Genomic DNA, 70933 nt, shown 5'->3' with positions numbered 1-70933 from the left:
CCAGGTTTTTTTCTTGAATGTGCGTGTGGAAATAATGATTGTAATGGTTTGCAGCTGAGTGGAGGGAGCTGTGAATGACATTATGATTGTGGTGCAATTACCGAGAGCATGAAAACAGCCCGTCAGTCTCAGTAATGAGGAATGACTCCAATAACACATTTAACACAACACGAAAAAAAAGAAAAACAACCGTAATAATAATACACAGAAATAATGGGGATAACAAGCGGAGGAAAATAATAATAAATGCATACCCGGTACGAGTCTGACACTACAAAGCATTCAGGCATCCCCGGACCTCTGGAGGGTTCTTCGTTCAACAGAAAGGTTTCGGTCGCCTGAAATGAAACAAAACAATTGTCACATTCAGTATTTAACCCTGTGTTTATGTTCAGGACATTTAGAAACGGCCTCTTTATCCTGCTTTTATTGACAATTCTCAAGTCCCACCTCAGGAAAACTGCTCACTAAACATCAGTCTGGGGCTCACATGATATTTTCATTGGAGCTAAATGAGGATTATTTTCTGGATTACTGCGAAACCTTTTTGCACTCCTCAAATGTTTTTATTTTCAGTGTACAGTCGAAAAAGATAACCAGAATAATGGACCTGTAAGAAGCCGGAATCAGAGAATTCAGACCTTTGTTTCTGCTTCGAAATGATTGAAACTGATTAAATATCAAAGCCCAAGATGATGTCCTCAGATGTCCTGATATTCAGTTAGCGGTCAGAAAGGAGTGAAGAAACCAGAGAAAACTAATCTGATTTAAGAAGTTGGAATAATGTTTTTGTGTTCTAGGGTGATTATTTTATGGATGATTATTCTGGTCTGTCAAATGTCAGAAGATTGGGATAAATGTCCCTCAGTGTCTCCCAACGCCCAAATGACACCCTGGATGTTTTTATTTCCCCAGAAAGACATTCAGCTCCCTCTCAGGGAACAGTAAAACAAATCAGATCTGAGAGTTTTCTCCTTCAAAACGACTCAAACCAATTAATTCACCTTCAAAATAATCCTTACATTCTACACACACACACACACACACACACACACACACACACACACACACACTTCTTGAATGGGGGAGTGTTTAGCTCCAACACAAAGGCATTTCCTGTCCCTGCTGTTTCACCTGCATGGTCACTTTTCTGTCAGCGCACACTGAATCAGCACCAATTATTCTCACACACACACACACACACACACACACACACACACACACACACACACACACACACACACACACACACACACACACACACACACACACACACACACACACACACACACACACACACACACACACACACACACACACACACACACACACACACACAAAGATGAAGATATGTGTGTATAAAAACTCAAGTCCTGCATTTGAAATATTACTCTAATTCCATGAGGGATTGTTATAGTTACTCGTGTATCATAAAAAAAGTGCCATTCTGAGGAACTTTTTTCCACTTTAAAGCACATATTTATGGTAACAGGTGCAAACGCGCTACAAACTCTTCCCTCAGGAGAATCGTGCTGCAGCTTCAGAGAGGATGCAGATACAGAAACACAAATCAGAACTCCTGCAGAAACATCTGCAGCAGCTCTTCAACACATGCAGCATCTAGAGGACATTCAGCAGAGGAAACATGAGCAGTTTACTAAAAGCTGCAGAAACCAAACACAACAGAGACCAGGGGACACTAAAGACAGACGCACACAGCTGGAGACCAGGGGACACTAAAGAGAGACGCACACAGCTGGAGACCAGGGGACACTAAAGAGAGACGCACACAGCTGGAGACCAGGGGACACTAAAGACAGACGCACACAGCTGGAGACCAGGGGACACTAAAGACAGACGCACACAGCTGGAGACCAGGGGACACTAAAGAGAGACGCACACAGCTGGAGACCAGGGGACACTAAAGAGAGACGCACACAGCTGGAGACCAGGGGACACTAAAGAGAGACGCACACAGCTGGAGACCAGGGGACACTAAAGAGAGACGCACACAGCTGGAGACCAGGGGACACTAAAGAGAGACGCACACAGCTGGAGACCAGGGGACACTAAAGACAGACGCACACAGCAGGAGACCAGGGGACACTAAAGAGAGACGCACACAGCTGGAGACCAGGGGACACTAAAGAGAGACGCACACAGCTGGAGACCAGGGGACAGTAAAGAGAGACGCACACAGCTGGAGACCAGGGGACACTAAAGAGAGACGCACACAGCTGGAGACCAGGGGACACTAAAGAGAGACGCACACAGCTGGAGACCAGGGGACACTAAAGAGAGACGCACACAGCTGGAGACCAGGGGACAGTAAAGAGAGACGCACACAGCTGGAGACCAGGGGACAGTAAAGACAGACGCACACAGCTGGAGACCAGGGGACACTAAAGAGAGACGCACACAGCCGGAGACCAGGGGACACTAAAGAGAGACGCACACAGCTGGAGACCAGGGGACACTAAAGACAGACGCACACAGCTGGAGACCAGGGGACAGTAAAGACAGACGCACACAGCTGGAGACCAGGGGACACTAAAGAGAGACCCACACAGCTGGAGACCAGGGGACAGTAAAAAGAGACGCACACAGCTGGAGACCAGGGGACACTAAAGAGAGACGCACACAGCTGCAGAGCAGGGGACACTAAACAGAGACGCACACAGCTGGAGATCAGGGGACACTAAATAGAGCATAGGCGCCGATACCGTGGGTGCTTCGGGGCCCGAGCACCCACGGAGATTGCCGAGCACCCACGGAGATTTAACCGCACACACGGAGATTGTCGAGGGTCGGGCTTTAGACTTTTTAGAGCACCCACCGGCAGAAACATAAATCGGCGCCTATGAAATAGAGACGCACACAGCTGGGACTGGAGCTGGGTGACGTTCAGGATCATAAAGCTGGACAACAAGTTCCAAGTGTCGCAGTAAATGGAGTAAGAAGTACAATATTGTGAAATGTAGTAAAGTACCTCAAATCTCTACTCTGGATTGGGTGGACGTCTTTTTTTTGTCCAAAATAGTACAGATTGGTTTTGTCTGTTCTGGATTTAAGCTAAACCTGTTAGACGAGGCGCTATAACTGGTGAGGTTATTAATAAATAGCTCTATTTCTGTGAGTTAAAGTTAAGGATTAGCAGCTTTAAATTGAGTTTCTGCTCAGAGAGGAAGAAATAATCCCATTTTCCAGACGTTTCCCGCCTCTCACCGTCCCTCAAAGCAAACACAGAGCAGGAACAAACAGCGCTCGCAGCCAGAAACAAAATGTAAAGTTACACTATTACAACTGGCATGTGAGGTAAACAGTCTTTCAGGGAATTCAAACAGACCTTTAAGCATTTACATATGCACAGAAACGGGTGACACAGGGGTGAAACACACACATGCATAAACACGCGGCGCTATAATAAGTCCCAGACCGCGGCTGCAGAGGAAAGCTATTCATATCCTGCAGAATGAGAGGTTAGTCCTCCCCTTCTTACTGTAACACAGGAAGTGTGTGTGTGTTCGGTCCATCGTTGATTAACGTCAAATTGACTTTGTCTCTCTGCAGCCATACGTTGAGCGAAGGAAACGTGACGCGGTTAAAAGCAGTACTTATACACTGCAGGGCTGTGTCTAAATCGGGTAAGTGCGATGATATTCCATAAATGTATGTCATCAAATCTCAGTCATAGTCAGAATAATTCATATTTTTGATTTAGGGGACAGGACGTCTTTAAAACAGACTCACTCTGTCAGTTGTCCAGCTTTATGATCGCCCCCCAAAATAACACAACCCCACTTTCTGGTTTCTCTTCTTGTCTCCAACATCAGATTTATTTTCTGTGATAACATTTTTTGAAGCAAACTGTTTTTTGGACAACTTTTTGAGCATAAAAGCCCAAAACATTCTTAAATTGTGGCAATGAGTTGAAATCATTTGGCTTCAAACTTGTTAGAATGATGTTTAGGCTTTATTTAAAACCTCAGACAAGTTGTAGAGTTGATGGAAATTGAGGAAGTGCTCTAAGGTTCAGGTGTACGTCAGTATGTAGAGTCTCTACTGGGACATGTCTCCGAGCTTGAATGTTCAGAAAGCTCTTTATTCATTATGGTTTCAGACTGAATCCCAGTTTTAAATCATTTTAGGTGACCTTCAGAGAGAGAGGCAAATTGCTCGTCCCTCTCTGTGCCGCTCTGTGATTATGAACAGAGGAAAACATATCGTGTAGTTTAACGGAGAACAGAGAGTCTGACAGGAGCAGCGTTTAGTGGGACAAATGGTTTTCCTCCCGCGTCCCAGCACAGATGAACAATGACAGGCCCAGGGGAGGACGTCATGACCAGGGTTATAAAGGTTTCTGTGCATGTTAACGGTCTGAAGAGGCTAAAACAGAGGACTCTTTAAAGTAGAGACACTACATACTGATATACACCTGAACATCAGCAGGAGAGGACTCTTTAAAGTAGAGACTCTACATACTGACATACACCTGAACATCAGCAGGAGAGGACTCTTTAAAGTAGAGACGCTACATACTGATATACACCTGAACATCAGCAGGAGAGGACTCTTTAAAGTAGAGACGCTACAAACTGATATACACCTGAACATCAGCAGGAGAGGACTCTTTAAAGTAGAGACGCTACATACTGATATACACCTGAACATCAGCAGGAGAGGACTCTTTAAAGTAGAGACCCTACATACTGATATACACCTGAACATCAGCAGGAGAGGACTCTTTAAAGTAGAGACACTACATACTGATATACACCTGAACATCAGCAGGAGAGGACTCTTTAAAGTAGAGACGCTACATACTGATATACACCTGAACATCAGCAGGAGAGGACTCTTTAAAGTAGAGACGCTACATACTGATATACACCTGAACATCAGCAGGAGAGGACTCTTTAAAGTAGAGACACTACATACTGATATACACCTGAACATCAGCAGGAGAGGACTCTTTAAAGTAGAGACACTACATACTGATATACACCTGAACATCAGCAGGAGAGGACTCTTTAAAGTAGAGACACTACATACTGATATACACCTGAACATCAGCAGGAGAGGACTCTTTAAAGTAGAGACACTACATACTGATATACACCTGAACATCAGCAGGAGAGGACTCTTTAAAGTAGAGACACTACATACTGATATACACCTGAACATCAGCAGGAGAGGACTCTTTAAAGCAGAGACTCTACATACTGATATACACCTGAACATCAGCAGGAGAGGACTCTTTAAAGTAGAGACACTACATACTGATATACACCTGAACATCAGCAGGAGAGGACTCTTTAAAGCAGAGACTCTACATACTGATATACACCTGAACATCAGCAGGAGAGGACTCTTTAAAGTAGAGACGCTACATACTGATATACACCTGAACATCAGCAGGAGAGGACTCTTTAAAGTAGAGACGCTACATACTGATATACACCTGAACATCAGCAGGAGAGGACTCTTTAAAGTAGAGACACTACATACTGATATACACCTGAACATCAGCAGGAGAGGACTCTTTAAAGTAGAGACACTACATACTGATATACACCTGAACGCCACACGAGGTTGAGGGATAACATCTTGGGCGTTTTTAAGAATAAATCCTGTATTTTTCTATCGCTGGTTGATGTAGCTCCCCGCAGCCCGGCCCCTTTCCCCCTCTCCATCAGTTTTTATGGAGCATGGTATCAATTATATATACGTGTTTTTCTATATATATATATATGCAGCATATGCCCAATCCATATGGCCGGCCTGCAGCTACAGTTCAGCCTCCAAAGTGTAATTAACACTTAAAAAGCTGCAGAAACCATTTGATGTCCAGGGGTGACCGAGGCGAGAGCGTAACACAAACCCAGATCAGATTTTATCAACGCGAGCGCGAACGTGCCTTTATAGCTGCAGACAAAGTGGAGAAGAGGATAAAATAATTCAGAGCCAAGGCCAAGAAACACATGATGTGTGTGATATGTTTCAGAGAGGTTGTTAAAAGATGTGGGGTGTTCGCCTTGGTGCGTTTTTCTCACTAATGTGCGGAGAAGATCTAAAATAGACCAATTCATTAGCTCAAAAATGTGTACGTTCCAAAAGTAAAGGGGTTAGATCAACATTTTTATTAGCCAAGCTAGGCTAAAGTCAATCTACCGTGGTGTCCCTGAGCAAGGCACCGTTCCCTACACTGCTCCCCAGGTGCCGTACATTTGGCAGCCCACTGCTCCAAACACTAGGATGGGTCACAAGCAGAAACGTTCCCCTCTGTGGGACCAGTCAGGGTTCCTTCTTCTTCCTCTGATCTATTAGCTAGTAAGCAACAGCCGCTTGTCCCCTGGTCTCCAGCTGTGTGCGTCTCTCTTTACTGTCCCCTGGTCTCCAGCTGTGTGCGTCTCTCTTCAGTGTCCCCTGGTCTCCAACTGTGTGCGTCTCTTTTCTCTTAAGTGTCCCCTGGTCTCCAGCTGTGTGCGTCTCTCTTTAGTGTCCCCTGGTCTCCAGCTGTGTGCGTCTCTCTTTAGTGTCCCCTGGTCTCCAGTTGTGTGCGTCGCTCTTAAGTGTCCCCTGGTCTCCAGCTGTGTGCGTCTCTCTTTAGTGTCCCCTGGTCTCCAGCTGTGTGCGTTTCTCTTTAGTGTCCCCTGGTCTCCAGCTGTGTGCATCTCTCTTTAGTGTCCCCTGGTCTCCAGCTGTGTGCGTCTCTCTTTGGTGTCCCCTGGTCTCCAGCTGTGTGCGTTTCTCTTTAGTGTCCCCTGGTCTCCAGCTGTGTGCGTCTGTCTTTAGTGTCCCCTGGTCTCCAGCTGTGTGCATCTCTCTTTAGTGTCCCCTGGTCTCCAGCTGTGTGCATCTCTCTTTAGTGTCCCCTGGTCTCCAGCTGTGTGCATCTCTCTTTAGTGTCCCCTGGTCTCCAGCTGTGTGCGTCTCTCTTTGGTGTCCCCTGGTCTCCAGCTGTGTGCGTTTCTCTTTAGTGTCCCCTGGTCTCCAGCTGTGTGCGTCTGTCTTTAGTGTCCCCTGGTCTCCAGCTGTGTGCATCTCTCTTTAGTGTCCCCTGGTCTCCAGCTGTGTGCGTCTCTCTTTAGTCTCCCCTGGTCTCCAGCTGTGTGCGTCTCTCTTTAGTGTCCCCTGGTCTCCACCTGTGTGCGTCTCTCTTTAGTGTCCCCTGGTCTCCACCTGTGTGCGTCTCTCTTTAGTGTCCCCTGGTCTCCAGCTGTTTGTGTCTCTCTTTATTGTCCCCTGGTCTCCAGCTGTGTGCGTCTCTCTTTACTGTCCCCTGGTCTCCAGCTGTGTGCGTCTCTCTTTAGTGTCCCCTGGTCTCCAGCTGTGGGCGTCTCTCTTTAGTGTCCCCTGGTCTCCAGCTGTGTGCGTCTCTCTTTACTGTCCCCTGGTCTCCAGCTGTGTGCGTCTCTCTTTAGTGTCCCCTGGTCTCCAGCTGTGTGCGTCTCTCTTTAGTGTCCCCTGGTCTCCAGCTGTGTGCGTTTCTCTTTAGTGTCCCCTGGTCTCCAGCTGTGTGCGTCTGTCTTTAGTGTCCCCTGGTCTCCAGCTGTGTGCATCTCTCTTTAGTGTCCCCTGGTCTCCAGCTGTGTGCGTCTCTCTTTATTGTCCCCTGGTCTCCAGCTGTGTGCGTCTCTCTTTACTGTCCCCTGGTCTCAGCTGTGTGCGTCTCTCTTTAGTGTCCCCTGGTCTCCAGCTGTGGGCGTCTCTCTTTAGTGTCCCCTGGTCTCCAGCTGTGTGCGTCTCTCTTTACTGTCCCCTGGTCTCCAGCTGTGTGCGTCTCTCTTTAGTGTCCCCTGGTCTCCAGCTGTGTGCGTCTCTCTTTAGTGTCCCCTGGTCTCCAGCTGTGTGCGTCTCTCTTTAGTGTCCCCTGGTCTCCAGCTGTGTGCGTCACTCTTTACTGTCCCTGGTCTCCAGCTGTGTGCATCTCTCTTTAGTGTCCGCTGGTCTCCAGCTGTGTGCGTCACTCTTTACTGTCCCCTGGTCTCCAGCTGTGTGCGTCTCTCTTTAGTGTTCCCCTGGTCTCAGCTGTGTGCGTCTCTCTTTAGTGTCCCTGGTCGTTTGGTTTCTGCAGCTTTCAGGAAACGCTGCTCATGTTGTGATTTTATATTTGCATCGTTTCTGAAGCTGCAGCGCTTTTCTCCTAATGGAAGTGTTTCGGGATGGAGTAACCACGGTGAAGGTAATGTGTGATCTGTGATATTGGGCCATATGAATAAGATTTGACAGTTGATTGACCCTGCGAGCTGAACTCTATCTACAGCATCACACTGTTTCTCTTCTTCTGCAGAAACACAACCGGCATCCTCCCCGGTCCCGCCTCACTCAGCCTTAATTGTATCCTCATTCTTCACCTGCTAACGAGCTAACAAACCTGTGCAGATGTGGCATTACATCAAAGCGCTGGAAAGGGATGGGAGGGGGAACTTGTTTGTAGAAAAAATGTGTGGGGGAATATGAAAGGGTGGGGGGGGGGGGGGGGGATTTACGTTGTGTGAGTCCAAGCCAGCGCCACCTCAGGGAGAAACGCTGGAAAAATGTGATATTTTACACCTGCATCTCAGGAGGTGAGGAACGAGACAGGGAGCAGGGGAGGCGGTAATTAGAGTGTGTGTGTGTGTGTGTGTGTGTGTGTGTGTGTGTGTGTGTGTGTGTGTGTGTGTGTGTGTGTGTGTGTGTGTGTTAAAGGATTTTTAGTATGTTTCTAGGGCTTGCCACTGGTTCCTTTTTCAGCTTTCGATTTGGCACGATGCATTCGATGCCAGATTATTAAAAATGTTGAACCTGGTTACAAACGCAGGGAGAAGAGAAAAAAAGTGTTGAAAATTTAAACAAATATGCTAATATTGTTACCGTGATAAATAGCTGGCACGCTCTGTTTAATGAATAATGCTATTGGCTCTAATTCCTCATTAAGGCCCTAAAGAGGAGGGGAAATACACGTATTGTTGTTGTGTGTTTTTCCGCTTTTTTTTTGCAAATTAAACTCGGAAGGCACAGATACCGACACCTTCCCAAATTAAGTAGATTCAAATTAGTCGGATACACAGCTGGGGTGCAGTCTGGGGTGTCTTGTGAAACCAATTAATGTGAGGGGTAAGTCCTGATAAAGTAATTGAGGCAGAAATAAGATAGAAGAGTGATCAGACTGCACAAAAAACAGAGCCATCTCAAAGTTTGATGGTTGCAGTAAAGAGTACTTTAAAGAGTCCCCTCCTGCTGATGTTCAGGTGTATATCAGTATGTAGAGTCTCTACTTTAAAGAGTCCCCTCCTGCTGATGTTCAGGTGTATATCAGTATGTAGAGTCTCTACTTTAAAGAGTCCTCTCCTGCTGATGTTCAGGTGTATATCAGGATGTAGTGTCTCTACTTTAAAGAGTCCTCTCCTGCTGATGTTCAGGTGTATATCAGTATGTAGTGTCTCTACTTTAAAGAGTCCTCTCCTGCTGATGTTCAGGTGTATATCAGTATGTAGCGTCTCTACTTTAAAGAGTCCTCTCCTGCTGATGTTCAGTTGTATATCAGTATGTAGTGTCTCTACTTTAAAGAGTCCTCTCCTGCTGATGTTCAGGTGTATATCAGTATGTAGAGTCTCTACTTCTACTTTAAAGAGTCCTCTCCTGCTGATGTTCAGGTGTATATCAGTATGTAGAGTCTCTACTTTAAAGAGTCCTCTCCTGCTGATGTTCAGGTGTATATCAGTATGTAGTGTCTCTGGGAAAGCCCTAACTCTGCAGGGCTCCTCATCAGCACAAAGCCTCTCCATTAACAGGTTCATCACAGTGCTCTGTTCAAAACTACCATTCATCTTTTCAAAAGCAAACCCTCCATTAGAAGAGGTTTCACTCAGAACAGCTGTGTTGCTGTGAGAGGCTTTTTAATCACTAAAATATGTTTCTACAAACAAGTCAAGGTGACCATGAGAGGGCTGTCGTAGAAAAGCAAACAAGGAGTCATATTAACAGCTAATACACTTGTATGTTTCTGTTGTTCTGTTCCTTGTAAAATGAAGATTTGTCCCACTATAGAGTGTTTTTGGGATGATATACTTTGACCAATATTTTTCCATACGGTTTTGGATTACTGCAGAAAATAATCTCAAAGTTTATGATAACTCATTTGAAGTGAAAAGCTAATGTTGGGCTATAAAGGAACTACAGCACGGTCACATGACTTCAAGTCTCCACCGCTAAGCTAAATGAGGCTAATGTTGGGCTATAAAGGAACTACAGCACGATCACATGACTTCACGTCTCCACCGCTAAGCTAAAGGAAGCTAATGTTGGGCTATAAAGGAACTACAGCACGGTCACATGACTTCACGTCACCACCGCTAAGCTAAAGGAGGCTAATGTTGGGCTATAAAGGAACTACAGCACGGTCACATGACTTCACGTCACCACCGCTAAGCTAAAGGCGGCTAATGTTGGGCTATAAAGGAACTACAGCACGGTCACATGACTTCACGTCACCACCGCTAAGCTAAAGGAGGCTAATGTTGGGCTGTAAAGGAACTACAGCACGGTCACATGACTTCACGTATCCACCGCTAAGCTAAAGGCGGCTAATGTTGGGCTATAAAGGAACTACAGCACGGTCACATGACTTCACGTCACCACCGCTAAGCTAAAGGAGGCTAATGTTGGGCTGTAAAGGAACTACAGCACGGTCACATGACTTCACGTCACCACCGCTAAGCTAAAGGAGGCTAATGTTGGGCTATAAAGGAACTACAGCACGGTCACATGACTTCACGTCTCCACCGCTAAGCTAAAGGTTGCTAATGTTGGGCTGTAAAGGAACTACAGCACGGTCACATGACTTCACGTCTCCACCGCTAAGCTAAAGGTGGCTAATGTTGGGCTATAAAGGAACTACAGCACGGTCACATGACTTCACGTCACCACCGCTAAGCTAAAGGAGGCTAATGTTGGGCTATAAAGGAACTACAGCACGGTCACATGACTTCATGTCACCACCGCTAAGCTAAAGGTGGCTAATGTTGGGAGTGATGACGTATAGTCGTCTCGTTTAGACCCTCAGCAGTCCGGTATTTACTGACGTATTTTATGTCGAAGAAGAAAATGTTAAAATCTCTTCCGCTTGTTAACCTCAGACCCTATTTAAGGATAACAACCAAAAACACATTCAGAAAAAGCATTCAGTAAATACGTCTGTTTTCAGTCTAAACGGACACGTTTCCTTGTGACTCCTTTAGCGCAACATGACCGTCACAGCAAAGAATGCATCACATATGTCCTGGACTGATTCTCCTCTAAACCTGACAGAGCCGTCTGAGCTCGGTAATATTTACGCTGCTCAAACGTACGGCAGAGTTTCCATCTTCAAACCGGGGCGCACACACCAAACCATCCCGGCCCGCTCCGAGCCTTATTTATTTTTCCAGAGGAACGGCAAGGCCAGGACAAACATCATGACTTAAAATTCTGTATACAGCGAGAGGGTGACATCACTGGCAGCAGCAGCCAAGACTGGAAAACCACACACACACACACACACACACACACACACACACACACACACAGTGCGGGATACAATTACCCAAACTATTTACACAGCATTGAATGATTATTTGTTTCTCCTGTTCTGTACATCACACATCTGCCGACCATGAGAGGCTTTTAATGTACGGTATTATATTTAAAACATGATGACTATTACTTATTAAAGAGGCCCTGCTCTGTTTGCCCTCCCCTGTGGTGTGTTGTGCATGTAAACGGTCTGCAAGGGCTTCAATCCCTGTGTTGAGGCGAAGTTGTTTAACCTCACCAATGTGGTAAAAAAAAAAGAGGAGGAGGACAGGACTCCCAAAATGCTTGGAAATTAGATTTTGATTGCTGTGTTTTTTGTCACATACAAAATAGCTAAAAGGTAATTGTGGTATAGGTCAGGATAAACCCAATTATGTTTGCGTTAAATACAAGATGAAATATATTTCAGGATGTATGATGTGACCTCAACCTGTGAATTTAAACAAAAACGGTCTTTATTTTTAGTTCAATTGGATTTGTAAGGACTTGAATTGCCTCGTTTGGGAAATGATAAAAGATTCAAAGGTGTTTTTTGTTATATGCACAATAACCACAGTGTAATATTGGCAATGCAAACCTGAAATCTCCTCCAAAAAAAAGCTAAATACAATAAGAATAATGCAAGAGAAAAAGCTGCAAGTGAGTAAATGTGCAAATAAGTGCACAAATAGGTCAGTTATATGCATGTAAAATAAAATGACATTAAATAGAAATAGAATATAGAGATTATTAACAATGGAAGCAAACATCCACAGATCAGTTCATTCTCATGGAGTTTTTTTACAGGTAATATTTCAGGATTGTGGAGAGAATAATATATGAAGTGAGCATAATGTTTAACCTTATTTTAGGGATTTATAGTCTCCACATTTACGCACAGCAACGTCTCCAAATGTCCGGCCTTATTGTTTAACACTTAAAGTGTCCTGAACGAGGCAGAGCAGGTGCAGAAACACAACAAGTATTCTCTATAAATATTAAAAGTATATCATATTGGAAACTGTTGCCTCATTCATTTTAAATTATAAAGTAAACATATTTGGAGTGCTCTCATATTATCATTGATCAAGTTTAATAAAAAAGTGACTTCTATTTAAGAAATCAATGAGTTGCTGTAGCTTACGGTGGCCGACAGGTGCAAAAACTAATCGCTTTATTTGCAGGGTTTGTTCATGCAGGGCTTTTAGTAAACACTCTGCATGTGTTGTCCGGTTGCTGAAGATGTTGTTTATTTATCTGCACGTGTTTTGGCACATTTGTGTTTTATATTTTGAAAGTGGAAAGGTTTTGGGGCCTTTTCAATGTGTTTGCACCCGTCGTCCACCGTAGGAAACCTATTTGCATGCACATAGAAAGATATAGTGACTTAGAAATATGCTTCTATACATGTATTTTTACGATGGTCTGCAGAGAGTTTATTTGTGTGTCATAGCTGGAGATGTATCCGCGTGGGAAGCTACTGGAAACACTGCCTGTGATTGACAGATGCCTCCAGTGCATTCTGACTAACATGCAACTGAGATATTTGGCACAATTTCCCAATATTAGCTTTCCTTTAAGAGATAAAAAAAAAGAGGTGAGTGTGAGCTATAAGTAGGAGAATAACAAGCTGATATAATCCCAGGCGAGTCCTGTCCTGAATTCTGTATCATTTTTACTGATGAGCTTCTTGGGCAGCTGCCATGTCAGTGAGGATGCTTGTAAACAAATAATTATTCATACTAATAAGCCTCCATATTCATGTGCAAATAAGATCCCTCTCCTGGTATCTGAGCAGCTTCAAGGTTGTATGTGGGAGGTTCCCCTAACTCCTGCCTGACTTGACTCATTTGGTGCCAGAAAAAGGATCCATGGAAGGGTCAAGGATGTGAGAGCTTCACATCATAACTCCGAATATAAAACACACTCCTTATTAGTCATATGGAGAAAGCTACAAGCACTGCATTCAAATGTTTTCACAAGCTCACAGGGAATACATTTGCCAATTTAAACAAATATGCTGTGAGGGGCAGATGAGGATAAAATGAAAAAGTGCTCGGCCAATTCAAATAATGAGGAAACCACAAATACAATATTATATGTTGAATAAAAGAAAGTTGAGCAGACTCCCAAATAAAAAGCCTCTTTTGCTTTGTAATGTCACACATAAATCACCTGCGTAATGAAGGAAGGCTCTGAACCGCTGTGCGTAATTACGCGTAAATCCAATAATTGAAAGTTGGCACCAAAATAAGTTCCATCCTCTCAAGGCCAAGTTTCCAGACTCTGTAAAACGTTATGCCTTTATAGTTGGGACTCTGGGTGCCATGTCACCTTCACAATAAAAGCCTCTGCTCGCACTAAATGATACTTGATAACGCGTATCTCTTTGATTACTATAAATAGTTCCCGGGCAGGCCCACAACAGAGACCAATAGAAAGAGGGGAGTGTGTGCTCCACGTGGATAAAGGGCAGCGAGGGCTGGATACTGATTTGGCCAGAAACACATTTTAGCAACACGTGTTGGAATAAAAATAAGGAGTATTATGTTCTCCTGCAGGCAGCAGCGTTTTAAAAATAGACCTGATTCAGCAACATGTCCTAATTTAAACATCTGACAGGAAACCGGAGGCAGGTGGGGGGACTTCAGGAGCAACAAATAAACTGTAATTCTGTGTGTCATTAAATCACAAAGCGAAGCTGCACCCAGAATAAAAGAGCGTGTTATTAGTTCACACAGCACGTACCATTGTGGTGAAGGGAAATGTGCCAAACTCTCTCAAAGACCCATTTTCCGCTCTCAAAAGTTCAGCTTCCAAAAAAAAAAAAAAGTGGGAGAGAGAAAGTTCTCTTGTCGTTTCTTCTTCTTCTTCTTCCTCTTCTTGTTCTCCTGCTGCTGCTTGGCCTTATTATACCGGAAGCAAAACAGCCCTAATGGAGCCCGGTGTGCATTTTATTTTCTGGTTTCTAACCGTCTCCTTTCAGCCACACCACGACAGCGCGGTTTAATCCAATGCAAGGTGCTTTAGAACTCGGGATATCTCCATGAAAAGCCTCCCTCTTCTCTCTCTTTCTCTCTCTCTCTCTCTCTCTCTGCAGTCTGTCCCGGTTCCGGTAATATCCCGCGCGCTCTGCACCACCGACACACTCACCGACTAAACCCGAGTGACAGATCCGGAGTTACGCGCTCTTCGGATCAGCTGTTGCTCCTGCGTGACGCTTCCTCTTTCCTTTCCGCTCCTGCTTCGGGTTTTCCTTCCTCCACCTGCTCCTTTACACGGGAAGTTACAGCGGAGAGATCCGGAGAAGAACCGCAGTGAGGGGGTCCGTCCCGCTGGTCCTCCAAGCCGGGCAGCAGCAGCGCAGGGCGGGCTGGTGAATTATTAAAACCCGGTGCAGGCTGCGGAGCTCCGTGAGTAAGCAGGGCGGCAGCTGGGGGTTTAGAGGAATTAAATCCGGGCTCAGAGTGAAGCAGGGACGCAGGGGATTAGCAGCTTCACCGGGGAAAGTGACGGGGCAGCGCGGGGCCGACGGAGGGGGGAGGGGGTGGGGGGGGAGAGGGGGAGGTATAGGGTAAACCCAAATATTTGTGCGTAAATAAAAGATGTCAAAGTTTATATTTCTGAAAGCACGCTGTATAATGTGACCTCCACCTAGGGAATTCACACAGAAAGTTTATTTATTCTTAATAAATTAGATGTTTAAGTTTGCCTTAATGGGGAAAGGGTTAAAGGTTTAGAGGTTCTGCAAAATAAAACCCCAATATTTCTGCGTTAAATACAAGATGTCAACGTTTATATTTCAGGATGTATAATGTGACCTCCACCAGAGAATTATTTTAAAATGGTCTTTATTTTTAGTTCAATTGGATTTTTAAGGACTTGAATTGCCTCGTTTGGGAAATGATAAAAGATTCAAAGGTGTTTTTTGTTATATGCACAATAACCACAGTGTAATATTGGCAATGCAAACCTGAAATCTCCTCCAAAAAAAAGCTAAATACAATAAGAATAATGCAAGAGAAAAAGCTGCAAGTGAGTAAATGTGCAAATAAGTGCACAAATAGGTCAGTTATATGCATGTAAAATAAAATGACATTAAATAGAAATAGAATATAGAGATTATTAACAATGGAAGCAAACATCCACAGATCAGTTCATTCTCATGGTGTTTTTTTACAGGTAATATTTCAGGATTATGGAGAGAATAATATATGAAGTTAGCATAATGTTTAACCTTATTTTAGGGATTTATAGTCTCCACATTTACGCACAGCAACGTCTCCAAATGTCCGGCCTTATTGTTTAACAACTTAAAGTGTCCTGAACGAGGCAGAGCAGGTGCAGAAACACAACAAGTATTCTCTATAAATATTAAATCTATCCCCGGATTTTTAAACGGATTAGATGTCCTGGTTTTTTGAATAAATTACCTCTCCCCCAAAAAAAGCGTGTTGACCTTTTATGGTAAACACAGCTTTGGACGGAAGTGCGCAGCTGCTGACGTCATGCAGTGAGACGTCAGAGTGGATTCAACCTGCTGCACATTTACACCTTTACTTATCCAAAAACAGGGGAGTAGAAAGCTGGTGGACCCACAGACACCTTCAGATAAATGCTGATGTAATGCTGAAGCACTTTTTCTCGGACAAAAATGTTAAAAAGCACCTTTGAGAAATAATTCGGAATAAAAACACATAGTAGTATTTTAAAATGTTGGATTAATTGAATGGAAACAGGGTCCAATTATATAACCTAATTTTTTTTTTTTTAATATAACCACACTTGCATTTATTGGTAAATTTGCATTTTTAGATTAAAATATTTGTCTAAAATGATCCTAAAGCAGGTATATTTGACCCTCATTTTGAGCAAAACCGTGTTTAAATAACGCCAGATTTAATGTAGTCTCCTAATTTAGCTCAATTTACATTTAATATTCGTCATTTTGTGTATGTAATTAAAAAGAAACACATACAATACGACTTTATAAGTTTTAACTCAATATCAAATCCACAAAATATAAATTATAGGGCAAAATATAATGAGTCCATGGCCTCAATTTGGTCAACATGGGTTAAAGGCTCTGTGAGAGTGGGGGATTCATGTATTCATATTATATTTACTGATATTTTTGAGTCTGAAAATAAATAATGAGACAAGAAAAAGGCCACAAAACATGAAGACTAATTTGTTCTAATTTGTGCAGCATGTTTGTGCAATTTTAAGGCCTGCATTCAGTCGTGAAACAGCAAATCAAGCCTTTTTAGATCTGTCCAATGAACTATTGAAGAGTGTGTGTGTGTGTGTGTGTGTGTGTGTGTGTGTGTGTGTGTGTGTGTGTGTGTGTGTGTGTGTGTGTGTGTGTGTGTGTGTGTGTGTGTGTGTGTGGCTTCCGCGGCCTACAGGAGAGGGAACGTCTCAAACTGTCTTTTTCTTTAACCATTGTTGGGGTTTGTATAGGATCATAAACTCGTGTTAAAATATGGCGAATTTAATTGACATTGAACTCATCAACAGCACGTCTTATTATTGTTGTTATTTATCTGAAGCAACCTGCGCACTCTAACTTCCGCTTTAATCACGAGGCCCGGTTCATTCTTAACATGATGCATAATTAATAAAAGCTGCATTAAAACATGTACACACACATGCATCTCATTTCTATGTTTGAAAAGTCCTGTCCAACATTTCGTTCGTTTGATTTCTGCCTTAATCTTTTATTTGACCTCCTTTCTCTTGGAAACGCGGCCTGTTTGGTCCCTGAACGCACCACCGCCTTGTTTAAAACGCTCGGAATTTTAATATCCGTTTATTTTAGAGGGGTAAAAATATTAAGCGTCTTATAGAACAACACATGTGTTCTTAACAGAGCAAACATCTTTGTTTTACGCACACCTCTGGGTCATTAATCCTTTAAATGATCCTACATTTGGAAATCCAAGCCTCTCCAAAACTTTATTACTCAGTTATTTTGCCTTTAAAAACACCGCGAAAACCTACATTTCTAAATATTCCAAAATAAAATTTCACATCGGGACTTTCTGTACCTTCATCATCGTGCATGCAAAACACACACACACAGACACACACACACACGTCCCTCCAACCTAGCAACACTCTGCCGGGGAATGCTGACCTTGGCACGGCCAGCGGACCCGGGCCGAGCCGCGCCTTTCTCCCGGTTCTCAGAGCATGTGACCTGCGCCAACTTCCACAAAAATGATATCTATATACACATCCATAAGAACAATATTAACATGAGACCTGTAGTTAAATTAAATGTTCATGATCATTTATTGGGGGATTTTCTATTACTAAAACAGTACTTCCCCCACTGGTGACACGCAGTTTTTAGGACAATGAAATAAAGAATATTATTTAAAATAACTATCCCTCCGTTATTAAGCACAATAAGAGAACTAAAGAGAGTTAAATAAAATAAAGAGAGCTGCAGAAAAGTGTTCTGCCACACAGAGGTGGAGAGTATTTTGATTTCAGACAAACATTGAGGTACTTAAACTCTTTCTCCACTACAATATAGGCACATGTACGGAAGAGGATAAGGGCCACATGTTATTATTATTACTGAGTTCTGAGAAAAAAAGTCAGAATTCTGTAATCTATATCATTTTCAGAAAGAAATATTATTTTCTGAAATTTCAAGAAAAGAAATTGAGATCCGACCAAAAGGTTTTTTTAAATGTAGTTCTGAGAAAAAAAAGTCCCCCCCCAAAAATAAATCCGAAACAACAATTCAGATTTCCTGAAATTAAAAAAATGACTTAAATCAGATTTTTTCCCCAGAATTCAGATTGTAATATCAAAACTAAAAAACAGAACTTCTTGAGTTCTGAATAAAAGCGAGTTTTAAAAATGTTTTGTTCTATGAAGAAAAGAAAATATTTTATCTTACAGAAAAAAAAATCCAAAAAATCGATTATTATTTTCTCAGGAATCAGACTTTAATATGGGACCAGTAAAAAAGTCCCTTTTTGAAATCTGACCAAAATAGATTTAATTTTTTGGTTCTCAGAAAAAAGTAAGAATTCGGTAATCTTCAACATTCTTTGCAAGAAATCAAAGAAAGAAATAATCAAACGTTTGCCCTGGGGTGTAAAATGTAGGACTATAGCCCTGTAGTTATAGTACTAGCATCTATAAGACACAACTTTTTAGGTGTTACTAAAAAGAACGTTCCAATGTGAAACAGAAGTGAGAACGTTTTTTATTTCCATGTTTTCTTTAGTCAAAACTACACGGAGCCACAGAGGGGCTGCAGAGGCAGTGCTTACCCCAGCACTAGACCTATATGTGCAAATAAAAACCTGATTGAAATCTTCTTTACAGCCACATTTTAACAGACAACCAAAAGGAAGAATAAGGAATGCCAATAGGAAAACAATGCGAGTCAATGGTTGATTCTTAAAGTCTGCGAAATCTGGACATCTACGGGTTTATTGTGTAAATTATACACCGAGTTAATTGCATATTTATCTCACTCTTGCTAAGTCTTTTTCACAAAGCTCTGGAGGTTGTGTCTTTGATATTAAAATGCATCGCTGCATAGATTCCTCCTCTGACTTTTCAAACACCTTCTGATGTTGAAACGCAGTATTTCCATATCTCCGCGTATATATATGTTCACCGGATCATTTGAACTGAATCCCAACGGGCCTTTGAAACACAGGTTGAAGCTTAATTAGCATCGGAGCTTAATTACCAAATAAAAACCCCTGAGAAAGTGAGTTAGCCCTTTGTACATCAAGGTAGGAACACTTCAAATACAGGAGAGTAAACTCAGTGGAGAAAGTTTTCTGATTGATTTGCTTTTGGATAAAAGAACTTAAGGGAAGAGAAGCAATCCCTTTCTGAGTTTCCCCCGAATAAATAAATACATGTTTAGCAATTATCTCACACGCTTCTATTAGCATAGATGCTAACACATCCACCTGCAGCCAGATTAGCAACACCTGATGGATGAGGATGATTGGTGGAGCCTCGGGCCCTCTAGCTTCTGAATGGCCCAGCAGAAGATCCTGGCTAACTGATGCGGAGTGTGTGAGTTTGTGTGTGTGTGTTGTGTGTCTCAGGGTATCCCACACTGTCCTTCCTTATCAGGCAGCTCCCCGGCAGTGCTAGAGGAGAGTCGCTCTCAGGAGGCTAACAGCACCGAGCTTATCTTCTACCGGCAAGCAGGGTTTTACAGGTCTGATTAACTCCCTGTGCGTGTGTGTGTGTGTGTGTGTGTGTGTGTGTGTGTGTGTGTGTGTGTGTGAGAGAGAGGGGAAAGAAGAGAGAGCCAGGATGTATTATTGAGTGTTTTAGATGCGAGTGTGAGAAAGAGGTTTGTGACAGCGCTTGGTGAAGGATCACACCCCTTAAACGATTCAGAGGTTCATAAACCTTTTTAAATTACGGGAAACAAACAATAAGACGAGGCGATAAACTCCTTTCTAATGGAGAGGTGCAGGAATGAGTCCTTAACCCGGAAATTAGCCCGCCTTTTACCACATCCGGGTTCCCTCGTCTGGAAGTCAATGGTTTTGTAAATGTGTCTTTGGTTGTCTAAACGAGACGACTAAACATCATCAGGCCCAACATTAGCCGCCTTTAGCTTAGCGGTGGTGACGTGAAGTCATGTGACCGTGCTGTAGTTCCTTTATAGCCCAACATTAGCCGCCTTTAGCTTAGCGGTGGTGACGTGAAGTCATGTGACCGTGCTGTAGTTCCTTTATAGCCCAACATTAGCCGCCTTTAGCTTAGCGGTGGTGACGTGAAGTCATGTGACCGTGCTGTAGTTCCTTTATAGCCCAACATTAGCCGCCTTTAGCTTAGCGGTGGTGACGTGAAGTCATGTGACCGTGCTGTAGTTCCTTTATAGCCCAACATTAGCCGCCTTTAGGTTAGCGGTGGTGATGTGAAGTCATGTGACCGTGCTGTAGTTCCTTTATAGCCCAACATTAGCCTCCTTTAGCTTAGCGGTGGAGACGTGAAGTCATGTGACCGTGCTGTAGTTCCTTTATAGGCCAACATTAGCCGCCTTTAGCTTAGCGGTGCAGCAAGTAAAAAAGAAAGGAAACAATGCCATAAGCGAAGGGTCAAGAGTTTGGCGTAAAATAAACAGCAGACCCTCTGTGAAGCTTTACTCAGCTTTAAACTTACGAAAATAAATCTGTGTTCTTTTCTAAATTGCAGGATTTGACATTGTGATAACTGGAGCTCAGATTCGTTCTGGTTTGGGTCCGGCCAGAGTGTCATCGTGCTGGGGGGGGGGTTGAGAAAACGAGTGGGAGGCGTAAAACAGAAGAGTATGGTCTCCCCCCCCACCATCACCACCTTCTCTCTCCCACCCTCAGAGGAGAAACAGGGCCGCTATAATCTCTTTTCCTGGCTCTCCATGAAAGAGCGAGGAAGAGCCGCTCAGATCTGCTGCCCCTCACCCTGCCGTCCATCTTCATTCCCCCTCGCCTTCCTCTCTTATTCCTGCTCTTCACTTCCCCGTCCAGGATCTCCCTCCAGTCACACCTCATCCTTCATGCACTCACTTTACTCAGTGTGTTCTCACACCTCCAGATATTGCTTTCAGATCTACAGTGCGTCTCTTTTTTGTTCCTGTCTATGATTTTTAGCACAGTGAGTGGTGTGGCTAAAGTGGATCATTGCTGATGTATTTTACTGGGCCGACCAGGGAGGTTAGCATCTCAAGGGGGTCCCTCTAACTACAGGACAAGTCACATGACTTCACGTTACCACAGCTAAGCTAAAGGCAGCTAATGTTGGGTGTGATGACGTTTAGTCGTCTCATTTAGACGACTAAAGTCCTAAAACCAGGAAAAAATGTTGCATTTCCCCACTTCCTGTCCCTGGTCTGGAATCAATGGTGGTTATTTTTGGTTGTTATTCTGAAATAAATAAAAGGAGACGACTAAACTTCATCACGCCCAATATTAGCCACCTTTAGCTTAGCGGTGGTGACGTGAATTCATACCTTTTAACTTCCAAAATCATAAAGTGGTGTTAATACGTGGAGATTATCCTGCTGAATCTTCAGTGGTTTTACATTTTACTTACGAGTCGCCCCTTTACAACATCTGAATGAACATTGTTTACAGAAAGCCGAGGTTTCAAGCTAAATCCTCAAGGTACACAATGTTCCTGTTTCCCAAATTTCCAAATCGGCTCCCATTTTCCCTTTCCCATGCCGGCTCCTCACACCTCTGAGGTGGGGGGGGGGGGGGGGGGGGCTATGATTTTATGGATCCCTGCCATTCAGTCTGGTCCGCCTCCCCTCTTCCGTCTGCCTCCCGCTTCCAGAACTCCTCCATCATGTTGTCCCTATCCTAACTCCCTCCGTCCTCAGCCTCTCTTCTGATGGGTGGAGTCTCCTCTGTGGAGCCATTTTCCTGTGTGGTGGTTCATACAAGGGAGCATGAATATTCATGACTAATCCACTCTGCACCCCCCCAGCACCACCACCACCATCGCAGGCAACACTTGGTGGCGGCACATGGAGAGACAGCTGTTGCAAACCAAGCCAGGCATCTGTGCAGAGGGGGAGACGAGGGGGGAGACAAGGGAGAGACTCTGTTATCAGAATCAGAATCCCTTTATTCGTCCCACAGGGGAGACATTTACAGAGAGAGGAGTATGTTATATACTATCATATCAATTATATGCTTCTTTGTACTTCTACTCCTTAACAATGCAGAGGTAAATGGTGTACTTCTACTCCACTACATTATTTAATCCCTTTAGTTGCTAGGCAGATTAGGATTAATGATGGTAAATATAATCTCCCTTAAATCAGACTGTAGTTCACCTGCAGTAAATCCAGCAGCTACCCTGCAGTATACAAAGCCATTCAAACTAGCTGCACCTTTACCAGCTCTGAGAACACTTTAATGATCAATCATTATAAAACATATCAGAGATATTATTCTGAAATGGACCAATCAGACAATGACTACTTTTACTGTCGCTACTTTAAGTACATTTAGAGGAGAGTACTTTCTACTTTCACTGGAGGAACATTTAGAATACTTTCACTGTGACAGAGTATTCCTACACTCTGGTACTTCTACTTTACTCAAGTACAAGATCTGAGTACTTCTACTTTACTCAAGTACAGGATCTGAGTACTTCTACTTTACTCAAGTACAAGACCTGAGTACTTCTACTTTACTCAAGTACAAGACCTGAGTACTTCTACTTTACTCAAGTACAAGACCTGAGTACTTCTACTTTACTCAAGTACAAGATCTGAGTACTTCTACTTTACTCAAGTACAAGATCTGAGTACTTCTACTTTACTCAAGTACAAGATCTGAGTACTTCTACTTTACTCAAGTACAAGACCTGAGTACTTCTACTTTACTCAAGTACAAGTTCTGAGTACTTCTACTTTACTCAAGTACAATATCTGAGTACTTCTACTTTACTCAAGTACAAGATCTGAGTACTTCTACTTTACTCAAGTACAATATCTGAGTACTTCTACTTTTACTCAAGTACAAGATCTGAGTACTTCTACTTTTATTCAAGTAAAAGATCTGAGTACTTCTACTTTACTCAAGTACAAGACCTGAGTACTTCTACTTTACTCAAGTACAAGATCTGAGTACTTCTACTTTACTCAAGTACAAGATCTGAGTACTTATACTTTACTCAAGTACAAGACCTGAGTACTTCTACTTTACTCAAGTACAAGTTCTGAGTACTTCTACTTTACTCAAGTACAATATCTGAGTACTTCTACTTTACTCAAGTACAAGATCTGAGTACTTCTACTTTACTCAAGTACAAGATCTGAGTACTTCTACTTTTACTCAAGTACAAGATCTGAGTACTTCTACTTTTACTCAAGTAAAAGATCTGAGTACTTCTACTTTACTCAAGTACAAGACCTGAGTACTTCTACTTTACTCAAGTACAAGATCTGAGTACTTCTACTTTACTCAAGTACAAGATCTGAGTACTTCTACTTTACTCAAGTACAAGATCTGAGTACTTCTACTTTACTCAAGTACAAGATCTGAGTACTTCTACTTTACTCAAGTACAAGATCTGAGTACTTCTACTTTTACTCAAGTACAAGATCTGAGTACTTCTACTTTACTCAAGTACAAGATCTGAGTACTTCTACTTTTACTCAAGTACAAGATCTGAGTACTTCTACTTTTACTCAAGTACAAGATTTGAGTACTTCTACTTTTACTCAAGTACAAGACCTGAGTACTTCTACTTTACTCAAGTACAAGATCTGAGTACTTCTACTTTTACTCAAGTACAAGACCTGAGTACTTCTACTTTTACTCAAGATCTGAGTACTTCTACTTTTACTCAAGTACAAGATCTGAGTACTTCTACTTCTACTCAAGTACAAGATCTGAGTACTTCTACTTTTACTCAAGTACAAGATCTGAGTACTTCTACTTTTACTCAAGATCTGAGTATTTCTACTTTTACTCAAGATCTGAGTACTTCTACTTTTACTCAAGTACAAGATCTGAGTACTTCTACTTTTACTCAAGATCTGAGTACTTCTACTCAAGATCTGAGTACTTCTACTTTTACTCAAGTACAAGACCTGAGTACTTCTACTTTACTCAAGATCTGAGTACTTCTACTCAAGATCTGAGTACTTCTACTTCTACTCAAGTACAAGATCTGAGTACTTCTACTTTTACTCAAGTACAAGATCTGAGTACTTCTACTTTTACTCAAGTACAAGACCTGAGTACTTCTACTTTACTCAAGTACAAGATCTGAGTACTTCTACTTTTACTCAAGTACAAGACCTGAGTACTTCTACTTTACTCAAGATCTGAGTACTTCCACTCAAGATCTGAGTACTTCTACTTTTACTCAAGTACAAGACCTGAGTACTTCTACTTTACTCAAGTACAAGATCTGAGTACTTCTACTTTTACTCAAGTACAAGACCTGAGTACTTCTACTTTTACTCAAGTACAAGACCTGAGTACTTCTACTTTTACTCAAGTACAAGACCTGAGTACTTCTACTTTACTCAAGTACAAGATCTGAGTACTTCTACTTTTACTCAATTACAAGACCTGAGTACTTCTACTTTACTTCTGTATTATCGCTTGCCTTTTATCTGCTGTGTCTCTTCCTGATTTTGCAACAGTCTGTATTGTTCGGGGGTCTATCAGGGGCCGTGGTGGTTATACAGTCTGACCGCTGATAGAAACAGATGAGGGTGGAGATAAAGGATGGAGGGGTGAGAGGGGTGGGCCAGGGGGGAGATAGATGTAGAGATGGCAGAGTGTGGGCAGTGGTTTCGGGGGGCATCTGGGTAAAGGACAGCCAGACAGACAGAAGGAACGGGGCGGTGGCCGGTCATGAGGGTGAAAAGGAAGCCAGACGGAGGGGAATGATGGGAGGGTCTGTCTGGGCGAGGAGGGGGAGACAGACTGAAAAAAGATGGGAGACAGAATGAGGGAAGGGGGGTGTCTATACATAAGAGACAAAAACCTCTAAACAGACGACGAGAAGAAGAGATTCTAAGATAAATCACAGCAGTGTAAAGTACATTGAAGCACCATAAAGGGGTCCGATTCCGCTCTTTGGGGGATTCTGTCTCCTGTAGTGTGTTTTAATGCACGTCAATGGTCTGCAAGGGCAATTATGAACCTGAGAATGAGCCGGGTTTGTCCTCTGCAAGTCTGGAAAACCAAATATGTGAGTCTGCACAGACGGAGGGACTGCTCCTCTGCCAGCCATGCCCCCTCTCTCTGCCCCCTGTAACCCTCCACCCTTCCCCCTGCTTGCCATCTCCCTGCATCCCTGCATGGGGCCCCAATGCTGGCTGCCATCCTTCCCTCCCTCACCCCCTCCTCCTCACCCAGGCGGAGGGTCCCGCTCTGCCCTACATACAGCGAGCGCAGCAGGCTGAGAGGAACCCCCGGGTTTCCAAACTGTGTCAGGCCTCGAGACGCCGCTGTGATCCACACCGCGAGGGGAAATAGTAAAGCGACGGCTACCAAGAGATCGGGGGTGATTGATGTTGTCAATATGTGAAGAATCTGGAATAAATCATCCCTCTGATCCGATGCAAACGGTGGATGTCTGTCAGAGAGAAGCTGGAGGTCAAGAGCTCAGAACACAGTGAACCCACAGAGAGGATTTTTAAATTGTAGTCGGAAATGTAATGTCATATCGTCTGAATCTGAGGATTAAAATAAAGTAAGAAGACACACCAAAAGTGTACCAGGCTCTTAATTAATTCTCAATCATTTCCTCCAGTGGCAGAAACGGGTTTTAATTAAAAAGCCCCATCCTTTGGGACGAGCCCTACATATCTTTGATGGAGTCAATCACCCAAATTATCCAGAGATTCAGGGGGGAAATAGGTGAAAAAGTGCAGTTAAAGAGCTGATAAGCTTCTAGATAAGTTCCAAATGTAGATAATATGAATCAATGGCATTGACTTATTTAGGTTTAAACACACTTATTAAGACAATTAAGGAGAAACAAGGAGCGTCTCAAAGGTAGAAAGACTCCACGGTTGGCTTTCCTTCTGCGGACCACCCGAACGATCTAAATCAACTCAAAAATCTTAATTTCTAAAGTAACTAAAGCTGTCAAAACGTAGTGAAGTAAAAATTCTAAACAATGGAGAACAATCTATAATGAAGACCTGCAGAAACAAGGAGGCGTAGCCTGTCTCTCAAAAGGTAGAAAGACTCCACGGTTGGCTTTGCTTCGACCATCCGCCATGACCTGCAGAGAAGTCCTAACACTCCTGAGCCTCTCAACACACACATCACACACACACACACACACACCCACACACACACACAGAGCTAGGAGCACTATGTGTGCACACATGTGGAGGTATATGGTCATATCTTTATCCATGATACTACACCAAAGGGAAAAGGTAGAGGCGCCAAACGTGTCCAGTGTATTTATGCAGGAATGTTAATTTGGGAAGTGACTAAAGCTGTGGTGCATAAATGTTGTTGTTTGTTGTAGATTAACTGCAAGACAACGGTTCACATTTTTGTTGCTGACCGGAGGGACGTCTGGTGCTGATGAACGTAATGAAAACAAACGAAAGTCCTTTTCTCCTGCGGTGTAAACAGTTAGTCATTCCACATGAGGACGGCATTATTGTGGATTTTTATTTAGTCACGCCTATTATGGAAAATAAAAAGAACGTCTGAGAGCGGAGTCGGGTTCGCCCTTTTGTTTGAGTGCTGTGCTCAATCCGATGGAACGGAGGATTTTATCTGAAGCATCGACTCCGTTTGATCACACTGCCAACATGTGATGCCGTCTCCATTCATCTCCATTTATCCTCTCTCTCTTTTCATTTCTGTTTCACTCAGAGCCGTCTGTCTCAGACCAGGAGCATACGCTCAAGTACTGGCTTTAAAGAGTCCTCTCCTGCTGATGTTCAGGTGTATATCAGTATGTAGCGTCTCTACTTTAAAGAGTCCTCTCCTGCTGATGTTCAGGTGTATATCAGTATGTAGTGTCTCTACTTTAAAGAGTCCTCTCGATGTTCAGGTGTATATCAGTATGTAGTGTCTCTACTTTAAAGAGTCCTCTCCTGCTGATGTTCAGGTGTATATCAGTATGTAGCGTCTCTACTTTAAAGAGTCCTCTCCTGCTGATGTTCAGGTGTATATCAGTATGTAGAGTCTCTACTTTAAAGAGTCCTCTCCTGCTGATGTTCAGGTGTATATCAGTATGTAGGGTCTCTACTTTAAAGAGTCCTCTCCTGCTGATGTTCAGGTGTATATCAGTATGTAGGGTCTCTACTTTAAAGAGTCCTCTCCTGCTGATGTTCAGGTGTATATCAGTATGTAGGGTCTCTACTTTAAAGAGTCCTCTCCTGCTGATGTTCAGGTGTATATCAGTATGTAGTGTCTCTACTTTAAAGAGTCCTCTCCTGCTGATGTTCAGGTGTATATCAGTATGTAGCGTCTCTACTTTAAAGAGTCCTCTCCTGCTGATGTTCAGGTGTATATCAGTATGTAGAGTCTCTACTTTAAAGAGTCCTCTCCTGCTGATGTTCAGGTGTATATCAGTATGTAGTGTCTCTACTTTAAAGAGTCCTCTCCTGCTGATGTTCAGGTGTATATCAGTATGTAGAGTCTCTACTTTAAAGAGTCCTCTCCTGCTGATGTTCAGGTGTATATCAGTATGTAGCGTCTCTACTTTAAAGAGTCCTCTCCTGCTGATGTTCAGGTGTATATCAGTATGTAGAGTCTCTACTTTAAAGAGTCCTCTCCTGCTGATGTTCAGGTGTATATCAGTATGTAGCGTCTCTACTTTAAAGAGTCCTCTCCTGCTGATGTTCAGGTGTATATCAGTATGTAGCGTCTCTACTTTAAAGAGTCCTCTCCTGCTGATGTTCAGGTGTATATCAGTATGTAGTGTCTCTACTTTAAAGAGTCCTCTCCTGCTGATGTTCAGGTGTATATCAGTATGTAGTGTCTCTACTTTAAAGAGTCCTCTCCTGCTGATGTTCAGGTGTATATCAGTATGTAGTGTCTCTACTTTAAAGAGTCCTCTCCTGCTGACCCACACAGCAGAATAGGGTCATGTTCTCGCTTTAATTAAAATCTGCACTGGGATTAAACTCCTTTCTGCTTTTGTGTTTTCTTGGATGATAAATCACAATCTGAGTAACAATCATGGCATCGCTCACTTTCTTTCCAGCCCAGCGACAGACTTACAGCTTCGGCGGGAAGTAGAGAAAGACGTAGCGACAGGAAAGCCGTGAAAGAGAACAAACGTGAGACGGATAAAACGGAGGAATCAGACGGGACAGTTTGTTGTGTTTCAGGCTGGCACTGCCCCACGCACGACTGGAGCTTCTTGCTAGTGCTGGTGGTGCCCAGCGGTTGTTGCCATGCAACTCAATGACACACACACACACACACACACACACACACACACACACACACACACACACACACACACACACACACACACACACACACACACACACACACACACACACACACACACACACACACACACACACACACACACACACACACACACACACACACACACACACACACACACACACACACACACACACCAACAATGGTCTGCTTTATGAGGTGCCCGCTGATGCCATGGTAACCTCCTCGTTCTGGGCAGGACGGGCAGAGCGGCCTGCCAGAAAAATGCCACGGCTCCTTTTTTTTCTCTCCCCGTTCTCAGACCACGTTGCCCAGAAACCTTTTGAGAGTTAAAGTGAAACCAGCGAGCAGACAAATTACAACGGGAGTGTGTGAGGGAGAGTGGGGGTGAGCGGGGAGAGGGTCAACTGTGGGGTTTTAGAGTTCCCCCTCTGTAAATGTAACCTTAAAGGAGAAATGATGCAGGATGTTTTGCTTCTGACTCCAGAAGACGGAGAGGTGTTGAAGTGAAAGTCCTGTATTCAAATGTTACTCGAGTACTGAAGTACATGGAGGCCCAAAACATTCACTGTTCTGTTAGCTTAAAGAACTGTTGTCAATGGAGTCTGGTGTCTTTGGAAAGAACCCAAATGGATAACCGTGGAGCTCGCTTATGCAGAATTAATAAGCAGTACTTTTACCTTTTTCATACTTCATATTTTGCTGATTATATTTCTACTCAAGCAACCTTTGCTGGACTTGTAACGGAGAAGTCTTACAGGGTGGTATTAAGTGAAGCATCTGAATACTTTTCCCCACACTGCATGCAAGTAAAAAATGGTTTTCTTCAGGAATTCAAGGAAACACGGGGCGAGGAATTCAAATCCAGCTTTTCTGAAGTGTTTCTTGTATCAGCATGCAGCAGATCTGCTCATTGCACCGGTAGAGATGATGCAAACTTTTCCGAGTGGTGCACTTCATGAGAAATGATCAGTGGCTGTTCACTGTGAGCTCTTGACCTGTGGTGCGGGAGGAAAAGGGGGGGGGAGGGTATCTGGTGCAGTTACATAACGGCGGCCTTTCTGCAGAGGCAGCCGGGGACAAAAGAGTTCCTGCTCTGCTGGCAGGAATATTCCAGGTGGAGCCGCTCTGATGGAAAATCAAGAGGACTGGCTGAGACCCTCAGAGTGTGAGAGGGTCCTTGGGGGGGGGGGGCTCTCCCCATTTCCATATAACCGGGGGTCTTCCAGGCTCTGAGCCCAGTCCCGGTGCTTTTAGGCCTGAAGAGGTCCAAACAGGAGGGGTCACACAAAGAGCCTCGTCTAGTGCTTTAAAATCCCTCAAACTGGGGATCCATGCCAGCACTAAGCAGCTAATGCTCCCTAACCGGGCCGGAGAGGACTCTTTAAAGTAGAGACACTACATACTGATATACACCTGAACATCAGCAGGAGAGGACTCTTTAAAGTAGAGACTCTACATACTGATATACACCTGAACATCAGCAGGAGAGGACTCTTTAAAGTAGAGACTCTACATACTGATATACACCTGAACATCAGCAGGAGAGGACTCTTTAAAGTAGAGACACTACATACTGATATACACCTGAACATCAGCAGGAGAGGACTCTTTAAAGTAGAGACACTACATACTGATATACACCTGAACATCAGCAGGAGAGGACTCTTTAAAGTAGAGACACTACATACTGATATACACCTGAACATCAGCAGGAGAGGACTCTTTAAAGTAGAGACGCTACATACTGATATACACCTGAACATCAGCAGGAGAGGACTCTTTAAAGTAGAGACTCTACATACTGATATACACCTGAACATCAGCAGGAGAGGACTCTTTAAAGTAGAGACGCTACATACTGATATACACCTGAACATCAGCAGGAGAGGACTCTTTAAAGTAGAGACACTACATACTGATATACACCTGATCATCAGCAGGAGAGGACTCTTTAAAGTAGAGACTCTACATACTGATATACACCTGAACATCAGCAGGAGAGGACTCTTTAAAGTAGAGACTCCATAATGTGAATATGAGTCAAATCTAAATAACCTGAGGGGGGGGACTGAAAGGTTCCATTTCCTTGTCTCTGCGAGTCAGCATTAGCAGAGGGAATGATGGCTTGTTTGTAATTGTCTCGGCTCCAAATAGCCCCAGAACTCTGAGTTACTACGTGTGAAAATCTGGACACAATTTGTGGTCCGCTTGGATTAAAAGAAGGAGGAGGAGAGGAGCTATTTTAGGTTTATAAAGGTTTTGGTGGAAAGGCGTGTGTGACAGGTGGAGGCTCTCTGACTCACTGCAGCTGTGTGTGTGTGTGTGTGTGTGTGTGTGTGTGTGTGTGTGTGTGTGTAAGGAGCGGATATTAAATGGAATACAGAGCAGACACAGGGGCTCTGGCGCCCTCTGCTGGTGTGTTTGCAGAATTGAAAAGCTGTGCAGAAAAGGCCTGAAGCATCGGAGGTAAGACTTTAAAATACACCCTCGATCATTTAGACTTGATGGAGGACCCATATTTTGATGCTTAAATCAATGCATGATAGTTACCTTTACTTAGGCTGCTTGAAAATCGGACTTGTGTAACTCTATTGGGTAGATGTCTAATGGAGAAGAAACACAATCCCCCTTTTTGTTGGAGTTTATTTCAGTTGTTTAGTATTTCTGTGCTAACTCCTTGATTGAGCTTTAAATTCAGTAAGTTACCCAACAGAGTGAATGCATTTATTACCCGTGGACCGTTGCCATCCAGAACCAAATGGACCAAATGTTCAAAGGTGTGTATTGTATGGAGGTAGATTTGTCTCAGTATTATAAGCAGATCTGTGTGTACATGTAAAACACCTTCCACAGATGCAAAACACTGACTGGCAAATGTTTTTTGCAAAATCTGCGAACACTATAATTCATTCAGAAATAAACAGAGACGGGTTTTGAATATCTTAATTAAATGTAAAACGTTCAGCTTTTTCCAGATATTGATGTCGTTGCCGCCTTTCAAAATAAGAGCGTGCAGTCGAGAGGCTTTTTGTGTGTTCAGAGGAGGAGGGGGGGGGGGCGTCCTATTATGAGCTGAAGCTAAAGGAGGAGATACTCACAATGGGTTAAACCCTGAATGTGTCTTATTTGGCACGATATGTAGATTTGGCTTCTTGTTGCTTTTTTTTTTAAGACATGTGGAAAACGGCTCCAAACAGATTTCAGTGTTAGACAGGTGCCAGTTCTGCCATCTGCTTTCACTCTCACCTCTCTCCCTCTCTCTCTGTCTGTCTGTCTGCAAAACCCTGATTCATCCATCCCTCTCTCTCCTCCCCCAATCATCATTTCAGTATGTAATGTCTCTCCTGGGACATGTCTCCATGCTCTAATGTTCAGAAAGCTCTTTATGTTTCTCATACTGCCTGTGCTGCAGCTCCTCTTTCCACCCTCTGTCTGAAACCAGAGCCCAGTCTGCTCTGATTGGTTGGCTGGCTGCCTCTGTTGTGATTGGTTAACCGCTTAGAGATGTCCCGCCCCCTTAGCCTATCACGTACACGTTTTGCTTCTAATAAACTGTCAGGGGGATTTATTTTTAGCGCATGTTTGGCAGTTCCTTGTGTGAAACATCAACTCTAACGGCCAAAAGGATGACTTATGAAAATATATAAAAGTGAAAACACATTGTTGGCTCCTCAGCAGCTTCCCTTCAGGGGGGGGGGGGGGGGAGTTCAGGCCTCATTTAAAGCGTGGCGCCGGAGCCGTGTGGCAGAGAACGTGGCGCTTTAACCCCGGAGGTTTCTTCTGGACAGAGGCCGCTGCTAATGAGCCCGTCAGGACGAGAGGTGAGATCCAAACAGGAAGTAAACAAACCAGGTGACGAAACATCAGGATGAAGAGTGCTTGTACTTTTACTCAAGTACAAGATCTGAGTACTTCTTCCTCCTCTGCAAAGTAGCATAAAATGGAAATACTCAGGTAAAGTACAAGCAGCACAGTGCACACACACACACACACACACACACACACACACACACACACACACACACACACACACACACACACACACACACACACACACACACACACACACACACACACACACACACACACACACACACACACACACACACACACACACACACAACTTCCGTTTTCATTAGGAAACAAACCTCACTATTATCTCGCTCTCTCTCTCCCTCCCGGTTCATAGCGCGACTCTGCGTGCACGTGCCGCCTTTTATCTTAATTAAAACTGTTAATGAATACATTTAAACAGCTTCATAATGACTTACCTGTTCAGAAGGGTGCAGCAGATTCGCCTCCAGGTCGCGGGGTTAGTTTGACAGGCCTTGAGGGCCGTCCTTTGCCTCATTTATAAACTCTCGCGTAATCTCAAGATCTCGTGGGATGTAATTTATGTTTAATTTACATTTGATTCTTTATGGTTGCAAATAACCTTTCATGTCTGAAAGAAGTCAGAATAAGAATAATTACGTCTGTTGCACCATTTTAGAACAAAACACAAACATGTACACAAACAAAAGAAGTGATGGTTAAAAGATAAATAAAGGTATTTATGAAATACAAAATGAAGTAAACTATTACAAAATAAATAAATGTATATTCATCACACTAGAAACTGGATTCGTTGCAAAATTGTACAAGTAAATAATTAAAATAGAAACTAAATATAAACATAAGAAGTTAATTTAAGATTGCGCAATAACAAGACTTAAAATATGTATTTAAATATAATAAGAGAAAGTAAAATGAAGCAATAAACAAATGAATTAAAAAGAAATATATATATACTTTAAACACAAGAGTTAAAACTAAAGAGGTGCAATAAAAAATGTAAAGAGGATATTTGAACAAAACATGTAAAGAGAACGTAGAACATTTTCAGAATCTAAATATGTGTTCAATTTAAAAAATGAAAACAAAAAAATCATATCAACAAGTTAAAGTAAGAATGTGCAATCAAAAGAAAAAGTGTGTTTCCTGCCATGCATTGACTTTGTGTCAGGAAAAACTCCGGAAAGATCAGAGAATCTCTTACAAAGGGAGCTCCAATCCAGAGCTGGTATGAAATCTCTCCATATCACCCAGAGAGGTTTCATCAGAGGGTAATCCTGGAGATTATATCGCTGCTCGGTGGACAATGAGCGTATTGTTGTGATCTTGTTTCTGTAATCCAGCTCAGCTCCGTGTGCGACACAGAGACGCTCTCCAGACTCGGAGTCCATCCCCACTCTGTTTCCTCTCTCTTTATGTTTCTCACACTGCCTGTGCTGCAGCTCCTCTTTTCACCCTCTGTCTGAAACCAGAGCCCAGTCTGCTCTGATTGGTTAGCTGGCCGGCTCTGTTGAGGTTGGTGAACCGCCTAGAGATGTCCCGCCCCTTAGCCTATCACGTACAATGTGTTGGAGCGCTAGCCAATGGAAGCGTGAGGGTTTCATGGTGATGTCACTATGTTCAGGAAGTAAACAAAGGGGTCCAATGAAGGTGTTTCAAGCAGGGATTTTAGCCTTTGCAGACCATTTACATGCACACAAACCAGAACACACTACAGGAGAAGGAACACCACAAAAACCGTAACAAGTAAAAGACCTGAGTGCTTCTTCCACCGCTGCCATAACGCACACATGCTGTTAACATAAACAAACATCATACGGCCTTTAAAGTCTCCTGCCGTCTCCTAATGTGTGAACATGATTTCAACGTTGGTCACTATCGGGAGCACAGAGAGCAGATAGATTAAATATTTGGGGATGGGGTGCAGCCATCTGTCTGCAGAAGTAATCAGAGAGACGGAGGAGGAGGAAACGTGGAGGTCAGTGTGAGATGACTTCATGCTAAATGCTGCTCGACACTGGAGCTCTGTGCAGCGGATTATCACAGCAAACATGACCTCCCAACCAACTGTGTCAAACCTTATATTAATATTATTATTATCTTATTAGTACCACTATACCACTGTATATATTCAAATATGTATATACATATTTAAATAGTAGTAAATAATAACATTTGAATTCATTGTTTTGTGTTTTTTTATCCTCACTTTAATCCAATGTTTTAATAAATTCTATTTTCTTTATTTTCATTTTATACGACATTTTACCTTCATTTCCTGTTTGATTGGTAAAAAAAGGGTATATATATTTTATGTTTAGTTTATTACATTGATTAATATTTTTTAGTATGAATTTTTTATTAATATCTTTATTTCATTAAATCACTTTTTGCCAATTTTTATTTTAACCTCGTTTTGATATGAATATTTGAAATCCATTTGATCTTTTATTGGACATAACTTCAATGTTCTATTTTTGAATACATATTTATATTATTTATTTGTATTTTTTAAACTGTAGTTGCACGTGACCTTTACGCCTTCTTACCCGATGCTATTCTTCCAGCTCTAGCAGAATATAAAACGAAAGCACAGATAATTAAAGAGGAACCACAAAGTGAAACCCCTCCAGCCCCTCGGGGGCCCACCGAGAAACAGCAGACTCAGGCCAAATTGTCCGTTAGCTTATGAGATGTCATGCTAGCCAGACATGCGTTGCCTGAGGACGAATCCCATCGTCTAATGTCCCCGTGAACCCAGCTGATTCTCCGGCCTGGCCCCCGGTCTGATGGGGGCTCACTGCAGGCTTCCTGAATGGAGAAGCCAAACACAGCGCTCTAACATCGGGCGACAAGGGCACCTTGGGTCTGCAGATGTTCACGCAGATGACAGATGGCGGCGGCGAAGCTAAGGGAGCAACGGGAACAAAGTCTGCGCCAGACTGGTACCACATGCACCCCCCCCCCCCACACACACACACACACACACCCTCTGTACTGCAGAGCCCCCCTCCTAAAAATCTCCTAAATGAGCTGTGTGCACTCTGATAGAGAATAGAGAGGTGCAGGACTGAGTTTTTGACCACAAAGTGAATTAGCATTCCTGCAATTCCTGTCCCCTGGTCTGGAAGTCAATGGTTCTCTGAATGTGTTTTTTTGACGGAGGTGGTAGAAGTACTCAGAACTTGTACTCACCCCACCTGTGAACTTAAAAACAGTGGTTGCTAACAAGTGTCTGAACTCTCTCTGGATAGAACACAGGGATTTTAGCATTTGCAGACCGTTCACATGCACTAGAACTTATAGAACACACTACAGGAGAGAGAAACCCCCAAAAAGCAGATTAGGACCCCTTCAAGGTGACTCTGATTGGGTCAATTGGGAATTCATCTCCAGCTTTCTGTCTTTGTATCCCTATAACGGCTCCATCAGTCAGGATTCTGGTCATTTGGAAGAGAGATTTCGTAGAAACCAGTAACATTTTACAACAATCCCAACTGGAGGAGCACGCAGTACCAGTTGGGATATAGAAACCACTCTGAGTCTGACAGTTTCCAGTGGAGAGAGCCCTGTGATTGGATCATTTGGAGGCATGTTGTATCAGTGGTGCATTAGTATAATGTGGAGTAATCTCTTCAGACTGGATTCAGATCTGTGAGTAAAAGGAGTGATTTGAGCTCTTCGTGCAGACTGATGATGAGCAGGTAGCGGATAATTACCTCCATTCATCTTCAGCGGACCCTCTGCTTTGTGAGGGTGCAGGTCCACGGTTTGATGAATCTCCCCTTTTAAATCAGCCATCCATCATCTCGTTAGGATCCATGCCGGCCTGAGGAGAGCGGAGACGCCGTGACAAACATTCAGAGAGGTTTTCAAATCAGCAGTCTGGTCAAATTCCCCGGGACATTTTGATCATTTTGTGAGGAACAGTGTTAATGTATGAGGGGCCGAGGAGAGGCGCAGTTGTTTACCACCGCGGGACTCCAGTGATATCACAGATTAGGAACAAATGGCAGATCCTCACGTAAACCCAGCGTGTGTTTACGCTCATGAACGGTAGATATGAAGACTTGTGATGCGGGAGTCCCAGCTCTCCATGTTTACAGCAAAGTGAGCAGGAATTAAAACTCTCTGGAGGTTACGCTGCCAGGCAACTCGCAGCTAATGGAGGAATGTATATGAGGTTCAAATACTAATGCCAACACTTCTGTCCTTTTACTTACGTTACATTTTGAATGCAGGACTTTAACTTCTAGTGGTTAGGGCTCCAACACATTGATAGTCTGAGGGGACGGGACCTCTCTAACAGGTTGACCAATCACAACAGAGCCTGCCAGCTAACCAATCTTCTGGGGTGTTTAAAAAGCATGCTTCAGAGTGATCGCCAATCCAATCCAATCCAAATCTGCCTAGCAACTAAAGGTACAAAATACATGTAGTGGAGTAAAAGTACACAATGGTACCTCAAACTTGTACTAAATATCAGCACTTGAGTAAATGTATGCACATAAACCTGTAGAACACACTCCAGAAACAGAATAGGGCCCCTAACCCTAACCCCCCCCCCCCCCACCCCACCCCCGATCAACAAACCTCCCACACGCTCACTCAGGAATAGAGCTGTCGTTCTGCCACCTTCCCCTTATCATCTGGCTGCTAACCGGCCTGTTTGCAGTGACTGACGTTGATGTGATCCCTGAAGCTCCGGGGTTGGCACCACATCGCTCTTAAGCCAAATTAAGCCCCTGTCATGCCCCCCCCCCTCCATGGGAACCATAAATCTTTAATGAGAGCTCTGCGCGACACAAAGCGATGACATCTGTCTCTGTGAGGGCGGCACTCCACAGAAACACCATTTGTTCCATTTTCTTGGAGAGGAATTAAAAATATATAAGTTCAGGGACAGGGTGGAGGCTGCCGGAGTACTCAAACGTACTCAAACCACAATGTACAATTACTTACAACTGAATTTTTACAAAAAATGTAAGACTGGGTCAGCGAGACTTATTTAAAGGTCCCGTATTATGCTTCTTGTGGTTTTCCCTTTCCTGTAGTGTGTTGTTTATGTTTGTGTGCATGTCTGCAAAAGCTACAATCCCAAAGTTCAGGCCAGAGGGAGATTCTCTCCCATATCCCTCCCCCTGCCTGAAACGCCTCGATTGGTTTCCTTTCTTTACTTCCTGGTTCAGTTCCGTATCACACTGACCTCACCGTGATACGGAAGTGAATAAACCAATAGCAGTGCGAGCCGCTCCGTAAAGCCAACCCAGCAGAGGAGCCATGGCGAGGAGACGCTGCCACTTTCGCTGCGAACCAAACCTTTGTTTGTTTCCATACCTAAGGAAAAAGATGCTGAGAACAAGTGGATGCATTTATTTTACCACTATTCCCCCGGAGCAAACACCCAAATGATGGTTGTGTTCTCGACATTTCACTGAATTATGGAGCTGTTGTGGGAGTTGAGCAGCAAGCACACTGCTTGCCTCGGCAAAGTTGCAAGCTAACGCTATCGACACTTCGCTACCAAGCTTTCAGGCTGTATGCACACTGACTTTACCTGAACTGTGCAGAAATATGCCGATGGTTTTTCATCGCAACACGGTAACCTCTTAACCCCAGACAGCAACTTGTGAGAAACACCGTCTCAGGGCATGTTAACATTTAACACCCTATTAACGTGGCATACCCACTGAACGGGAAGAGACTCAGCTACCAGACCATACTAACCCTTTTTACCAAAAGGAAACATAATTCCAACACCAAGCGTCTAAATCAGCACTGAACGAAAGTGAGCTAATGCTACATAGCACCGAGTGAGCTACAGCGATTTCTTTACTTCATGCTACCTGCACAAACCACATATCATATGGCACCTGAGATTCCAGATTCCATCGGTATAAGTCTCATCACTGTACGACCAAAACTCACTGAACTAGCAGCCGAGAAAGAGCAAGAAACCCGCTTCCCTTCACAGAGCCATAGCTAAAAGCAGACTTTGCTGTTTGAGTTGTGTTCAAGGTCATAAAAACGCTCTGAAGGTCAACGTCTCTGCTGAAGGTCAACGTCTCTGCTGAAGGACAACGTCTCTGCTGAAGGTCAACGTCTCTGTGTCACTGTGAGATGATTACTGATAATCCATCAGTATTTATTTGTAATAAACTGGTACGGCACAACAAACGATGCCATTTTCTCACAGATTTATTCGGGGCGGGACATTCGACCAATCTCTAAGCGGTTGACCAATCACAGCAGAGTCGCCAGCTAACCAATCAGAGCAGAGTGCGCTTTTGCATTGGAGGGGGCATGGGCTCTGCAGAGTTTACAGGAGTGAGAAGTGGTCATTTATGAACAGGCAGTGTGAGGAAAATAAAGCGCTTTTTCAACTTTGAAGCATGTAAACATGTCATAGTGGAGCAAGAAAAAATACAGATATAGACCTGACAAGCAGAATAATAGAGAGAATCTTACAGAAGAGTGAAAGGTTTTAATTACTTTTAATTAAGTGTATTATTATTATAATTATTATTATTATTATCAGAATCAGAAATACTTTATTTATCCGAAATTGGGAAACATTTTTGTTACAATACAATATGAAACATAGCGTAAAAATTGAAATAAAAATAAGAAATATACAGATTAAATGAATATATAATATAAGTGCACAGTGTATTATTATTAACATTATTATTATTAACATTATTATTATTAATAATAATAATGTTTTGTTCAAATAATGGTATTTTAAATCGCTATTAAAGCCAAAGTGTGATGGAATATATGTATTAAAAAGACTAGAACAGATATGACGATGGGCGAAGAGAGACATAATCTTGAGAGCACCCTGAATAATTGAGACAATTAAGAGGTGGTTTATTTGATATTTGTATTTAATTTAATTGTATTAAATGTAATTATTTTTTATTTTGTTGTATTTTTCATTTTATTCTATTATATTTCTTGTTATGCTATTTGTTTTTATTATTATTATTATTATTATTATTATTATTAATAATAATAATAATGTTATTCCAATCATATAACCCCTGACCCTACGGCTCCACTGTCCAGTCCATAGATGGCGCTACGAACCTTCCCGCTGGTTTCTCCTCCTCCATTAAAACCAAAGAAGTAGTAGTAAAACCAAGATGGCGGCCTCCATGCTATGCGTGAGGACGTCAATGTTCTTCAGGACTTTAAAGGGAATATCAGGCTCAAAAACTCTACTTTCTGCAAACCCGCAGACGTTATTACTGCAGACAGCTTCTTATAACCCTAAACCTTTGAAACGGAACCTGCAGGGCCCCTATATTCCCGATAAAGACAGCGAAAAGACTCCCGAGTGGCAGAAAACGCCTCGGTTTGACCGGAAGCTGTTTGGTCGGTACGGGTCTGCTTCGGGGATCGACCCCACGTCTCTGTGGCCGAACCATGAGCAGCTGGAGAGGATCATCGAGGAGGAGAATCAGTGGCATCCTCCTTTAGAGGTGATGCTGAAGAACCTGCGGGAGAAGGAGAGGAAGGACACCGAGAAACGGCTGGCGAAGTGAGTGGTGTGGATGAGATTAACTGTGCGCCAATTATCGGACAACAATAATACATGTTATATATCACGCGCTTTATCAAGTGTTCAAAGACGCTTTACACAGCTAAACACATACAATAAAAACAGAGACTAATACCACATTCAGCTCGAGGACACAGCGTTCATTACACGTTAAAAGCTAGCCTTAACAGGTGAGCTTTTCTCGGTGTTTTGAAGGTGGGGAGGTCAGTCTGTGATGGCTTCCAGAGGGACGGGGCAGCGATGGAGAAGGCTCTGTCAGCTGGTAAAACTGGGTTTACTCACTGGTTTAGAAAGTACAAGTACAACATTATGGTACTTGTACTTGGTAGTGGGGTGTTTTATTTTCAGGCCACTTTATGATTTACGGAAGAACATTAGGGCCACATAAGAAACACATTTGGGATGTGACCAAAAGAGAGTAAGGTCAGAACTATTCTGAATAAAATTATTGGCCAACATTGTTTTTTATTTCAGGAAAAAATATGTCTGAGATAAAATAAATTTGATGAACAAATGAATTATTAATTACATTTAAAAATATTATAATATATATATATTGACATCTAAGTAGCCAACAGTTTTTTCTAGCAGCTTCATTTATCAGTAAGCCGATTGAGAGCTACTTCAATGACATCTTTAACATCTAAATCTTTGCTACTGAAATGCATGTTCCAACTTATTTTGCCTTGTATTTTACACGCTCTACATTTACATCATGCTAATGTCTCCTGTCTCCATCTCAGGGAGAAACTCATCGCAGCCAACATGGCCAAAATGCCCAAGATGGTCGCTGAGTGGCGCAAAGAGAAGCTTCAGACCAAGATGAAGTTGAAGGAGGAGAAAACCCGCCGCACAAAACTGCTCGCCGAGGCCCGGGAGAGTCTGGGTCAAACTCTGGACCCCCGCAACCACAAGTTCCTGGAAATGGTTGCAGATCTAGAGAAGGAAGAGAAGAAGAAGCAGAAACTGATGAAGCGCAGGCTGAAGCAGGAGCAGGCGGCGGTTCCTCTCGCTCCTCCCCCTGCCTCCACGTAGCTCAGAGTCAGACGTGAGGTTCTGCCGGGCCTCGTGAGACTGTAATCAAGGGCGGAGGGTGGGCTGCACTTCAGCGGGACACATGGTTAGAGAGTAACCGATGGCTTCTGCAAAAAAAACTACATCCCTTTTCCCTTTGTTGATAACTGTTACTCTGTGTTTGAAATAAATACACTTCTTTCCTGTTTGAATTTTGACTTCATTTATCATTCAATAAAGATCACTATCAACACAAGGCTTCTATCAGATCGTGTACCCGAGTAAAAGTAGAAGTACTCTGATCTTGTACTTCAGTAAAAGTAGAAGTACTCTGATATTGTACTTGAGTAAAGTAGAAGTACTCAGATCTTGTACTTGAGTAAAGTAGAAGTACTCAGATCTTGTACTTGAGTAAAGTAGAAGTACTCAGATCTTGTACTTGAGTAAAGTAGAAGTACTCAGGTCTTGTACTTGAGTAAAGTAGAAGTACTCAGGTCTTGTACTTGAGTAAAGTAGAAGTACTCAGATCTTGTACTTGAGTAAAGTAGAAGTACTCAGATCTTGTACTTGAGTAAAGTAGAAGTACTCAGGTCTTGTACTTGAGTAAAGTAGAAGTACTCAGGTCTTGTACTTGAGTAAAGTAGAAGTACCAGAGTGTAGGAATACTCTGTCACAGTAAAAGTATTCTAAATGTTCCTCCAGTGAAAGTAGAAAGTACTCTCCTCTAAATGTACTTAAAGTAGTGACAGTAAAAGTAGTCATTGTCTGATTGGTCCATTTCAGAATAATATCTCTGATATGTTTTATAATGATTGATCATTAAAGTGTTCTCAGAGCTGGTAAAGGTGCAGCTAGTTTGAATGGCTTTGTATACTGCGGGGTAGCTGCTGGATTTACTGCAGGTGAACTACAGTCTGATTTAAGGGATTATATTTACCATCATTAATCCTAATCTGCCTAGCAACTAAAGGGATTAAATACATGTAGAGGAGTGAAAGTACACAGTATCATAAAATGGAAATACTGAAGTAAAGTACAAGTATTTCATTGAGATAATGTAACTCCTTCGGGCTTCATGTTGTCTTTTAAAACAAGATAAATATATATATTAAACGATCTACAGAATTCTGCTATTGTTGGTTGAATTCATCACGAAACAGAGATTTGTGAGTGGAATTTATTTATACAAAAATAATTTGTATACATTGACGTTTTGGAAAGTGCAGATCTCCCTCAACACTGGAATGCTTTACATTGCATCTGGTTCAAATAAATCTTCTATCAAATTGCAGTTGAAGTACCGTGAAGATCATCTTTCCTAAAACAAATTATTCTGAATGAACTCAATCATATTGGTATGTATGTATACAGTAAAGTTAAATAATTACTATACAATTCATTAAGACAACCATACAATATTATATATATGTGATATTTATAAGGACTTTGAATCAGAGTGTTGTTTAATTTTCAATATAAAGCATAAAACTAAAAATAAAAACGTCTCCTGTATTTACACCGTCTTGTTGTCTTGTGTTCAGTGGTGTGTTGGTGAAGTAGGTATATCCAAACACAGGGATAATAACCCTGTTGGGTACCAAGTTAAAAGCTTGAAGATGATGAAAAGGAGGTGAGGAAGAGGCGTCCTCCTACATGTGTGTGTCTTCCTCCTCCCCGGGGTCGGCCTTCAGTTTGGCCAGAGCAGCGTGAACCCTGAACTGAGTACGAGACTCCATCGAGTAATCTTTGTAGTTTTGTCTGAAAGAGAAAACGCACATTTATTAACTTTAGCTTAGCGGTGGAGACGTGAAGTCATGTGACCGTGCTGTAGTTCCTTTATAGCCCAACATTAGCCACCTTTAGCTTAGCGGTGGAGACGTGAAGTCATGTGACCGTGCTGTAGTTCCTTTATAGCCCAACATTAGCCTCCTTTAGCTTAGCGGTGGTGACGTGAAGTCATGTGACCGTGCTGTAGTTCCTTTATAGCCCAACATTAGCCTCCTTTAGCTTAGCGGTGGAGACGTGAAGTCATGTGACCGTGCTGTAGTTCCTTTATAGCCCAACATTAGCCTCCTTTAGCTTAGCGGTGGAGACGTGAAGTCATGTGACCGTGCTGTAGTTCCTTTATAGCCCAACATTAGCCACCTTTAGCTTAGCGGTGGTGACGTGAAGTCATGTGACCGTGCTGTAGTTCCTTTATAGCCCAACATTAGCCTCCTTTAGCTTAGCGGTGGTGACGTGAAGTCATGTGACCGTGCTGTAGTTCCTTTATAGCCCAACATTAATATTTTTACTTCAGAAATCCTAAAGTGGTGTAAATATGTGTTGATTATCCTGCTGAAGTAAACATGTCGGTATGTAAGGGAACCGGGGAGATGCTGCCTTCAGGGTCCACTACAGAAATACAACATCCCTGCACCGCTGTATTCAGACTTACTTGGCCTTGTGCAGTAGTTTGATAGCCTCGTCTCTCCGGCCCTGGGCTATGTAGAGCAGGCTGAGCTCCACCAGAGAGTTGGGCACCAGGTAGTGGTCGAACTTGATCTTCTTTTCACTAAAAGAAGGTGAACAAACCGTTACAGTAAACACCTTACACACAATATATCATGTAACACTGAACAAGAGATTGGTTTCCCTGCAGGTAGGCTAATAAGATAAATGAATACACTTTTTTGTTTCCTTACAAGACCTGGTTAAAAGCGTCCTTACTCATTACTGTCAGTGTGATTGCAGGAAGAAGTAATGTCATTCTGGGTAAATATTTACTGTAGGACTTGGTGGGCGAGTTGCTGAGCAAACATTAGCCTGTCAATACATCCCGGTAGGAGCTGCTCATGGGGATGTTCTTAAAGACAGTAATAAGAGCTTCACGTAAAGGTAAGCAAACACTAAGCTCTTAAAGCTTCGGGGGGAGCGATTGGAATGGAGAGAACCGGTTCCAGCTGTGAACAGGGACAAAGGTTTCTGTTTTTATCAGAACTGTACGTCTCAAAGCTTTTCATTTCCTGTTGTTGATGCCAGCAGGTTTTTCGGACAGTTATGAATTATAGAAACTGGTGCGTCACATCGGCAAACTCTGAGTTTTTGCAGCTTATCAGAACAACATGCCGGCATCAACAAAAGGAACCCTTAGCAATATTTTAAGATGGTCAATTGTCATGAGGCGGAAATTCTACTCTGTGTTCAGGTTCAGGGGCCGAGGGATTAGTCCTAAAACCCGGAATTGAATCATTTTAGCACATCCTGTCCTCTGGCCAAGAAGTCAATGGTTTTCTGAACAAGTTGTCTAAATGAGACGACTAAACTTCATCACGCCCAACATTAGCCGCCTTTAGCTTAGCGGTGGTGACGTGAAGTCATGTGACCGTGCTGTAGTTCCTTTATAGCCCAACATTAGCCGCCTTTAGCTTAGCGGTGGTGACGTGAAGTCATGTGACCGTGCTGTAGTTCCTTTATAGCCCAACATTAGCCTCCTTTAGCTTAGCGGTGGAGACGTGAAGTCATGTGACCGTGCTGTAGTTCCTTTATAGCCCAACATTAGCTTTCTACTTCAGAAATCATAAAGTGGTGTTAATATTTGGAGATTATCCTGCTGAACTAAACGTGTTAGCATCATAAATGTTCGTTTGACACAGAGATTATGTTGTGCAATAATGCAAAATCACATGGAGAAATCCCATTGGTTTTTTGTGAAGGGAACCTGGGAGATGCTAACCTCCGGGTCTATACAGTAATACTTCATCCCTGCACCACTTCACTGGAGCTCACCTTGCAAACACTTTGTTGAAGCACTCCTCAGCAGCCTGCAGGAGACCCTGGTTCTTAAAACACAGACCCTTCAGCAGGTAGATCACACAGCGGTCATCCACCAGATGCTCCTTTTCTGCGGAGGAGAGGAGCACACATTTTTACACAGAAGTCATCAAAGTTGTTCCACAGTTACACTTCCATTGAGCTGTTTTACCGGGAGACTCCAGAAGAGTGCGCTCTGCCTCAACCAAAGTCTGCATCATGCCTTCTGTCAGCTCCGGCCGTTTACTGATCATACTGAACCCGTTCCACATGTACATCATCTCCTATAATGAATGAGAATACCGTTTTACGCTCTGTGATTCAAACCCAGTGTGTGTGTCTGTGTGTGTGAAGCTTTACCAGCACTGGCACTGGCAGCCGGATTGGGTAGCGAGTCTTGTAGCGTCTGGCTTTACGGATAGCAAACTTCTCAGTCGGGGGAGACTTCCCAGCTATCTTCTGCTTTAAGGCGGGCACTTGTCTAAGGAAACGGCACAATGATGAAGAAAAGTGGGTAAAAAGGCATGAGTCGGAACAAGGGAAACCCAAAAATGCCTTAAATCTGCATTACCCATAAAGGCCAGCAGGGGGGACTTTGATACCACTTGTATCAAAGTCTATGAGAAAATGACCCTCTTCTCACGGTACTCCCTCAGTAAACCCTTCCATAATGAGTTCATGCTTTCAAACACCTCTTCTTTATTGCAAAATGATGGCCATTTTGTTATTTATGTCCCATTTGAATTAAATAGATGGTAACGAAGGGGCGGGGCTACCTTTTGATTGACTTGTTGTATTTTTTTCTCAGTAAAAACTCATTCACCAACTCAGCATGATAAATGAAAGTGATTGAGAAGTTGTGAGCATGGCGTTGATAAGCTTCCTCTTGAGTTAAAGCCATTTTAAGGAATCATTTTATACGTTAATCACAGTTTGCACGCGAGCTAGTGTTAGCTGCTCACTTAGCATGTTCTGTGGCTGCCAAAAACCACATGGCGACGGAACAAAATGCCAAACTTAAGGCTTCAAAAAGATGTGTTGTTAATCAATGGGTGACATGATGGTGACAACGTCCACTTGTTTTTCAAGTCAGCCTTAAGCCTCTGGTGTGCTTGTATATGAACTGGTATTTATTTGGGCCAAAACGGGGCAGTCTCACTAGCTCTAAACACAAAGATATACTCTGCCCGGCCAAAAAAAAGGTCCCTCTAATACTTGTTGGACCGCCTTTAGCTTTGATTACGGCACGCATTCTCTGTGGCATCGTTTCCACGAGCTTCTGCAACGTCTCAACATTTATTTCTGTCTGTCATTATTTTTTGATCTTGTATTGATGACGGGAGATTCTGACCACTGCGCAAAGTCTTCTCCAGCACATCCCAAAGATTCTCCATCGGGTTCAGGTCTGGACTCTGTGGCGGCCGATCCATGTGTGAAATGATGTCTCGTGCTCCCTGAACCACTCTCTCAAAATCTGAGTCCGATGGATCCTGGCATTGTCCTCTTGGAACATGCCCGCTCCATCAGGGAAGAAGAGATCCATGGATGGAATAACCTGGTCCTTCAGTATATTCAGGGAGTCAGCTGACCTCATTCTTTGGGCACATTGCTGAACCTAAACCAGACCAACTGCAGCCCCCCCAGATCATAGCACTGCCCCCACAGGCTGGGGACCTGTTTTTTGGCCGGGCAGTGTATAATAATCACACATAGACACATATTTGGGTGGTGCTTCTGTTCAACGCTTACATTTAAATCCAATATTAACTCTGTTTTCGCTCCGTATTTGGCCCCCTCCAACTCAAATATGAATGCTCCATTATGTTAACCAGCGAGCTAGTCATTCACTTTGTCCGTGGCGGAGAAAAGGTTTAATGAGAGCGGTGAGAGACCAGGTAAATGTTGAGTCATAAACATCCAGCCGCCTAGTAAATACACTTCATTTTCCTACAGGTTTCACACAAAGTACACAGAGAAGTATGTAAACGACGCCTCTCATAGCTTTTCTATGCATACATTGTAAAATGCATCTCTGACATAAACAATATCTGTGTGATTCTGAGGTAAATCAGTGGGCGATTCATGTGTGGATGTGTTTACCTAAAGAGGTCGACCTCGTCCTCCCCAAACGGTCTGGACTCGTCTTTAGGCAGCATGCTGAGGTAAGCAGCTTTCATGTAAACGTACATGGCCTATGGAGAGAAACATTGGTTTCATTTCTCAAGATGAATGGAGAAGTTTGCATCGAGAGAACATCGATCTAAATTCCCTGTCCCTGTCTCCTGCTCTGTACCTTGGACCAGCGGCTCTCCTGGCTCAGCAGGTCTGCGTAGAAGTACGCCATCTTCCAGTCTTGCTTGTAGGTGTAGCACCACATCAGCTCCCAGTAGCACATGTGGTGGAACTGCTTCCACGCCTGCTGGGCCTTGCAGCCATCTTCAAAGAGGGTGATAGCCTGGAACAGCAGGAAGATCACAGCGCATTAACAGATTCACAGGGAGGATGCTTTGGCGGAGCTGGACCTCTGTAGATAACGGGCTAGAACACTGGCTTGTTACCAGAAGGATTTAGCATAGTTTGATGCAGTCACGTACCTGATAGTCCCGTTTGAGTTAGTCATACAGTTTGCATTAAACTACCATCTTATTTATAAGTAACCCATGTGCTGTTGTATAATACTTTTCGTGAGCCCTGTAAAACACAAAAGTAAATGTTGTCCTATTTAGAGTTGATTATGGATTTCAACGTTATGTCACCTCTCCACTTTACGCCGTCACAATGAGTCTTATATTACGTCTTAACGTTAAGTCCTCCTGTCACATATCACAATCCGTCTTCACATTAAGTCCTCCTGTGACATATCACAAACCGTCTTCACGTTAAGTCCTCCTGTCACATATCACAATCCATCATCACGTTAAGTCCTCCTGTCACATATCACAATCCATCATCACGTTAAGTCCTCCTGTCACATATCACAATCCATCATCACGTTAAGTCCTCCTGTCACATATCACAATCCATCATCACGTTAAGTCAGGCACACCCACCGGCAAGCGTCAACACAACGGAACCGTGTGTATGCTGCGTTAGTCATCACGCTACGTCATCACGCTACCTCATCCTGCTACCTCATCCTGCTACCTCATCCTGCTACCTCATCATGCTACGTCTTGATGTTAAGTCATCACGCTACGTCCTCACGCTACGTCATCACGCTACGTCTTCACGCTACGTCATCACGCTACCTCATCCTGCTACGTCTTGACGTTAAGTCATCCCCTTAAGTCATCATGCTACGTCCTTACGCTACGTCATCACGCTACGTCCTCACGCTATATCATCACACTACATCTCCATGTTAAGTCATCGCGCTACGTCTCCACGATAAGTCATCGCGCTACGTCTCCATGATAAGTCATCGCGCTACGTCTCCATGTTAAGTCATCGCGCTACGTCTCCATGATAAGTCATCGTGCTACGTCTCCATGTTAAGTCATTGCGCTACGTCTCCATGATAAGTCATCACGCTACGTCTCCATGATAAGTCATCGCGCTACGTCTCCATGATAAGTCATCGCGCTACGTCTCCATGATAAGTCATCGCGCTACGTCTCCATGTTAAGTCATCGCGCTACGTCTCCATGTTAAGTCATCGCGCTACGTCTCCATGATAAGTCATCGCGCTACGTCTCCATGATAAGTCATCGCGCTACGTCTCCATGTTAAGTCATCGCGCTACGTCTCCATGTTAAGTCATCGCGCTACGTCTCCATGATAAGTCAACATGCTACGTCTCCATGATAAGTAATCGCGCTACGTCTCCATGATAAGTCAACACGCTACGTCCTCAAGCTACGTCTTCACGCTACGTCTTGATGTTAAGTCATCATGCTACGTCCTCACGCTACCTCATCCTGCTACGTCTTGATGTTAAGTCATCACGCTACGTCCTCACGCTACGTCTTCACGCTACGTCTTGATGTTAAGTCATCACGCTACGTCCTCACACTACCTCACCCTGCTACGTCTTGATGTTAAGTCATCACGCTACGTCCTCACGCTACGTCATCACACTACGTCTTCATGTTAAGTCATCACGCTACGTCCTCACGCTACGTCATTTTGCTACGTCTTCACGTTACGTCAGCACGCTACGTCATCCTGCTACGTCTTGACGTTAAGTCATCCCCTTAAGTCATCATGCTACGTCCTTACGCTACGTCATCACGCTACGTCCTCACGCTACATCATCACGCTACATCTCCATGTTAAGTCAACGCGCTACGTCTCCATGATAAGTCATCGCGCTACGTCTCCATGATAAGTCATCGCGCTACGTCTCCATGATAAGTCATCGCGCTACGTCTCCATGATAAGTCAACACGCTACGTCTCCATGATAAGTCAACACGCTACGTCTCCATGATAAGTCATCGCGCTACGTCTCCATGATAAGTCATCGCGCTACGTCTCCATGATAAGTCATCGCGCTACGTCTCCATGATAAGTCATCGCGCTACGTCTCCATGATAAGTCATCGCGCTACGTCTCCATGATAAGTCATCGCGCTACGTCTCCATGATAAGTCATATTTTCACGTGTTAATTTACATCTTTACGCAACAACTTTCGGTTGGGTCATCATATCACCAATCACAATACGTCTCCAAGTTAAACCATCATGTCCCGCTTCATGTACCGTAATTACGTTAAGTCCTCGTGTCATGGTTAACGATCAGTGTCCATTTTTAGAGATCATGTCACTGTTCATGTTACGTCACATACATAGGTAATTGATCTCTTTCCAAACTGAGCCAAGTAGTTTTGTTTCTCATCAAGCCGCATGTTTGCACTTGTTTAGAACTAATATCGTAACACTGAAGACTAAGGACGTGATGATTTCCTACTACCATTACGGACGCTCAATTAGGAAATTACCCATGTGGTTTCACGGGTTGGATCATCAGTATTTAGTGAGACATAATAATTATTAAATGTACAGGATATATAATATTGGTCATCCTTTTTTAAAGCTATCTCACTGACACACATTTGATGAACGAACCTCATCAATGTTCCCCTTGATCTCTTCAGTCCTGCCTGCAAAGAAGAGGAATATCGCTCCCTGGAAAGAAGAGAGAGATAGATTTCAGCGTCCGGTGTTAATCTGCTGTCATATTATCATCTTTTTAAAAGCAGACCTGATGTTTATTAATAACTCTTGGCAGGGTTTAATTTTTAACTTCTCACTTCTGGTTTGGTACACACTGTGTCACAGTTTTGAGTTTGTTCTCTGGGATGGGCAGCATGTAGGTTAAAGGTGCAGTGGGAATAGGGATTGGGAATTTACAAGAATAAGAGTTAGGAGGAGGAGAGGCAGGGGTGATAGCATGAAGGTGTGTGAGGGTTTAATGACGGAGAGAGGGTTCTGGGTGCAGAAGGAATGGCATTAGTGGAAGGTGGAGTGATATTCAGATAAAAGTAATCAGGGTGGGGATGACGTTAAAAAAGAAAAGAGAGGAAGGAGGGGGTTGTAAGAAAGAGCTGACATAAATTAAGATTAATTACAGTAAAAATAGAATAGCCTGAATTCATTTATAATACAGAGTCGAGGGATGACATATTTCTGTAGTGGACCCTGAAGTTAACATCTCCCTGGTTCCCTCAACAAAAAGTCAAAGGGATTTCTCCATGTGACTTTGGATATTGCAGAAAATAATCTGTCGAACAAACTTTTCTGATTTTCACACCTTTAGTTCAGCAGGATGATCTCCACACGTTAACACCACTTTATGATTTATGAAGTAAAAAGCTAATGTTGGGCTATAAAGGAACTACAGCACGGTCACATGACTTCACGTCACCACCGCTAAGCTAAAGGAGGCTAATGTTGGGCTATAAAGGAACTACAGCACGGTCACATGACTTCACGTCACCACCGCTAAGCTAAAGGAGGCTAATGTTGGGCTATAAAGGAACTACAGCACGGTCACATGACTTCACGTCACCACCGCTAAGCTAAAGGCGGCTAATGTTGGGCTATAAAGGAACTACAGCACGGTCACATGACTTCACGTCTCCACCGCTAAGCTAAAGGAGGCTAATGTTGGGCTATAAAGGAACTACAGCACGGTCACATGACTTCACGTCTCCACCGCTAAGCTAAAGGAGGCTAATGTTGGGCTATACATTTGATGTTTTATTCTCATCTTTTTCCTGCAGCTTACTCGCATCATATAGTCTATTTATATGTCTGTTATGTTAAGTATGATGCACTGTTGGAGGAGCTTCAGATTCCATTGCCAACAACTACACAGTATCTGTTGTGCATATGAAAAATAAAGCCTTTGAATCCTTTTTCTTAGATTATCTTTATTTTGACTCACCCGTGGATAACGGAGCCGGAAAGGTTTCAGCAGCTTTTCAGCTTCAGTCACATCTCCCTCCCCCGTACCTGGGAGCATGGAGCAGATATAATCACACATAATCACATTATAGGAATGTCTTAAAAACATTACTTATTAAGAGTGGTGCAGGAATGAGTTCTTAAACCCTGTCATTAAGACAGCATTTTAGCACTTTCTTAGCATTGGACATTTTTCGTGCTGTTGTTCCTTTATAGCCCAACATTAGCCTCCTTTAGCTTAGCGGTGGTGACGTGAAGTCATGTGACCGTGCTGTAGTTCCTTTATAGCCCAACATTAGCCGCCTTTAGCTTAGCGGTGGTGACGTGAAGTCATGTGACCGTGCTGTAGTTCCTCTATAGCCCAACATTAGCCGCCTTTAGCTTAGCGGTGGTGACCTGAAGTCAGGTGACCGTGCTGTAGTTCCTTTATAGCCCAACATTAGCCGCCTTTAGCTTAGCGGTGGAGACGTGAAGTCATGTGACCGTGCTGTAGTTCCTTTATAGCCCAACATTAGCCGCCTTTAGCTTAGCGGTGGTGACGTGAAGTCATGTGACCGTGCTGTAGTTCCTCTATAGCCCAACATTAGCCGCCTTTAGCTTAGCGGTGGTGACCTGAAGTCAGGTGACCGTGCTGTAGTTCCTTTATAGCCCAACATTAGCCGCCTTTAGCTTAGCGGTGGAGACGTGAAGTCATGTGACCGTGCTGTAGTTCCTTTATAGCCCAACATTAGCCGCCTTTAGCTTAGCGGTGGTGACGTGAAGTCATGTGACCGTGCTGTACTTCCTTTATAGCCCAACATTAGCCGCCTTTAGCTTAGCGGTGGTGACCTGAAGTCATGTGACCGTGCTGTAGTTCCTTTATAGCCCAACATTAGCTGCCTTTAGCTTCGCGGTGGAGACCTGAAGTCATGTGACCGTGCTGTAGTTCATTTATAGCAATAATCCAAAATCACATGGAGAAATCCCTTTAGCTTTTTGTTGAGGGAACCAGGGAGATGCTGCCTTCAGGGTCCACTACAGAAATATGTCATCCCTGCACCACTCTATATAAAAAAGGGCAGCTTTACCTAGTATGACTGTGAGAAAGGTGTAGTAGCAGAGCACTAGCAGAGCGCACAGCATGGAGCGCAGATTTATGCCCGTCGCACTGTCATGCAGCAAAGACAGACCGTACTCCTAGAAACAGAAAACACACATTTATTGAACATTCATTGAACTGGTGAATAAGTGTAGCCCAATAGAGGTCATAATATTTCCCACCTTGTCGCCAGAGAAGCCTGCAAACTCCAACAGTTTGAGTATCCGTGGAGGAAATAGAGAGAGGGTCTGTGAATAAAGAAGACCTGATGAAGTGAAAGACACAGTTTTCCACAATATGAAAAGCGCTGGAAGATATTTCTATGACGCACCAAGTTAAACGCTCCTATTCCGAATGATATTCCCCCCTCTAAGTGAACGTGGCTCGGTCCTTTGTTACAGCTGTGAGATCTAGTGAAGGTATGCAGTTCTCTGGATGGAAAAAACAGAAAGAATGTAAAATATTGGAGTGCAGTATAATAACATGGATGTGGATAAAGAATGTAATACTAAACTTTATAAACTACTAGTTAATACTGTTTTAGAACCTCTCTATAAAAGTGCCATAATTAAGAATAATTGTGAAAAATACAAAGAGGAATAAATAAAAGAAGAAATCCATAAACCAAATCATTTAAACATAATCAAGAAATATGAAATACGCTTTATGGATGTTGTCTGGATGTATTTACAGTTAAACTTATTTAATGCATTTATCTTTTAACACAACAGGGAAACGCAAAGCAATGAGTAAAATAAATAAATAACTACAGAAACAATAAAGTTAATAATATATAAAACAAAAATATAAACATCATTTTACTTATTTATTTAAAAGATATGTAAATAAATAAGTAAAATAATTATCGGAAATCATTTCAATAGCTTTTTGTTTTTAGATGTATATATTTGTAAAAACATGTATATCTTTTATTCATTATTTAATTCAAACCCTTTTTACATTACGGCATAGATTTAAGATGTTTTCCTCACAGATGTATTCTTTTTTATGGCGCTCCTTTGACTCTATAAATCATTACATTATCCCATGTTTTTAAAATACATTTTGACAACTACAGAAAGCAAAAATAATCAAGTTCCGTTTCATAATTATATATTTCAAATGTTTTTTGTGTGGGCCTACACGCTAAATGTGCACCCTCTCGTTCTCTGATTACTTACTTGTAAATTAAGTAACTGTTCCGCACTTTGATCCCTCCTTTGATAAAACTCACCATGTTCTCGTCCTGCAAAAACAACCCAAAAAAACAAATGAGTGGAAGTTTCATGCCATATATTCACTAAACACTTTCCAAATTAAACAGTGTTCAACATCTGGTTAGAGTGGAAACCGTGGTGTGCCGTAGCATAGGATATAAACAGTATTTCAAAATTCAATGAGCACCTGTAGGAAGGTGAGGGCAGCTCTTTGGAGTTGGCACTCTGCGTAACAAGCTTCTGCATGAAGCTGCACTGCAAACACACACACACACACACACACACACACACACACACACACACACACACACACACACACACACATTTAGATCATAGTAAGCAAGAATACAGAATCAAATCCACAGACGATCACACTTTATCTTCCATTGCTTTTGCCTTTTAACCGACTGTCGCATTTGGCTCCAAAGATGGAGATGCTGCGGTGTCTCGTTTCTGTGCTTCTGTACACACATCTGGTATTTTGGGTGCTTAGGTGCTTCCAAAGGAGGGCTAAATGCACTCTGAGTAGTGGAGGGTGCTCTCATAACGGTCAAAGTGTAGAACGCTGGGCACTTCTCAACGACCACCATCTTAGCTACGTCACGGAAGCTGCAGACTAGCTGCGATGTCACCGGTAAAGTCAGAACTATACAAATTAAAAGTTCTGTGTGTATTTCTCACTCATCAAGAAGCCACCGTTAATTGTATTTGCTTCATTGAGCAGTTTGTAATTATTTCCTACAGCTAAAAAAAATGTTGCCAGCTACATAGGTAGCTTACCAACAGCGCGATCATCACTTATGGCGTCACTTACTTAAGTTTCAGAGCATTTCCTTTCTGTGTAGACGGATGTTGAGGGTCAGTAATTATTAGTTTGTAAAAGAAAGTTGCACTCGACATTCAAGCTTGTCCAAAATGTCGTAATTAGTGCAGGGTTCTTCAGGTATGGCCAAAAAAAGGTGTTTTGTGAGGTCACAATGACCCTAAACCATCGAGTGCATAGCAATTAATTTAGGCAAATATGATTTTTGTGCCAATTTAAACACAATTTTCTCGAGGCATTCTGAGAAATTGCTTTGATAAGAAGGGGATGCATGTACATTAAACCAAAAAAGCATAATAAAAAGGAGGCATTGAAGCCTTTCTACCTTCAGTGAGTGATTCTCCTAACGACTTGTTGGATAAAACTGCGGTCTTCCGTCGAAACCTGAAACAGTATCAACACATCAGTTCTGTTTATTTCTGCCCACCACATATTTGCCGACAGCAATCATGCACTAATAACGCGAGTCCCTTCTCGCTATGTTAGAAGCAGCGAGGATTGGCTTCACTCATGCAAACTCAGTCAAATAGGTGGTGTGGTCAGGATCAGGCCATGGAAATACACTCATGCAAACGTCGCTGTTATGGCTCACGGTCTGGGGAAGAAGCAGCACTAAGTAAAGTGTTTTAAACCTAGAGTGGTGCAGGAATGAGTCCTTAAACTGGGAAATGAGTTAGCATTTAAGTATTTCTGGTATGGTCAATGTTTTCTTGAATGTATTTCTGGTTGTTAGCATAGCAGTGGTGACGTGAAGTCATGTGACTGTGCTGTAGTTCCTTTATAGCCCAACATTAGCCGCCTTTAGCTTAGCGGTGGTGACGTGAAGTCATGTGACCGTGCTGTAGTTCCTTTATAGCCCAACATTAGCCTCCTTTAGCTTAGCGGTGGTGACGTGAAGTCATGTGACCGTGCTGTAGCTCCTTTATAGCCCAACATTAGCCTCCTTTAGCTTAGCGGTGGTGACGTGAAGTCATGTGACCGTGCTGTAGCTCCTTTATAGCCCAACATTAGCCTCCTTTAGCTTAGCGGTGGTGACGGGAAGTCATGTGACCGTGCTGTAGTTCCTTTATAGCCCAACATTAGCCGCCTTTAGCTTAGCGTTGGTGATGTGAAGTCATGTGACCGTGCTGTAGTTCCTTTATAGCCCAACATTAGCCGCCTTTAGCTTAGCGGTGGAGACGTGAAGTCATGTGACCGTGCTGTAGTTCCTTTATAGCACAACATTTGCCGCCTTTAGCTTAGCGGTGGAGACGTGAAGTCATGTGACCGTGCTGTAGTTCCTTTATAGGCCAACATTAGCCGCCTTTAGCTTAGCGGTGGAGACATGAAGTCATGTGACTGTGCTGTAGTTCCTTTATAGCCCAACATTAGCTTTTTACTTCACGTAGGTATGATTAAACGTTTGTTTGACACAGATTATTTTCTGCAATCCAACAGACAAAGTCCCCTTGGATCTTTGTCTGTTGTCTTCAGGGCTAACCTACAGAGATACGACCTCCCTCCACCACTTCATAATCTACTTTCACAAAACATCCTGACCTCTGGCAGACCTCCTGGGCGCTCTTCATGGTATTTCCTGCGTTGCTGATGTCTTCTGGCTGGAAAGTCATCATGGCCTGCATTTCCAGCACTGTGGCGTAGATAAGAGCGTGGTACATACTCTCATTCACTCTGCAGAGGAAACATGGGAGGATCAACGTCATACACATAACACTGTAAGCAAACAGAGCAGGGGGGGGGGGGGGCACTTAGACCCAATACTTAAGTTAAAAAAGCCCTGGACTATATTGTAAAAGTTCTGTGTTAAAAGTAAAAGTCCTGCAGACAAATGTTACTGCAGCATAAAGCAACATGCATGCCTCGATTAAATGTACTCAGTTGTACCACTTTAGCAGAGCTTAGTTACTCTATGGCCCACATATTTTCCTGCCGGGTAAAGATAAGAGTAAATACACCGCTCTCTTTATCCTCCCTATCTGCTCTGCTGTCCCAAGCTTTCTTGCTCAGTGTTGATTCTGCAGGGCTGTTGAATCAGTCAAACGTTGGGCGTCAGCTTCAGCAAACACCTCACATCCTGGAGAAGTGAAGCCACCCCGCGAGTCATGGCTGACAGGAAACACAGTCCGACTGAACGGGAACTTCTTAACATAGACCAAATTCTGCTGAAATCATGCTAAAGACACGCCACCGTGCATGTGCTATAAACAGAGTACACCTGGAACCTCTGGGTGAAGTGTAATCAAGTACTGTAGAATTTCATACATTTATCAGACAGCTTTCACAGATTCAGATTATTAGCAAATTCAAAATAAACATTGACCTACAATTATATACATGGACTCCTTTGTTTACTTCTGGCTAGCGCTCCAACATATTGTACGTGATAGGCTAAGGGGCGGGACATCTCTAAGCAGGTTGACCAATCTCAGCAGAGCCGGCCAGCTAACCAATCAGAGCAGACTGGGCTCTGGTTTCAGACAGAGGGTGAAAAGAGGAGCTGCAGCACAGGCAGTGTGAGGAAAATAAAGAGCTTTCTGAACATTAAAGCATGGGGATAAAATAATAAATTAATATGTCTTAAAGCCTCACACTCAGACAGGAAGTGGAGCCAGACATGACTCGGGATTGTGGCGTTACCTCGGCCGCAGCCTCTCCAGGCTCTCGCTGAAGTGGTTGTTCAGGAAGAGATCCAGAGCCTCCATGCACTCATCCAGACTCTCCTTCAGAGTCATCTGTGAGGAGCTGCAACACAAACACACAGCAAATACTCTGAGTGTGTGTAGTAAGGGGGGGGGGGGGGGGGTCACTGATAAACACACAGGATCCATGTGGCGTACAGGAAGAGGTTCACAGCACCCAACCCTAACCCACTGAACACATTAACGAGGGGTGCAGGAATGAGTCCTAGAACTCTGGATGCATTTGAAGGATATAAAACGTTGCTTTGACACAGAGATTATGTTCTGCTATAATGTAAAACCACACGGAGAAATCCAATTGTGTTTTTGTGGAGGGAACCTGGGAGGCGCTGCCTTCAGGATCCAGTACAGAGAGGAGGAAATACCACAATCTGAACAGTCCAAGAGTACTCATGAAGAACTGAAACCTTACCACCACTTCGCAATGTTCTCCTATAATAACATGAGTGTGGGCATCAGTGAGATATAGGAGTATAGATGTGTCTTTATCCAGTCTTTACCACTCCTCAAAGAACTTTACATCCATCCTCACACAGAGCAAACAGGTAAATATCGAATGAACAAACTAACCTTTCTTTCAGGTATGCCATATTAAACTCATAAGACAAGCTGCATGCAAAAGACATAAATAATACATTCAAAACAGACAAGATATTGAAATACAAAAAGGACAATCAAAGGGCTTTTTAATATCATATATACTAAACAATTCAGCTGCAGTTCTTATTTTTCATTCACTTAAAGGCTTTTATACAGACACTTATGAAGTAAGATTTCTTTATAAATGTACCAAAAACATAAGGATATTATTTAGCACAAGGGCATCTTTGTTGGTTTCTAAGAAGAGACCGTAAATCATGTTAATTTAGGAACAGTTTTAGGTAAATGTAGTCATGTACATCCAGCCACAAAGCTTCTCAATACACACATTGGGGGAAACGCTTGTTCCAGCATCATCACAAAAACATTGAACAATTACTAGTTTCTAATTCACGGTTCCGTACCAAGTATGGGATGCTGCTTTACAATCTAAAATGCACTTCATTTGCTTTGGGAGTTTGGAGGAATTTTACAATTGTAGTTGATGTGTTTTTCGAAAAGCTGTGCAACAGTAAAGTTTGTGATCATTATGAACTACAAGGAAACGAAGTTAGCGTCTCCTAATGCAGCGGAGTGAGATGAATATGTTGCACTGTTTCCTGAACAGGTTGTTTTTACCCGTTAAAGCTGATCAGACAGCGGACATGAGAACGTTTTATTACTCACTTTTCTGCAGCATTTGCGTCTTTCCCATTGGACATGTTCTCTCTGTCAGGAGCTCACTGCAGGAGAACCAGAGCCAACCGACCGAGTTCCTTTATCCTTTAAAGCCCACCGTGCTGACAGAACTCACTCTCCTGTTGCTGAGGTCCACCAAAAGCGCTCTGAGGTGAAGGCACGCGCCTGACTCCTCCTCTGTGACGTCACTGCTAGCCAGAGCTGGGAGAAGTACTCAGATCTAGTATTTGAGTAAAGTAGAAGTACTCAGGTCTTGTTCTTGAGTAAAGTAGAAGTACTCAGATCTTGTATTTGAGTAAAAGTAGAAGTACTCAGGTCTTGTTCTTGAGTAAAGTAGAAGTACTCAGATCTAGTATTTGAGTAAAAGTGGAAGTACTCAGGTCTTGTTCTTGAGTAAAGTAGAAGTACTCAGATCTAGTATTTGAGTAAAAGTGGAAGTACTCAGGTCTTGTACTTGAGTAAAAGTAGAAGTACTCGGATCTAGTATTTGAGTAAAAGTAGAAGTACTCAGGTCTTGTACTTGAGTAAAGTAGAAGTACTCAGATCTTGTACTTGAGTAAAGTAGAAGTACCAGAGTGTAGGAATACTCTGTCACAGTGAAAGTATTCTAAATGTTCCTCCGGTGAAAGTAGAAAGTACTCTCCTCTAAATGTACTTAAAGTAGCGACAGTAAAAGTACTCATTGTCTGATTGGTCCATTTCAGAAAGACCTGAATCCAAAAAGCAAAAGGACATAAGTATTATTAAAATGTAGTTAGTAAATTCAGATCTCTCTCAAAGTGAGATGTAGTTTGGAGGTGAAGTCACTAGAGGACGCTGGTGTCCTGTCTGCCATTAATCATGGATGCAATGTTAAAAAAATACAATACCAGTTAAATAAATATGAAAATAGATTGGAATGCATTAAAAAAAGATACAAAATAAAAGCATTTATAATATTTTAAAAAAAGATACTAAATAAAAGCTTATGAGCAACAAATGAAATGGAAGTTTAAACACTGTAATCATTCTTTATTGCGAGGTAACACACAAACAATCAGACACACACACACACACACACACACACACACACACACACACACACACACACACACACACACACACACACACACACACACACACACACATATGCTTTAAATATTTGACATGTCAAAGTATGTACAATATGCAGAGCTTTAAAAATTAATTTTGTTTTTGTGTCTTTTATTTATCTATGACTGGATTAATAAATAATCCTAATTTCAATAATAATAAATGTTTTTGTGTGAAAATAAAATGCAACCCCTAATCTTTTTACCTTCCCCTTGCAATCCCCTCAAGTACCATAGGGTCCCCGTACCCCCGGTTGGTTTGAATGGCTTTGTATACTGCAGGGTAGCTGCTGAATTTACTGCAGGTAAACTAAAGTCTGATTTAAGGGTTGGTTATATGTACCATCATTAATCCTAATCTGCCTAGCAACTAAAGGGTTAAATACATGTAGGAGTAAAGGTACACCATTTACCTCTGAACTTTAGTGGAGTACAAGTGCAGAGTAATATCAAATGGAAATAGTACTATGAAGTAAAAGTATTTAGTTACTTTACACCTCTGGTCCTGATGGACTCTCCTCTTTCATTAACCCCATGAGGTTTGTCAATGAGGTGAAGAAGAGGTCAGAAAAGGAGGATCTAATTTTTCGGCCTCTTCGATCACAGCCTTGCTAAGGATCATTGAGTCCACACATGCAGACAGGCCTGTTCCAGTCTAGCTGATGGAAGGAGTCTGAGTCGAGGCGAACGGGAACACTTCTCTGGTCAGTCGAGTCGTGAAACACGGCATCTCCTTCTTCCCGGCCAGAGTGCCTCCTTTGGCCTGGAAGGTGTAGGCCACGCTGTGTGACAGGCGGGTCATCAGCCGGGTCAGCTCCAGCTCACGGTTCCCTTCCTCCTGCAACAAGGTGCAGAAAGTCTGCAGGAAGACCGAGCCCAGAGGGTGCATGAAGGCTCCGTAACCTGGGGGGAGGACAAGGGGAGGACAAAGGGAAGACGTCAAACCAGGGGGTTAACAAGTGTCTAAATGAGATGACTAAACGTCATCACACCCAACATTAGCCACCTTTAGCTTAGCGCTGGAGACGTGGAGTCCTGGACCGTGCTGTAGTTCCTTAAGGCGGCTAATGTTGGGCTATAAAGGGACAACATTGCCTTCAAGACAAGGGGACAGGAAGTGCTCAAATGCTGACTCATTTCCAGGTTTTAGGACTCATTCCTACAGGGACAGTTTACCTGGAGCCGTGGCGTACATCACAGCTGTGTCTACAGGAACAGACAGATGCTGAGTGAAGCTGCACTCGCTGATGTCAACGGCCGAATCCACCTCCACACCATCATCGAGAGCGCCCCCCCGACACGCCTGCAGGGAAACACTGTCATCATGGGGGCAAGGGGGGGTCCGTCCATACAGGATCAATCTTTATTATCCTCTGAGAGCCAATCAGACTTAAAGTGTTTGTTTTTTTCTCCAGAAGCAGCGAGATGTTGCTGCTGATAGACAGTAGTTGAGAAATCAGTCAGACACAGATAAAGATGTGTGTGTGTGTGTGTGTGTGTGTGTGTGTGTGTGTGTGTGTGTGTGTGTGTGTGAGACCTGTATCAGGAACACTTTTGCCTTTTCCTCCATGCACTCGTTGTCGAAGTAGTTGAACACGCGTGACAGAAGAACAGGTTTCCCGTCAGCCCCGAACACACAGCCCTCGTCACCGTGAGACGACAAGACGGCGAGAAAACAGTCCTTCACAGGGCACCTGCTCTCTGCACACACACACACACACACACACACACACACACACACACACACACACACACACACACACACACACAAAAACACACACACACACACACACACACACACACACAAGTTATGCAATGCACAAAGTATGCAATAATTACAGTGCAGGGGTATGCTCTCTGTCAGTAAGGTACGTGTGTGTGTGTGTGTGTGTGTGTGTGTGTGTGTGTGTGTGTGTGTGTGTGTGTGTGTGTGTGTGTGTGTGTGTGTGTGTGTGTGTGTGTGTGTGTGTGTGTGTGTGGCAAAAGTATGTACATGATTGTGTAAGTGATGATGCAATATACAGTATATGTTTCCTCAACACAGAATGTGTGTATGGATTTTAAGTAAGCCTCACTTATTTATTTAATTAAATGGGAAAATACTTTAGTTATGACATTTTTAAAGTAGATATGAATCAGAGTCATGACGCTCTGTGAGGCTGGAACTTCCATATCTCAGTGATCTGTGTTTGAAGACATCCTCCGTGGTTTTGGCTCCACTCTCATATTTCCCCCAAAGATGTCCATGAACCCACCAAAAAACGTCACCGCATTTCAAATGTTATTCGGTTTTTTCTCCTCTTGCTTTTGCTGTGACTATCTGAGTTACCTGTATTTTATAAAAACGCCAAAACTTATACTGAACGGAAACAATGTTTAGTTAGTCATGTTTTTCAATGAAAGGTCAAAGGACGAGAGTTGAGTTGATGTTCTGGTTGAATCTGTTCACTGGTAGTTGACAGAGCACTGGAGAATTACAAATGTAACCATAACATACGTTTGTGTTTTTGTATTTGCAGCGTTTCTCCTCATGGGAACAGTTTTTGTCCGTTTGCACCTATTGGCCACCGTACCTACTCTTTAGCTCAACGAGATTTCCTGATTAAAGGTTATATTACAGTTGCTTGTTGCACCTTGGACTTCTTTATGCGAGACTAAGGTGAACTCTCCTCCAGTCAGTTTGATTCATTTTTTATTCTAATGACACAAAAATACATTCAGACAGTTCAATCCAAATCATGGGACTGGACTTTCTGTCCTTTGTTGTGACAACGCTTTAAAAGCCCCCGCTGACTTCTTGTCTTCCTAGATGAATTGGTTCTCTGGATTTAAAATGTATACATGAGCTCCTGAGGGAAAGCCTGTAACTCCGGTGAGGTCCTGAGTCATGTGGAAACACCGGAAGAAGGCGTGCACGTGCAGGGAAAAGACAGAGTTACGTAAACGCATGCTTCCTCCTGCAACAGCCTGAGGGGAACTCCATATGTGGCCGTACAGGTGTGACACACATAACGGACACACACACCTGAACACACTTCCACTCAGCACACAACAGAGTCCCAGGAGAAGACGAGAGAGGATGCTGCTGGGGAGAGGACTGAGGGAGCGCAGGGCGGGGGGGTGTAACAGGGCCTTGCTGGTGTCTGTGGCTCAGTTTGACCCCGGGGTGAGGCTGCGGGGGAGGCCCGGGGCGCAGAGGGACACCAAGAAACTCCACAGAACCCTCAGCAAGCTGGGCTTCAGGGTGGAGATCCACAGCGACCTGAGCAGTGACCAGATCTACCAGCTGTTCCTGGAAGGTAAAACACACACACACACACACACACACACACACACACACACACACACACACACACACACACACACACACACACACACACACACACACACACACAAAGCATCAAATTCAATATAAGCTGTGTGCGTCTCTCTTTAGTGTCCCCTGGTCTCCAGCTGTGTGCGTCTCTCTTTAGTGTCCCCTGGTCTCCAGCTGTGTGCGTCTCTCTTTAGTGTCCCCTGGTCTCCAGCTGTGTGCGTCTCTCTTTAGTGTCCCCTGGTCTCCAGCTGTGTGCATCTCTCTTTAGTGTCCCCTGGTCTCCAGCTGTGTGCGTCTGTCTTTACTGTCCCCTGGTCTCCAGCTGTGTGCGTCTGTCTTTACTGTCCCCTGGTCTCCAGCTGTGTGCGTCTCTCTTTAGTGTCCCCTGGTCTCCAGCTGTGTGCGTCTCTCTTTAGTGTCCCCTGGTCTCCAGCTGTGTGCGTCTCTCTTTAGTGTCCCCTGGTCTCCAGCTCAGCTGTGTGCGTCTCTCTTTAGTGTCCCCTGGTCTCCGTTGTGTTGGAGCTTCCTGCAGCGTTTGGTTTCTGCAGCTTTTAGTAAACTGCTCATGTTTCCTCTGCTGAATGTTCTCTAGATGCTGCATGTGTTGAAGAGCTGCTGCAGATGTTTCTGCAGGAGTTTTGATTTGTGTTTCTGTATCTGCACCGTTTCTCCTGATGGGAGAGTTTTGAGCCGTTGTAGCACTTTGGCACCGGTCAGCCACCATGTTTAAAACCCCTGGGAATAGATCCTCAGCTTATATAATGAACTGAAACTAACACCTGACCTTTTCATGCAGGAACTCAGTTCATCATAAAGTTTTACTGTTTAAACCCTCGTGGTCTTTATTTTACCTTTGTGTGTGTGCTGAAGCATCAGAACACACACCTAGATGATAAACAGACGGAAAGTTCAGGCTGAGTTTATCAGCTACTTATCTCTCAGAGACTGAACCATACACTCACAACGTGTGTGAGGGCAGGTCGATCATTAACAGTAAATGTGAAGTTTGAATATGAAGTGTAATAAATAGAGCTTAATAAGTAAACACTCCATTAATGATGGTGAGTTTCCCTAATGTACTGCCCCTTTAATGGCAATATGTTTAAATTGTATGTCTATGGAAAGAAAAAGCACCTGAAACAAATGACCAGTGAAATGTATTTTGTATGGACTTTTATTTAAAAATGTCATAACTAAAGTATTTTCCCATTTAATTAAATAAATAAGTGAGGCTTGATTACACAGGTGTAAAATAATAAATGAACCTTTACTTCAGAATAATTATTATGAAAGATGAATATATATTATATTACTGCTTTCAGTCTGTAAATAATGTTGTGTTTGTAATTATTATTATTGTATTGTTTTGTTCTTTTTTCCTCATAAATCCTCATTATTTTTAATCAAATTATTAATATTTTATAGTTTTTATTTTTTAACAGCACTTAAAATCCATACACACATTCTGTGTTGAGGAAACATATACTGTATATTCATCCCTCACTTACACAATCATGTACATACTTTTGCCACCCACACACACACACACACACACCACACAACCACACACACACACACACACACACACACACAACACACAGATACCTTACTGACAGAGAGCATACCCCTGCACTGTAATTATTGCATACTTTGTGTGTGTGTGTGTGTGTGTGTGTGTGTGTGTGTGTGTGTGTGTGTGTGTGTGTGTGTGTGTGTGTGTGTGTGTGTGTGTGGTGTGTGTGTGTGTGTGTGTGCAGAGAGCAGGTGCCCTGTGAAGGACTGTTTTCTCGCCGTCTTGTCGTCTCACGGTGACGAGGGCTGTGTGTTCGGGGCTGACGGGAAACCTGTTCTTCTGTCACGCGTGTTCAACTACTTCGACAACGAGTGCATGGAGGAAAAGGCCAAAGTGTTCCTGATACAGGTCTCACACACACACACACACACACACACACCACACACACACACACACACACACACACACACACACACATCTTTATCTGTGTCTGACTGATTTCTCAACTACTGTCTATCAGCAGCAACATCTCGCTGCTTCTGGAGAAAAAAACAAACACTTTAAGTCTGATTGGCTCTCAGAGGATAATAAAGATTGATCTTGTATGGACGGACCCCCCCTTGCCCCCATGATGACAGTGTTTCCCTGCAGGCGTGTCGGGGGGGCGCTCTCGATGATGGTGTGGAGGTGGATTCGGCCGTTGACATCAGCGAGTGCAGCTTCACTCAGCATCTGTCTGTTCCTGTAGACACAGCTGTGATGTACGCCACGGCTCCAGGTAAACTGCCCCTGTAGGAATGAGTCCTAAAACCTGGAAATGAGTCAGCATTTGAGCACTTCCTGTCCCCTGGTCTTGAAGGCAATGTTGTCCCTTTATAGCCCAACATTAGCCGCCTTAAGGAACTACAGCACGGTCCAGGACTCCACGTCTCCAGCGCTAAGCTAAAGGTGGCTAATGTTGGGTGTGATGACGTTTAGTCATCTCATTTAGACACTTGTTAACCCCCTGGTTTGACGTCTTCCCTTTGTCCTCCCCTTGTCCTCCCCTTGTCCTCCCCCCAGGTTACGGAGCCTTCATGCACCCTCTGGGCTCGGTCTTCCTGCAGACTTTCTGCACCTTGTTGCAGGAGGAAGGGAACCGTGAGCTGGAGCTGACCCGGCTGATGACCCGCCTGTCACACAGCGTGGCCTACACCTTCCAGGCCAAAGGAGGCACTCTGGCCGGGAAGAAGGAGATGCCGTGCTTCATGACTCGACTGACCAGAGAAGTGTTCCCGTTCGCCTCGACTCAGACTCCTTCCATCAGCTAGACTGGAACAGGCCTGTCTGCATGTGTGGACTCAATGATCCTTAGCAAGGCTGTGATCGAAGAGGCCGAAAAATTCAGATCCTCCTTTTCTGACCTCTTCTTCACCTCATTGACAAACCTCATGGGGTTAATGAAAGAGGAGAGTCCATCAGGACCAGAGGTGTAAAGTAACTAAATACTTTTACTTCATAGTACTATTTCCATTTGATGTTACTCTGCACTTGTACTCCACTAAAGTTCAGAGGTAAATGGTGTACCTTTACTCCTACATGTATTTAACCCTTTAGTTGCTAGGCAGATTAGGATTAATGATGGTACATATAACCAACCCTTAAATCAGACTTTAGTTCACCTGCAGTAAATTCAGCAGCTACCCTGCAGTATACAAAGCCATTCAAACCAACCGGGGGTACGGGGACCCTATGGTACTTGAGGGGATTGCAAGGGGAACGTAAAAAGATTAGGGGTTGCATTTTATTTTCACACAAAAACATTTATTATTATTGAAATTAGGATTATTTATTAATCCAGTCATAGATAAATAAAAGACACAAAAACTAAATTAATTAATTAATTAATTAATTAAAGCTAAAGTAAATGAAAATGTTACATACATATATATATATATATACATACATATATATTTATATATATATATATATATATATATATATACATGTATGTATATATATATATATGTATATATATTTACATACATAAATATATATATAAATATATATGTATGTATATATATATTTATATATATATATATACATATATATAAAAATATATTTATATATATATTTATATATACATACATATATATTTATATATATATTTACATACATAAATATATATATAAATATATATGTATGTATATATATATTTATATATATATATACATATATATATAAATATATATACATATATATATAAATATATATGTATATATATTTATATATATATACATATATATTTATATATATGTATATATATAAATATATATACATATATATATTTATATATATACATATATATAAATATATATATGTATGTAAAATAACAACATAATCTAAAATGTTCAATATAAGATACAATAAAAATACTTTAAAATATAAAAAGTTTAAATAAAATGTCAGAAGAAATATAAAACAAAATGAAATAAATTGTATTGATCCACATTAGTATAATCGTATGACACTTTCAGAGCAAACAGCTGATGGATGTTTATTTCTACCTCAGGATGACGTGAGAAACCTCTTTGTATTTTCCTCACGCCGTCTGACTTCCTGTGGGAAATCTGAAGATGTCATCAAGGAAACTTCTGCTGAAACACTCTGCATATTGTACATACATTGACATGTCAAATATTTAAAGCATATGTGTGTGTGTGTGTGTGTGTGTGTGTGTGTGTGTGTGTGTGTGTGTGTGTGTGTGTGTGTGTGTGTGTGTGTGTGTGTGTGTGTGTGTGTGTGTGTGTGTTTGTGTGTTACCTTGCAATAAAGAATGATTACAGTGTTTAAACTTCCATTTCATTTGTTGCTCATATTTCATTTTAAAATATTATGAATGCTTTTATTTTGTATCTTTTTTTAATGCATTCCAATCTATTTTCATATTTATTTAACTGGTATTGTATTTTTTTAACATTGCATCCATGATTAATGGCAGACAGGACACCAGCGTCCTCTAGTGACTTCACCTCCAAACTACATCTCACTTTGAGAGAGATCTGAATTTACTAACTACATTTTAATAATACTCATGTCCTTTTGCTTTTTGGATTCAGGTCTTTCTGAAATGGACCAATCAGACAATGAGTACTTTTACTGTCGCTACTTTAAGTACATTTAGAGGAGAGTACTTTCTACTTTCACCGGAGGAACATTTAGAATACTTTCACTGTGACAGAGTATTCCTACACTCTGGTACTTCTACTTTACTCAAGTACAAGACCTGAGTACTTCTACTTTACTCAAGTACAAGATCTGAGTACTTCTACTTTACTCAAGTACAAGATCTGAGTACTTCTACTTTACTCAAGTACAAGACCTGAGTACTTCTACTTTACTCAAGTACAAGACCTGAGTACTTCTACTTTAACTCAAGTACAAGACCTGAGTACTTTTACTTTACTCAAGTACAAGATCTGAGTACTTCTACTTTAACTCAAGTACAAGACCTGAGTACTTTTACTTTACTCAAGTACAAGATCTGAGTACTTCTACTTTTACTCAAATACAAGATCTGAGTACTTCTACTTTACTCAAATACTAGATCTGAGTACTTCTACTTTACTCAAGTACAAGACCTGAGTACTTCTACTTTTACTCAAATACTAGATCTGAGTACTTCTCCCAGCTCTGGCTGGCAGTGACGTCACAGAGGAGGAGTCAGGCGCGTGCCTTCACCTCAGAGCGCTTTTGGTGGACCTCAGCAACAGGAGAGTGAGTTCTGTCAGCACGGTGGGCTTTAAAGGATAAAGGAACTCGGTCGGTTGGCTCTGGTTCTCCTGCAGTGAGCTCCTGACAGAGAGAACATGTCCAATGGGAAAGACGCAAATGCTGCAGAAAAGTGAGTAATAAAACGTTCTCATGTCCGCTGTCTGATCAGCTTTAACGGGTAAAAACAACCTGTTCAGGAAACAGTGCAACATATTCATCTCACTCCGCTGCATTAGGAGACGCTAACTTCGTTTCCTTGTAGTTCATAATGATCACAAACTTTACTGTTGCACAGCTTTTCGAAAAACACATCAACTACAATTGTAAAATTCCTCCAAACTCCCAAAGCAAATGAAGTGCATTTTAGATTGTAAAGCAGCATCCCATACTTGGTACGGAACCGTGAATTAGAAACTAGTAATTGTTCAATGTTTTTGTGATGATGCTGGAACAAGCGTTTCCCCCAATGTGTGTATTGAGAAGCTTTGTGGCTGGATGTACATGACTACATTTACCTAAAACTGTTCCTAAATTAACATGATTTACGGTCTCTTCTTAGAAACCAACAAAGATGCCCTTGTGCTAAATAATATCCTTATGTTTTTGGTACATTTATAAAGAAATCTTACTTCATAAGTGTCTGTATAAAAGCCTTTAAGTGAATGAAAAATAAGAACTGCAGCTGAATTGTTTAGTATATATGATATTAAAAAGCCCTTTGATTGTCCTTTTTGTATTTCAATATCTTGTCTGTTTTGAATGTATTATTTATGTCTTTTGCATGCAGCTTGTCTTATGAGTTTAATATGGCATACCTGAAAGAAAGGTTAGTTTGTTCATTCGATATTTACCTGTTTGCTCTGTGTGAGGATGGATGTAAAGTTCTTTGAGGAGTGGTAAAGACTGGATAAAGACACATCTATACTCCTATATCTCACTGATGCCACTCACAACTGTGTCTCATATTATTATAGGAGAACATTGCGAAGTGGTGGTAAGGTTTCAGTTCTTCATGAGTACTCTTGGACTGTTCAGATTGTGGTATTTCCTCCTCTCTGTACTGGACCCTGAAGGCAGCGCCTCCCAGGTTCCCTCCACAAAAACACAATTGGATTTCTCCGTGTGGTTTTACATTATAGCAGAACATAATCTCTGTGTCAAAGCAACGTTGTATATCCTTCAAATGCATCCAGAGTTCTAGGACTCATTCCTGCACCCCTCGTTAATGTGTTCAGTGGGTTAGGGTTGGGTGCTGTGAACCTCTTCCTGTACGCCACATGGATCCTGTGTGTTTATCAGTGACCCCCCTTTTACTACACACACTCAGAGTATTTGCTGTGTGTTTGTGTTGCAGCTCCTCACAGATGACTCTGAAGGAGAGTCTGGATGAGTGCATGGAGGCTCTGGATCTCTTCCTGAACAACCACTTCAGTGAGAGCCTGTAGAGGGTCAGGATCCTCTCTATGGTGCACCTGTAGAGGGTCAGGATCCTCTCTACGGTGCACCTGTAGAGGGTCAGGATCCTCTCTACGGTGCACCTGTAGAGGGTCAGGATCCTCTCTACGGTGCACCTGTAGAGGGTCAGGATGCTCTCTATGGTGCACCTGTAGAGGGTCAGGATGCTCTCTATGGTGCACCTGTAGAGGGTCAGGATGCTCTCTATGGTGCACCTGTAGAGGGTCAGGATGCTCTCTATGGTGCACCTGTAGGGGGTCAGGATGCTCTCTATGGTGCACCTGTAGGGGGTCAGGATGCTCTCTATGGTGCACCTGTAGAGGGTCAGGATGCTCTCTATGGTGCACCTGTAGAGGGTCAGGATGCTCTCTATGGTGCACCTGTAGAGGGTCAGGATCCTCTCTATGGTGCACCTGTAGAGGGTCAGGATGCTCTCTATGGTGCACCTGTAGGGGGTCAGGATCCTCTCTATGGTGCACCTGTAGAGGGTCAGGATCCTCTCTATGGTGCACCTGTAGAGGGTCAGGATGCTCTCTATGGTGCACCTGTAGAGGGTCAGGATCCTCTCTATGGTGCACCTGTAGAGGGTCAGGATCCTCTCTATGGTGCACCTGTAGAGGGTCAGGATGCTCTCTATGGTGCACCTGTAGAGGGTCAGGATCCTCTCTATGGTGCACCTGTAGAGGGTCAGGATCCTCTCTATGGTGCACCTGTAGAGGGTCAGGATCCTCTCTATGGTGCACCTGTAGGGGTCAGGATGCTCTCTATGGTGCATCTGTAGAGGGTCGGGATGCTCTCTATGGTGCACCTGTAGGGAGTCAGGATCCTCTCTACGGTGCAAATGTAGGGGGTCAGGATCCTCTCTATGGTGCACCTGTAGAGGGTCAGGATGCTCTCTATGGTGCACCTGTAGAGGGTCAGGATCCTCTCTATGGTGCACCTGTAGAGGGTCAGGATCCTCTCTCTGGTGCACCAGAAAGTGAGACAAACTACTCTCTGTGGCCACGGTGTAACAGGATGAAACTGGTATCTGGACCCCTCCACTCTCACCATCAGATCGATCTCTGAGCAGCAACCTCCAGATATCAGCATGTTCAGATCAGAAGTCTAAACTTGAATAGCGTGGCTTTGAGGTAAGTCCAAAACCCAAAGATGACTTGATAACCCTGACCCTAACTCTTCAGAGTTTCCACTGAATAGGAGATAAAGAAGTCGCGTCTGTCCACCAATGAGACGCTGAGGCTGAGGGTTGATACAGATCTGATGAAGTGAGCGGTGTCAGTGATTGCTCAACACTCAGCAGGAAACCTCAGAGCAGAATGGCTGCAGTGGCAGAGCTCTCCGTCCTGCTGTTTGCTCTCCTCAGCAACATTCACTCTGAAGAACTCATCGTCATCGGAGAGGAAAGAGGCTCTCACACCTTCCAGCTCCCAGAGGAGGCCGGCTCCTGCCTGATCTCCAGATCTGTTGGTGAGGAGAAGCTGGTCCTGTGGAACACCTCTGATCTCTGGCCCCAGAACTCCTCAGTACCTGAAGACCTGAAACAACGACTTGTCAGCACGGCCAATACGTCTTCCTACATGATCCAGAACCTGACCCATTCAGACTCCGGCCTGTACCAAGAGGAGTGCTGGACTGAGGGCAAAGTGAC

At 43.0% G+C, this 70933-nt stretch overlaps 5 protein-coding genes across 9 annotated transcripts in view; 2 read left to right on the top strand and 3 right to left on the bottom strand.

Annotated features, from left to right (window-relative positions):
* Positions 1-32757, bottom strand: part of nfixb (nuclear factor I/Xb) — a 175881-nt gene extending 143124 nt beyond the window's left edge. For 2 of the 3 annotated variants that reach the window (XM_063904332.1, XM_063904333.1), the window contains exons 1-2: positions 14284-15002; positions 255-338 (exon numbers count right to left, since the gene is read on the bottom strand). In XM_063904332.1, the coding sequence (XP_063760402.1) occupies positions 255-338; positions 14284-14286 (87 nt within the window). In that variant the 5' untranslated portion in view covers positions 14287-15002. Of the gene's footprint in view, positions 1-254; positions 339-14283; positions 15003-32716 lie in introns of those variants that run through there. The other variant, XM_063904324.1, reaches the window with a different exon arrangement.
* A 6627-nt stretch (positions 32758-39384) lies between these two features.
* On the top strand, positions 39385-41072 carry gadd45gip1 (growth arrest and DNA-damage-inducible, gamma interacting protein 1). The gene is made up of 2 exons (XM_063904337.1): positions 39385-39825; positions 40590-41072. Exons 1-2 carry the CDS (start codon positions 39428-39430, stop codon positions 40879-40881), a joined length of 690 nt encoding a protein of 229 aa, XP_063760407.1. The 5' UTR covers positions 39385-39427; the 3' UTR covers positions 40882-41072.
* Positions 41073-42023: 951 nt separating this feature from the next.
* Positions 42024-58300, bottom strand: zgc:158403 (tetratricopeptide repeat protein 39A). 3 transcript variants are annotated; one of them, XM_063904334.1, is made up of 18 exons: positions 58143-58300; positions 56815-56919; positions 55717-55848; positions 54503-54561; positions 53542-53609; positions 53319-53383; positions 52469-52568; positions 52320-52385; positions 52127-52235; positions 51040-51107; positions 49719-49778; positions 46946-47107; positions 46753-46844; positions 45013-45133; positions 44825-44936; positions 44629-44743; positions 43298-43414; positions 42024-42618 (listed from the first exon to the last, which is right to left on the bottom strand). In XM_063904334.1, exons 1-18 carry the CDS (start codon positions 58175-58177, stop codon positions 42510-42512), a joined length of 1695 nt encoding a protein of 564 aa, XP_063760404.1. In that variant the 5' UTR covers positions 58178-58300; the 3' UTR covers positions 42024-42509. The 3 variants fall into 3 exon arrangements, with proteins under 3 accessions (XP_063760404.1, XP_063760405.1, XP_063760406.1); XM_063904335.1 differs by lacking the exon at positions 56815-56919 and having other exon boundaries at positions 58143-58296; XM_063904336.1 differs by lacking the exon at positions 58143-58300 and having other exon boundaries at positions 56767-56919.
* A 1028-nt stretch (positions 58301-59328) lies between these two features.
* On the bottom strand, positions 59329-60938 carry LOC134878580 (caspase-7-like). Its single transcript, XM_063904718.1, has 3 exons — positions 60783-60938; positions 60422-60548; positions 59329-60148 (listed from the first exon to the last, which is right to left on the bottom strand). The coding sequence occupies exons 1-3, from the start codon at positions 60813-60815 to the stop codon at positions 59901-59903; spliced, it is 408 nt and encodes a 135-aa protein (XP_063760788.1). The 5' UTR covers positions 60816-60938; the 3' UTR covers positions 59329-59900.
* A 1152-nt stretch (positions 60939-62090) lies between these two features.
* LOC134878538 (caspase-3-like) lies at positions 62091-65987 on the top strand. The gene is made up of 4 exons (XM_063904636.1): positions 62091-62544; positions 64319-64482; positions 64726-64852; positions 65137-65987. The coding sequence occupies exons 1-4, from the start codon at positions 62229-62231 to the stop codon at positions 65382-65384; spliced, it is 855 nt and encodes a 284-aa protein (XP_063760706.1). The 5' UTR covers positions 62091-62228; the 3' UTR covers positions 65385-65987.
* Positions 65988-70933: the final 4946 nt, after the last annotated feature.

Source organism: Eleginops maclovinus, chromosome 16, assembly GCF_036324505.1.
Source record: "Eleginops maclovinus isolate JMC-PN-2008 ecotype Puerto Natales chromosome 16, JC_Emac_rtc_rv5, whole genome shotgun sequence".
Taxonomy (NCBI): Eukaryota; Metazoa; Chordata; class Actinopteri; order Perciformes; family Eleginopidae; genus Eleginops; species Eleginops maclovinus.
The sequence above is the reverse complement of the archived record's forward strand: the minus strand, read 5'-3'. Positions and strand labels throughout refer to the sequence as shown.

What these genes read in the sequence shown, in the direction of transcription:
- gadd45gip1 (XM_063904337.1), top strand. Translation starts at nt 39,428, where the DNA reads ATGGCGGCCTCCATGCTATGCGTGAGGACGTCAATGTTCTTCAGGACT. An exon ending in ACCGAGAAACGGCTGGCGAA is followed by an intron (nt 39,826 to 40,589) that starts GTGAGTGGTGTG and finishes TCTCCATCTCAG; the next exon opens with GGAGAAACTCATCGCAGCCA.
- zgc:158403 (XM_063904334.1), bottom strand. Translation starts at nt 58,177, where the DNA reads ATGTCCAATGGGAAAGACGCAAATGCTGCAGAAAA. An exon ending in CTGGAGAGGCTGCGGCCGAG is followed by an intron (nt 55,849 to 56,814) that starts GTAACGCCACAA and finishes TTTCCTCTGCAG; the next exon opens with AGTGAATGAGAGTATGTACC. An exon ending in GCCCAGGAGGTCTGCCAGAG is followed by an intron (nt 54,562 to 55,716) that starts GTCAGGATGTTT and finishes ATACTGTTTCAG; the next exon opens with GTTTCGACGGAAGACCGCAG.
- LOC134878580 (XM_063904718.1), bottom strand. Translation starts at nt 60,815, where the DNA reads ATGGAGGAAAAGGCAAAAGTGTTCCTGATACAG. An exon ending in CAAAAGTGTTCCTGATACAG is followed by an intron (nt 60,549 to 60,782) that starts GTCTCACACACA and finishes GTTTCCCTGCAG; the next exon opens with GCGTGTCGGGGGGGCGCTCT. An exon ending in GATGTACGCCACGGCTCCAG is followed by an intron (nt 60,149 to 60,421) that starts GTAAACTGTCCC and finishes TCCTCCCCCCAG; the next exon opens with GTTACGGAGCCTTCATGCAC.
- LOC134878538 (XM_063904636.1), top strand. Translation starts at nt 62,229, where the DNA reads ATGTGGCCGTACAGGTGTGACACACATAACGGACACACACACCTGAAC. An exon ending in CTACCAGCTGTTCCTGGAAG is followed by an intron (nt 62,545 to 64,318) that starts GTAAAACACACA and finishes GTGTGTGTGCAG; the next exon opens with AGAGCAGGTGCCCTGTGAAG. An exon ending in CCAAAGTGTTCCTGATACAG is followed by an intron (nt 64,483 to 64,725) that starts GTCTCACACACA and finishes GTTTCCCTGCAG; the next exon opens with GCGTGTCGGGGGGGCGCTCT.